The sequence below is a fragment of the Pelecanus crispus genome, chromosome 4 (assembly GCF_030463565.1).
Source record: "Pelecanus crispus isolate bPelCri1 chromosome 4, bPelCri1.pri, whole genome shotgun sequence".
NCBI lineage: Eukaryota > Metazoa > Chordata > Aves > Pelecaniformes > Pelecanidae > Pelecanus > Pelecanus crispus.
In genome coordinates, this window is record NC_134646.1 from 49,999,802 (window position 1) to 50,071,337 (window position 71,536).

Consider the following 71,536-nt stretch of genomic DNA (forward strand, 5'->3'; position numbering starts at 1 on the left):
GGAGAGAGGAGCCCAGGCTGGAGCAGGTTTGCTGGCAGGACTTGTGACCCCGTGGGGGACCCACGCTGGAGCAGTCTGCTCCTGAAGGACTGCACCCCGGGGAAGGGACCCACCCTGGAGCTGTTTGTGAAGAACTGTAGCCCATGGGAAGGACTCGTGTTGGAGCAGTTCATGGAGGACTGTCTCCCATGGGAGGGACCCCACACTGGAGCAGGGGAAGAGTGTGAGGAGTCCTCCCCTGAGGAGGAAGGAGCGGCAGAGACAACGTGTGATGAACTGAGCCCGACCCCCATTCCCTGTCCCCCTACGCTGCTTGGGGGGAGGAGGTAGAGAAAATTGGGAGTGAAGTTGAGCCCAAGAAGAAGGGAGGGGTGGGGAGAAGGTATTTTAAGATTTGGTTTTATTTCTCATTACCTTACACATGTTCTCACCCCTCTCTCCTACTCAGTTTTGCAATAAATTAAACTGATTTTCCCCAAGTCAAGTCTGTTTTGCCCATGACGGTACTTGCTGAGTGATTTCCCTTCCTTATCTCAACCCATGAACTTTTTCGTTATATTTTCTCTCCCCTGTCCAGTTGAGAAGGGGAGTGACAGAGTGGCTTTGGTGGGCACTTGGCATCCAGCCAGGGTCAAACCACCACACTTCTTTTGAAATATTTTGCCCCCATCTCTGCCTGCACTGAATCGAGATGCAGCATACATTATGATTTGCTGTGCTCCCAATGTCATTACCATCTGCAAATCTAGCTTTTAAACCCTTCAGAGATACCAGTGATAAAATACAGGACTGAATAAGGACATCAAAATACACTTTGCATGATTCTCTTTATAATCTCTTTTATGTACAGCCTATTGCTTCCTTCCTCTTCCATCAATTTTCTAATCCTTTGTCTTAACTCCTTGCAGCTGGGTTTGCCTTTGCAAACTCTTTCTGTCTTTGATATAGAATATTGCCAGGGCCATTTGAAAATCAAATTAATGCGAGTGGCAGGCACTGGACTTCTAAACTTCATCATTCAAATCCTGTCAAACATACATACTGTATAAGTAGTTACGACTATCCTTTCCTACTGTTATATGCTATAGAAGTGGACTAGTCACCCTTAGAAAACCTATCATTTTTTTACGTGACTACAATATTTACACAGAGCAAAGATGAATAACGAACTCCCAGCTGATACTGGGAGTAGGACACCAACCAAGAGAATGCTCCTGCACTGCGCTAGCACGAATCTTGTTCTCAGAAATTTCAGTCTGACAATCTCAACAAACATTGCGTAAAGCTGCATGCTGAATTGGTGTATCAAACCAGGAAAGAACGCCCTTCAACTTATGTTTGGAAGAAGTACTTGAGTAGGAGTTTGTTAGTGGAAGACATAGTAGGTTGTTGAAGGGATGAGGGAATTCATACCTACAAAATGTACCCTTAGGATTAATCCCTTATAAGATTTTAATTTGGTTTATATAATGACAATACATCAATTATAGAGCAATGGAGTAAATATAAAGAAATTATTAACAGACCTGATTTTCACAAAAATATAATGACAGAAGGCTGATATTCAGTTTTTAATCCTAAATTCTCACTGGTGAAAAATATTCCTACTACTCTATAAGCACGTAGAATATAATCTTTCACTGAATTTCTTGATATAAGTATGGAGCAATCCCTACGTATAGGAGTATCTGCTGAAGAAATGTGTATTTAATGCAGCAACTGGCATGAGTCCATCAGATCAAAACCCTGAAGTAATAAAAAAAAAAATATATAGGTTCAAACACAGAGCTGAGTATAGTTCCCGAGTCTGCAGCTGGCATATATTCCTTTCCCTTCCCTGACCTCAGAATAAAGTATGAGGCAATAAAATTCTGAGGGGAAGTCAAATGTGAAAACAGAGAATATGCAAGTATCACCTCCACACAAAGCGCGAGAGAAAAATAAACCCAAATGAGAGAACTGAAACAAAGATTGAAATGCCAGCAGGAATCAAGTGCAGAGAAAGAAGAAAAAAAGCTGTCAGAAATAATTAGGAGGAGTATAAAAAGTAATCCAAGAAAACTAAAAAAAGAGAAGTGAAGAGCTGTTTTATAGCTAGTTAACTGCATCTGAAAGAAATTGTAATATAACGTATCTCCTCTTCCAAAAAAGTTGTAAGATTTTCTCCCCTTCTATTTTCTTTAATTAAGAAAATCCTAAAGTGCACATTCAAAGTGTCATACAGCACTGTAATTTATCCACTGCTGAGGAGGTACAATTGTAAACTGCATAATTTAAGGTTTGTTTTGGTTTTCAAATTTATGAGTCTCCTGCTAATCTTTTTGATGTTTTTACATTTCTCTTTTTATTTACTACATTTGACAGATTAATTCCCATTGAAATGCTGGAAAATGCCTATTAAAAATCCTGACAAGTTATGCCATTATTTAACTAAATTGACAGCAAAATAAATACAGAAATAAGTCCTCCTCTCTGAAACGCTGAAATATGGATAATGAGCCCTTCGTAAGCTAGCTAGGTTTTTTTTAATGTCTGGATCCTATTAAGAACTCATGCTCCAGTATATAAGGCAACTTCTGACTAAGGAAGCCATAAAGCAAAGTCCATTAGATAGCAATTTGATACAAACTGTATTGTACCTTCCTTTGAAGGACATGACAAAATACTGTCAAGGAACAGAAACCTGAGCTGAAATTGAGGTTATCTGATGTGACTGTTACCATTTTTGTATGACAAGATTTTGAATTTGAAAAAAAAAATCCCATAGGAGGTCTAACAAGCTAACTGTTTACCCACAACTGGTGGTGTAGAAAGCAAATTTGACTATTACCTAGGGAAGTTTCAATGTCTCCCATTGGTCATAATTCTTATGACCAATAGACCGATGGTTTTGCAGAAGTCAAAGGATGCCACAGCACTGAAAATTACACGACTTGGGCAAGTAACAAGCAGCTTAGAAGCAATAAGGACCAGCTTTGTATGTGATTGCTCAGGTATAATTGTGTGAGCTTTCCTGCCTTTTGTAGTACAAAGAAGTCAACTCCACCTATTCCTAAAGGCCGTTTATGTTCATATGGTCAGCTACAACTCAGAAATAGTATAAGAAGCTGTTCCTTACCACCTTTTAGCTTTAACCTCTCTGTCTCAACATCTACTTATTTCTCTGTGGATGACTTATTCCAAGTGCAGAAAGAAATGTGGAAAAAAGCTCATTTGTCCAGAAGGACCAGCACTCCTCCCGTCCTCTAAGTCAAAGGAAGATTTTTACTAAAAATTGATGAAATATAAATTGATCCTATTATTTAGGAACAGAAAGAACACCAAGACCAAGACCAATAAAACCCCTCTCACCTTGACCAATTGGTTACCATAAAAAAACCCCAAAGGAGTTCCCTGTTCATTGCCCATGTCAGTATTGGCACACCCAAAGCAAGGAGATGTACGTGTTAATCCCTCATGTTTATTGATAAATAAATTAGCTGTATCAACATTCTCAAGATTTTTTTTTTAAAATTGCTTTTTATGTGACTTGTCAGGCTCCTAACCTGTTCATCATAGCACTAAGACTTAACTTTAAATAATTTTAGAGGCCTGGGGTTTTTACATGTAATAATGAAAACATAAGTTGATATATTTAAAAAATGGCTTGAATTTTAACAAGCTTCTCTCAATATACATTTAAGAAACCACTGCAGTTGAGCTGGATAAAAATTGGCTGAATAAAAAAATCAGAACATTCTTTAGTATATCATCATGAATTGGGATATATTAGAATATGTCAAAATACTGTGATTTTTAAGGAAAAATGAAGATATGTAAGTTTGGAAACACTTAAACATTTAGTTCCAAAATTCTCAGTCAAAATAAACACTTTAGACACTTGACATATTTCTGTGCTGAACAAAATCAAAACACATAATATGCATGAACTACACCTTCTATCCTTTTTCAGCCAATTTATTTCTTGTTCAGTTTAATATATAGCAGAAGTATCCTCCAGCCTGTTTGCAGTCAGGAATTTTGAGAGATTTCCTTTTAGAGACATGGATAACCTATTCACCCTTGCTTCTACCTGGTCTAGTTTTCTCAGGGATAATTAGTTTATTCTCAAAGTTCTTTCTCTTTTATACAATTTTGGTGTCCTTATTCATGTTACAAAGAACGGCATACATAAAACCCAAAGAATGATGACATGTACATCACAAGGTTTTGCTTTGCTTGCTTTGACACTGAAGTGACAGTTCCCAAAAGAGGTCATAACTTAGCATAGAGAGGTGCACTGATTTTCTACCTGGTCCCCATCTGCTCCCAAGCTAACTTGAGGACAGATACCCAAATCCAAAGCCCTGTGAAGTGCAAGAGAGGACTTTCACCAGGGACCCCCCTGGGAATTGAAAGGCCAACTCAAGTTGCGCCAGGGGAGGTTTAGATTGGATATTAGGAAAACTTTCTTCACCAAAAGGATTGTCAAGCATTGGAACAGGCTGCCAGGGAAGTGGTTGAGTACCCGTCCCTGGAGGTATTTAAAAGATGCGTAGACGTGGCACTTAGGGACATAGTTTAGTGGTGGACTTGGCAGTGTTAGGTTAAAGGTTGGACTCAGTGATCTTACTGGTCTTTTCCAACCTAGATGATTCTATGAAAATCTGACAGTTCTTGGCTTTGGCTCCCTCTGGTGGGTAACGCACACTCCAGGGAACAGCAACTACTGGTAAAGGTAACCACCACGAAACAAAACAACATGCAGGAAGCTATATTTTTCTTAAAATATACAGACATACACCAGCTTAGTAATGATTAGAACTGAGATCAGAGCTTTAATCTGCAACTTGACACATTCGTCCTGAAAAGAGGAAGATGCAAGGTGTCTGCCAGAACTGAACTCCCTTCAAATTCAGAGAAGAAAAGACATAGAGGTTTTGGTCCAGGCAGAAGTCTATTTTCAGCACCTAATGTTGATTAAAATAAAATAAGGAACTAGTTAAACACTACTCTTTTTGACAAGAACATTCACTTGGATTTCTGTTCTTGACTGAAACTTTGAGGCCTAAAGTTTGGTGTCCTTTCTCAAAAACATTTTGTTTGCAGGATTCAGAAAATATTCATTATTTCACGAATCTCACACCCCAAAGATTCTTTATTTGTTACAAGGAATTTAGTTCCAGTGGAAAAGAAAAATATGCTTTTATATCTGTGATATCTTACCTACAAATCACACACGTCCACACATTTACCAGCTGAAACAACTGAAAATTAAAGCATATTTAATAATTTATATTCTCAGGCACAAATCTAAGTCCTTCCACAAGAACAATGTGTGGGCTGTATTGCAGTATCCCAAATACACGGGTCATGATAGTGGAAATTTTTGATAATTATAATATTAAAATAAGCACCAGTAATCTCTGTACTACAAAACAGTACTGAAATTTTGGTTACCTCAGAAAAATGCATGGAAATTTTGCAAACATCAGCAATCTGATAGCAGAGGCTTAGAATTAATCATACTTTTCTGCTCTCACCAGTGGCACCAATAAATTAAATTATGACTGTTGCATCCCTGGGTTGTTTTTTTTTTTTTCTTTCAGAAGCTTACTTGTTGATCTGAAACACATACTGACCAGTTGTTTTGTTAGAAAAATAACAATGTTCTCATCAGAAAACAGTAATCAAGTGTGAGAACATTTGGGGTAAAATGGTCACATGAGTTCATGTTCTTCAGTGGACCAAGTCCATATTATTCAGGCATAGGACGAACTTAAACAACTGTACGGTCTAGTCATTAAATTGCTTACGGAGTTACATCATATTTAAAGACAACTCAGTGGATGAAAAGCTGGACATGAGCTGGCAATGTGCACTTGCAGCCCAGAAGGCCAACCATATCCTGGGTTGCATGAAAAGAAGCGTGGCCAGCAGGTCGAGGGAGGTGATTCTGCCCCTCTGCTCTGCTCTGGTGAGACCCCACCTGGAGCACTGCGTCCAGCTCTGGGGCCCTCAGCACAAGAAGGACACGGACCTGTTGGAGCAGGTCCAGAGGAGGGCCACCAAAATGATCAGAGGGCTTAAACCAGCTGCCCCATCTACAAATTCTTCATAAAATTGCAGAGACAGGCCTTTCGTAAGTACACACAAAATATGCCATTATCTTCAACTGCCCTAGTGAACTCTAAGCACATTCAAAGATAGAGGTCAAAGTCTCTAATATGACATTTAGTGTACAACCCAATAGATCTGTATAGTTGTAAACAAAAAAACCCCATTCTTATATATTCGTTATTAAGTGTCACATGGAGACAAAGGAATATAAAAATTAATAGGAAAGGCAAAATTTTGTTTAAGGGTTTACTTTTCCCCAAATCTACCAAGCTGATTTTCTAATTGTTCTTCAGTTCTTCTATTAATAAAATGAAAATATGTTGTAAACACTATCTTCACGTGGTAAGCACTGTGCTGTCTGTCAGCTGACTAGAAACATCTCACTTCATACCAGGTTAATTGCCCATGTTTTTGTTAGTCTCAAGACCATTTTCAGACTCACTTAAATACAAGGGGATTTTTTCACTATAACTTTTCAGAGTACTTAAAACACAGCCTTTTGTCTGCAGGTCCTACATCTTCTGATCTTTATTACTTTCCCTCAGATAAGGTCCTTGTCAAGAGCTGACCAGTGGAATTGGGCAATGACAATTTTCTGAAAGTCATTGTGTAGGTGTTCAAGTTAGAAGGAACAGGATCTGCTGTTGATGGGTTCAATTCCATCTTTGCCCTAGCTTACATTTTTCTTACAGATATTGGTGTGATGAAGCTAAATAGCGAGAATAAACCTATCAAGCATGGAAACTAGTTGAATCAAAACACACTGGAAGGCAACCAGTGCTAACTCTTGCTACAACGAAGTAATGTCTGCATTATATCCAGTACAACGATAAATAGGCCTTTCTGCATAAGTCGTACTAAATTAATTTCTAACAATCCTAGATGATAGCTTGTGCATTACTATTTCTACCTGGCAATTTTAGGTTTGCAGCAAGAAAAGAAAATAACATCCCTTCATGCATGCTTTGAGTATGTGGAAGGATAAGACAAGGAATGGCCAAACCTGTTTCACTGAGATGCAAAAGAGAAGATAAAGGGGGCTGGGGAGGAAGAAAACCCAGAGCAGGTTTGTGCTCAATAATGTACTTTCTGTTTTACAAACTTGTAAAGCCCAGAGCACATATCCACAGACAAGAAAGGTGATCTAAGATAAGGATTGAAGGGAAGAATTAAGATAAAGTGAAGCCAAAAATAGACACATCATATCTTGTGTTACACCTTTTGTCAACAGATTAATACAGTGCTCTGTCTGTGAGTTCATATACTAGAAAAGCATCCCTGAAACCCCAATGCTGAATGAGTCCACGTAAATCTCATTTTACAGTTAAGAGAAAGAGTTATTCTAGGCCATACCTCATACTTTCCTTGGCTTCTTCAGATTTGAGAGACACAGCTGAGTTAGTAACAAACTCAAAGAATTAATAGCAATAAATGAGCAGATACAGATGTTAATTAAACATAAATTAACAACTGCTGATAAGATTTTGAATCTTTATTCACATTGCCCTAATTCCATGCCAATCCCACGGTTTCTGATGGGATTGCTGATGAAGTTGGGTATCCAGGGCAAATTAAGAATGATGTGTCAGCCTTCTAAATCACTCTTAACTCAGCATGCTTCTCTAAGGATTTAAAGTTACATGGACTCTCCTCTGTATAGCTTTTCCTGAATACCGAGAATTGAGGTAACAGGCAAAGCAAACTGAAGACTGGTCTTCAGGAAGTCTTAGAAGATTGCAGCTGATTAAGGGAGAGAGATAAAGAACATCAGAATAAACACCTAAGTGGGAAAACCAAGCTGAAAGAAGGGAACTTGGAGAAGGTATTTGAAGAAAGAGTGAAGGCACCTGACTTGGGGGTATAAAATTACTGCAGGTTTAGGATGCACCTCTAAAAATACAGAGTTATACTCAAGACAAGACAAAAGAATATTGTGATCTTCAAATTTTCCCTGTTTAAAGCTCTAGAACATGATGAAAAGAAATCCCCAGCATCCGGGGCAGAGGCGAATAAAGGAAAGTGATGGTAGGCATACCTGTGCATGGATGCTTTCTGTGATGTTCTGATGTGCTTCATACTTCCTTTCATTAACCTCTGTTCTTACAAGGTGGATGTCAAAACATTTTGAAGCCTGCATGCTTGACAGGTTGTATTCTAAGTCACAGGTCTTCCTCTTGAAGCAGTAACAGTGATCTTCTGGAGAGCCCTGAATCTTGAATCCTTGATCAACCTCTTGCTGCAAGACTTGAGAGAGAAAAAATGTTCTAATTTTGAACTCCATTTTTTAAAAGTTACCATCAAAATAATTTAAGAAAAGATTGTGCTGGAAGAGAACATAGAGTGCATGAGGATGATAAAAAAGATCCTGGTATGCTTGCAGCAACACAGGCACTTCTATAAACCTGTGAAAACTTCTAACATTATCGATTGGAATATAATTCATTGATTGGGGTCAGGGTAACATAATGGAAAACATGTTAAGCGATGGAAGAAGGTCACAAGACAATTATGCTGTGAAAGAGTGGAACTGAAAGAGTGTGGAACCGTCTACATCACAACATGATTATGGATACAAGAAAAGACCTGTGTCATTCTAGGTGCTAAACTCAAAGATTTGTTCTTTTTATGGAACAGGGCACTAATAACCTGTGACCAAGTGTGGCTCTGGCATAAGAACCTGAGTTTACTTAAAACACTAGGGAAAGGTATCAACAAAGTGGAGGGCAGGCTGAGGACATCAACAAACCACTTCGATTAATGGGGAAATTGCCATGAGGACTGATTAAGAACTAAATTGATCTAACTCATACTAACCAACAGAGCTAGTCTTCAAATACATAAATATCCCCAAAGATATCCCAGAAGGAGCAATATGCTTTACTGGATTAAAGGCTAATAGCTTTATAATCTCTCTAAATAATTTAACTGCTCATCTGAGCACTATGAGCACCATACTGTGGAAAGGGTGGCAAAAAGAAGTACCAAATGACTTTCTTAGCTCTGATGCACAGCCACATTGAACGTCAGAGAAAACATTTGATTTTCCTTTGTTCTCCACAAAAAAACCCAGAAAAGATCTATTTGTAAAAAAACTTCATGAAATGCATGGTTTTGCTGTTAAATTATTATTGCATTATTAAGCTTATTCTGCAGTAGCCAATTTATTCTCTGCAGTTAAACAGAATTTCACAGCATGTGTTTTATTTTGTTTGGCCAAACTCCAGGCTTTTTGCTCCTCTAGTAGAGCCTAAAGAGTTGCATGCAGATTGTAGGAGGAGTTACATGTGTTTAAGTGGACTAAACAGTACATTGAACAGGAAAAGGCATTTAGGGTTATTGAGAAGTAATGTCTTTGAAGTTCTGTCTATTTTACATATTTATTATAGCAGTAACACACTCACTTAAGTATTGCTTGTCCTACCACAAGATTCTGAGGAGTGCCAAAACCAGTGATGTCTCTAACTCCTTTAACTTATTTTATTACTGAAACTAACCTTTCTCCTTCTTTTAGGAAATAACGTATTGCTGATCATTCCAGCTGAGTGCCCTTCTCTTCATTTTGGGTTTCTAGTCTCACCTGTCTCAAGAAGCTCAGTGGATGCTTCCTCCCTGAGAGTAAGTGAATATTCTTGAAATACCTTGTGTAGCTTCTGGAAAGAGCTCAGTCATTTGCTCTTAGCTTGCTGCTTGTGTGCAGGATCACTGCTGAAAACATCCCTGTAAAATGTACTATGAAGATGACCAAAGACAAACTGTGAGAACATACTGGAGAATTAAGAAGCTGCTCTAATCATAAAACATGATTAAAGAACACCATTACTTCAGGTAGGTGCTGCTCTAGCCTAGCACATTGCTGCACAGTTTGGCAGATGGACAGGTACAGGTTTGAGTCTTATTACCTCTGTTTTAGATAAGTATATATCTCAGCTGGACCTCAGTGACACCATCTCTGAGACAGGAATAAAATCTCATATGCCTATTTGATGAGTGTTATCAGCATCATTAATAAAGATTCGGGGGAAATTTTCCTTCAAATGATACCTTCTACTGCTGCACTTCATACTATAATGAGAAAAGCACTGCTGCTCGTTTAAATAAAGATACTATCCATTTGTGGGATAAAATGTTGAAGGAAAACTCTTCAGACTTAGTACTTCTTTCATGCAAGTGCTTAGTAATAAAACTTCCAGCAATTAAAGAAGTGAACTACTTTCAGACTAATGAAAAATGAATTCATCTCCTTAATGGATTGGAAGGAAAACCACGTTTATTCCTTTACCAGACAACTTCTGAACAGAAGGAACTCAGCACTAACCTGGTAGGCTGCGGTCTGTAAATACTTGAAACAAAATTTTCATCCTGTCTGTACCACTGGGTAAGAAGCTACAGTTCTTTGTCACATTCAATGGCAGGTTTATGCTTGAGGAATGAAGATGACACATTAAACAGATCCTGCTCATCTGAAATATTTGAGTCTGGTTCTCTGTTAGAGTGAATTCCAGTTATACTTTCTTTTGGTGATTTGCCAGTTCCCAAAAAGCGTTGAGTAACGCCTGCCTGATTATCATCTGTCTGCACTGCTTTTTCAGTCAGAACTGTCTCTTTTGATTCCCCATGAGGTGCAACACTTAACATTTTCTGCTTTTTCATTATTTCAGTTAGTTTCATTCTTCCAATTATATCTTTAATTAATTCTAAGTTTTTTATTTCATAATATTCCTGGGATGACAGGATCATCAGGCTTTTGCCCAACAAAAACCTGAAAGCAATGAAAAAAGGAAAACATACACAAAGGAGACAAATACAACCCTGATTTACATACAGCACAAAAGCCAACCTAACAGGTTTCTTACAGTGTGTATCAGTCAAGAATTTGCTTCACTATCCCTTCTTCTTTTGCATTCTAGGTTTACAATATGACCTTTCTTTATATAATAAAACCAGTAATACACTTATTGTACCCTAAAAATATAAATTCGATTGAATTCCAGAATGAAATAAAAAGATCCCCAAAACCTTACAACGAATGTTTGATGTCTCATCTCTTGACACTTCTTCAAAATTTCCAGATATAATAAAACATTGTGGTGATCACTTCTGACACCACCTGGAAGCCCCCACCTCAGGTCTATCAGCTGGAGTTACAACCTCCTTCTTTACAGTAATTGTATAATTGAGGATAGGATTCTTCCATTAATGCATTTCTTTCTGCCTCTGATTCTAGCACAAATAAGCATAATGAGACCAGGTGGTTGTCATAAAAAATCATTGCAGTTTTGATTATTTTGCTGCATTTGATGGCAACAAAAGCTTTGAATGAGTCAGAGGATAAATATTTCTCAAATAGGACAGGTGTTCTTACAGGGGATATACTTCATACATTCAGAACTTAAGTGATATGATGTAATGATGCACCTTACCAAGATTGTGCATATATACACAAGCGTGGCAAATCACATTTTAACCATTCTGCTCACAAGACACACACTTTAATAGGCGATGTAAATACTGATGAGCCAAATTTGCGTGTGCAAAATGTACATCTAAATTCAAATTTTGTGCACTACCCTTCCTTCCAGCAGATAAAATTCTGAGCTTGCAAGGCTCAAAATATTAAACTACTCAGAATCTGGCAGGAAAGATGAAGCTAGATTTTAGAGTTGTCTCCAGGTCTTCACATAATAGAAATTGTGTTTGCTCGGTATACAAAACTCTCACAGCTTCAAATCAAAATTTCCAGATTTGCTCCTGTGTATAACTTTCTTCTGATTACATTCTTTCTTCCCCTCAATAGTTTATCATAAACACTTAAAAAATATTTTATCATCTTTTAAAATACCTCAGAGATGTTTTAACATGTGGAGAAACAATGTATGTTTATCAACTGTATTTTTTTAGAAGAGTAACCAACCATGTTTTTAAGGCTCCAGACCTCAAGCTGTTCCTCTCTCATTCTTTCACCTCTTCAATACTTCTGTCATCTTCTTTCCCTGAACAGATATCCAAAGAAGTTCAGTGTTTGCTTTTCATATTTAGCATGTGTCTCCTCGTAGAATATGTTTCTTTCCCCATTTCCTGATCCTGCAAGGCACTGACCACCCCTGCTTCCTTTGAGGTCATTGATACAGCACCTAGCAGAGTAGGGCTTATGTCTGTGAAACAAAGCTTACTGTGACTATCACAAAGAGATTCTGCCTAATCTTTACCAGTCAGAGGTTGTAGTAGGGGCCTCAGGTATACACATTTAAAACAGGAGAAAATAAATCAGGAGGGAGGCATATTATAGCTTGCGCATTATACTATATGCAATGTGATACAGATTATCTTAATTAGTCCCAGGTGTGAAGCATCAGTACCAGTCAGTAGTTTATATTAAATTTTTTCTTCCTCCCCAACCCAATATAGCTTTTGATAGAAAAGCTATAAAGGAAACACACAGTGATGCCAAGTACCATTTTTTGCCCATGCTGGGAAGAAAACCAGGGGAGGGATATTATCTGCAGGTATGCACCGTGAAAAAAGAGTTAGAGAACTCTCATCATGCCATGAAATTAGGAAAGACAAGGTAACTGCTCTTGAAGTCATCCGACTGCACAGTTACTTTACACATACACACGCTAGCTAATAAGCTAATACGTCTGCTTGCACTCAGAACATTTTAAACATCACAATGAGCAAGTTAACAGAGAAAGGAATATACAAAAAATAGTGGATCCACATTCACATAAGCTACTACCATGATCTTGTAGAACTTCACCTTTTTAACTCTTTCAGACTGACTGTAATGCCTGTTAACCAAGTCCAGGTAACCTTCATAGACAGCATACCTGTTTTGAGAAGTAAGTATATCTCCTTCCATCAAATGAAAAGGGATGGAACTAGAGCTCATTAACAATACATTAGAATCTGCGCTGACTTCTGTAACACAAATTTATTGAAAGCAGTGCTTAATCACATGGACTGTAGCTGTACAGTCAACCTAAAATTATCCATACCATTTATATGTCACAGACCCAGTGCATGGAGATAGGCTGTGAAACAGGCACTAAAGCCACTCAGATCCAGTCAGTTTTATTAAAGCAGATTCATTTGCCTCTATACCTGGTCATCCTGTTTCAAATGTCCACTTTGTTCCAGGGACAGGTCTCTTTATTTACTTCTACAAAGTGAAAACTTTCTTCCCGTTTCAGATTTAGGAGCATAATAAAACTCAGGTTTTTATACTGCTTTCCTACTAACAGGGACACTAGGAAGCAAAGCACTAAGCATCACCTGGACACTGCCAGGGGAAAAAAACCCACAAACAAAACCCAAAAAACATGTAGTCACAGAAAGAAAATCTTCCTATGCATTCTTTCTCATATAAACATCACATAGGCAGCTTTAGTTTTGGCACATCTGTATTTCTGAGTAAGATTGATTTCCTTCCTTTGAGTGGATTTGTAACTTTAGCACTATTTTAACCTAGGAAACAGATTTCTATACTACATCCTGTACTTTTATCATCTAAAGACATACGGCATGAGGGGGAAAAAAATCATAATCATGCTGTATGCCAGTTAACTAAAAGCTGGTAATATTCTAGTGCTGATCTTCAGAGAAAAATACAAAGCTGATAATGCCGTGCAAATTTGTTAACCATCTATAGAGGCTATGTACTTTTTATCAATGGGCTGCTACATTTTCCCTGTACTATTATAAAATCTCTCTCTTCGAGGTCAATTGAACCCTAGTTTTCCCTGCAAGAAGAGATCAAATGGTTCCCTACAGTGGAGACACCAGCTCTGTCGATAGCAATGCTTTCTTCATGTTTGGTATTCCTGCAGGAAATAAAAAAATGCATTACTGACGAGACAGTTGATTTAAAGTAAGATCCTGCTCTGAAGAGTGACTCCATACAAGACTATGTTTATCGCCTCTCAGTGACACTACAACAGATAATTGTTTGAGAAGGAAAAGATTGTATTTTCTTGAATGGTATCTTCCAAACTCATCCTAGACTCATCACTGATCATTACCAGTAATAAAGATACCGCAGAAGAAATTACGCCCTCAGAGACACCCACACAACCCCATTCCTCTCCACTAAGGCTGTGCAGTTACAGTTTGGCTTTCTCACATTGCTGAGACCTTATCCCATCTCACAACACAAGCAACTTGCAGCAGGCAATCACAGTAAGAGTTTTCAAATTTCTGCCGTATTGTAAATATGAACACTTAAAACACATACTACTGTAGGAACCACAAGCATGAATGCTCAGACACAGTAGCAAGGGATAGCTATGTAAAACTTTAAACTAGATGGACAAACTTTCAGTCTGACATAGGACACCAGTGTCTGGATATAGATTCTCATACATCTTGTGTAATTCAACTATTTGGAGTCACTCCTCACTTTGCTCTGAATGAAGGAGAGAGAAGAGAAACAGTCAATTCTTTCAATTCTTTCTTTCTTTCACCCACATCAAATATTCTAACATGATTTTCCAGTACCTAGTCAATATGTTTTGTCTTATCTCTGAGAGTACATCAGACTTTCAGAGGTTGCTTCCATGGGCTTAGAAAGAGAGAAACAGGAAGCGTAACAGTCAGACAAACAGAAATTCTTCTTACAACCATGGAGCAGCCCCCTTCTGAGATGAAGCCAAATCCATGTTGGTGAAAGAATAGGTGACAAAGAAAATCTACAATCCTCGTCTTTTACTACAACCCAACCTCATGACAGAATTTATAGCTCTGCAACCATAAGCTTAGCTTTTGTTTTGTTGTATTGTCCTGCAGCAATGAAGATTTATCCCCTATGCTCTTCTAGTTTTTTGTACGAGGATGTTTTTCCCCCTCCACTTCCTCCTCCAATCCACCGAGAATTCTCACACTTCTGGTATTTTCTCTGTTGAATGAAGATTTCCTCCCCCCTTCATTCTGCTGTTAACTACAAGTGCTTAGGGTGCCATACTACAAGCCACAAAACATAGCTGAAGGAAGCAATTTCCAAACGGGAACTACTTCTGGTTCAGACCAGTTCAACGATTTTCACAGCATGAAGTTCACAGCATAACCCCAAACCACTTGTATTGCCGCAGATGAAAGGCGTATAGTCTCCCTAAATCTGCACTTCTACCAAAGGTCCTACCTAAAGAAAGGCTGGCTTTTTCCTACTATTCTTTTACTCACCAAAATCTAATCACCCACCCCACATACAACCAGTTGCAGCGGTACTGCAGACATTAGGAGCCTTGATTTCAGTGTCAGCTGTGCCGGGCTGAGCAAGGGGGTGAGCAGGATGTGCTAGGTACACGCTGCTGCTGAATCACCGCTGTCACCCCTCCACCCAACATACTTAAGGGAAGTCTGCATTATTCCCTGGGATTCAATACATTAGAGTGCAATGGAGCATCTTTGGTCTTGGCACTAACAGCACCAAATGAACTTGTATTTAACATCATGCAAATACAACTGAAGACTTCTGTGAAGTTTCATCCGAAATAAAGTATAAAATACCAATGCGATAGTGACAGTTCTTGTGCCCCTGCCATACCTTTTTTTTTTTTATATATTGCTTTACTGCAAAACCCATGAATTTCAATCAGTGGTATGGCCCTACAACCAACAGACTCTTGCCCGACTGAAATAAAGCATAAACCACCATTTTTGAACTGCTTGTCAACAGTGTTTGGAATTCCCTCAGTAGCCATGATCTCTATTTACAGTCGTGCCTTTCTTGGTAAGAAACATTACATGTTCCCTCTCCTCAGTTATCAGTGCTCAAGCCTCTCCATAATATCAAGTACCTAGATTCTTGAAATGACCCTGTTCCAACCATCACGTCATATGAGAAAATGGTTTAAGGACACAAATTACCTTTCCAAATTTACACAGAAGCAAAGAATTGATACAAAAATTCCCAATGTAAAATATTTCCCTTGAAAGTAGACTTCTAAACAAACACATGTTTACCAACAGAACCAGAGGAGATTACTTGGATATCTTCACAAGATTGTGTGACGTATAGGCAGACTAGGAGCTAAAAAATCAAGCATTTCACAAGAAGTTTGCCATTACACATGGTAACACTATAGAAGCAAGAGATGTGGTTCTTATTTGTCCTTCCCCCACCCTCCCTAACTAATCTATTCAGATAAATTGTCATGGCAACTTGATTTATACACCAAGGATACTAGCAAAGACAAGTCAATTCCCCTTGGAGGTGTTGTGAATAGAAGTCCTGCCCATTCTGATGCTGGCCGAGACTACAGCCAAATGCCCTTTGCTGTTACAGGCTCACCGTGTACTACCTGAGCAACTTCTGCCCGCAGTGTTACTCCCTGCCAGACACTCTTGCCCAGATTGCAGCCATGAGCCTCCAGTTTATGTCAAAGGTAAGATTACATCATTTGGAAAAAGTCCTACTTTGTGTACTTTACCAGCTTTTACTAGAGTTCAAAAAGAAATAATGACTTTCTGAAATTAAGAATTCTTTAAGAATTAACAGTATTTTCCTTATTGAGGAAGCACATACATTTACCAATTGTAACTTGAGTGTTTCAGTAACAACTACAGCTTCCTGTTGGATGACAGCAGTACAGACCGTATTCCTTTCAGATCTCTTCACAGACTCTTCAGAAGAGTGAAAACCACAGAACAAATTCAATTTTTTTTCCTTCACCTGCAGTCACAACATTTCATGGATCTTTTTCTCCTTTATATACATATATGAGGACAAGCAGTCATTTTGCAATATATTTAGTGTATCTTCCTCTGGTAAAACAGAAATAATTTAAGAGAACTATATTAATGTATGTTGCATATAAGCTCTCTTGACACAGACAGTAGCATAAACACTTCCACTCCATCAACTGAAGTCCTAATATGACAATCACATCAACTATCCTCTATTGGCTACAAAGGCTCTTAGCACCACGGATCGGAGCATCCAGCCTGCGCCTCTAACACCCCTCTCACCAAATGCTGTACCTAGCCCGTGCAGTGGAGCGCACTCTTTCAAAGAGGCACTGGACTTGCTGTGTGTACTGAACATGATGGATATTCTCCTATGACTATAGGAGGGATGACTGACCCTCATATTAATAACAAACACAGCTACCCTGAAGAACATGTAAACACATACCAAAAGAGGGAAGATATGATTCTTCCACCAATTTTTAAGAATGTTTTCTTTCTCATAGAAAATCCTTTGCAAATTCAAACTTGGCCCTAGAAGTGCAGTAGGCAATACACAATTTAAAAAAAAATAAGCACATACCACAGCAGATAAATAGGCATTTATTAAAGTTCATCTCAAAACAAACAAAAATAATAAAGGACATTAAGGCATCTTGTATTCAGCAACCGTTCATATAGTAAAGATGACTTCTCTTTCTGATACAAGAGAGCAGATTAGGGAAAAAAAAAAAAAAAAAGTTCTCCCAACACATTTGGCAGAATGCTGACTTCTTTCCACTGTCCCACCACTCAGTCAGCAAACCTCTTCAGGAAATGCCCATTTCTCCAATGAAAGAGCTACAAAATCTCAACACTCATTGAGACACGTGCAAGAAAGCACTCTTCCCTCCCCTCAGACATCCAACCTTCTGTAAGATGCATACTGTAGAAAGACTAATAGATGGATACCACAGGGAATAAAGAAGACATACTCCTGCTGTAACCACTCGTTTTTGAACAGACTAGAATATTTGGCCTTGCTTTCTCTAGTATTTACTATTTCAGCCAGTAACTAGTGAAAACGGGAGCACAAGCTCTAGGCTGTATTGCAATGTAACAATTTTTATGTTCTCCTTCCACATTCATATTAGATAAACAAATGACAAAGGTCTTGTTTCCATGGAATAATTTATTTTTAATTATGCTGTCAAGTGACCAATCACTGTTATAGTGCTTTTTTCTTCAGTTCGAATAAGAACATCAGGAAATGTTTACAGTATCATCGGGTTCACTATAACAGGATTTTACTACAGAGTAAAATATAAATTAATAAACACTGCATATAGCATTATTCACCACATTGGCTCTCTGTATCCTTTGCCACATTCTAACCTTCATTTAAGGCAAGTTTGTTTTTTTTTTTTTCCCCAAAGAAGACCACATAGTCTCTAGATAAACTTGTGTGACTAGGTTTGCGAGTTAGGAAATTGAGCTTTATAAAATGTTTACTTCAACAAATACGAAAGTTATTAAGAGAAAGATGGTGACCCAAAATTGTACTGTATTAAAAGGTGGAGTTTCCTTGTACCAAAGTCCTTTATTCATCATCTTTAGAACCAGTTTTGCTTAACTATAAAAGAGACACAAAAAGAAAGTATTCAAAGTTTAGACTGCCATTCCATTTATTAGGAAACAAGAACTACATTATCTCCATCTTACATAGAAAACATGTATATTTAATTAGTAATACAGACTGATTGTGCTACTGTACCAAGAGACTGAAAAGCATCAAAAATTATTTCTTAAGCTTAAACACTAAATAAGCTTATTTCCTGAATGTGAAAGTTGTTTTTAAAAACAACAACACCACAAAACCCCAGAAAATTCTCAGGGTACTGTTTCTATTTAATTTGAAGACTCCGTTACCAGCTCTCCAAAATAAAAAAGATTAAGTAATGGAAAAAAGTACCTCCACACATCTCAGAGAGAATTCCCATACAGAAATTTACACAATAGAAAAAGAGACATTAACTTACTATTTCTCTGTTTTTTAAAGCTCAGTTTACAATTATTCAATGTAGTGCATCTATCGTGAAATCTATCTAGAATCCAAGACATCCACTACAAATAGCCACTCTGAACTCAGAACAACTCTGCCCAAAATCACCCTCATCATTTACTTGCTCTTATTTAAGAACTGGAACTGGTGTTATGTCTTACACCAAGAATTCCTTATAGTTGCATAAAATAAAATAGTTTGCTTTCAAAACTGTCAAGCAGCTATACTGATTTCCACTGAATCAGCAAAGACAAGAGAGTGGAAGAAATCAATGCTGAGGGAGCAAGTAGAAAAGAATTATTCACTGTAGGAGTTGCAGCAGAGAATGCTCAGGCTTGTAGGAGACAGCAAGGTGCTCCCACTTGGGACAGCTCCCGTTTTCTGCTTACTTATCCATTGCCCTCCAGAACCTGGCAGCACCACTGACTTTGTTTTACATCTTGTTGCCATATGACAACAGAATATTTGCAGTGCATTTGGCTAGCAAAGCTCTCTCATCATAAAATTAAAATTTAATTGCTCAATAAATAAAAAAGAAATACTAAACCAACAAAGTTCAAAGAGGAATCAAAGATCTTCTGACTCTAATATTCAGAAGAACTAAGTATTTTAAAGCATTTGAGAAATATGTAAATTAGAATCCAAAATGAGCAACAGTTCTGACTATTCCTTGCAAATCTTTTTAATATTAAAAAGACAACTTGAAAATACTTACATGCTGGATGCATGCAGAAATGAATCAGACACCACAGTCAAATCCAAACAAAATTAGGAAGAAAAGCAAGAAAAAAAAATCAGATTAGTTTTCTGCAGATATAAGTACAAATTATTTTTAATGTACATATGGAGTATTTTCATAATACTGCATATGATACAGTCATGTTACCTTAATTACATCCACCCAGTTCCATCCTCGTGGAAGCTCCCCTTTGTTATCTGCAGAACAAGAAGGTTTTATTTTCAATGTACAAGCTAAGGGGAATCTTTATCTTCTTTAAAATCAACACACAAAATTCTAAAGATCCAAAAACCTTAATTTCTCCACTACAAAGCCATGAGGCCAAAAATAGATATTAATGTCTTAATATCTTGTTCTTTGAAGTAATTCTGTTTAAATAAAAATACCTCAGCCCATCTGACATTTAATTTAGAAGGCAACTTCAACATAAGCTGGGCTGACCACAATGATGCATTTTGTCAAAGAACAAAACTTTACACAGCTTTTCCTTTATATAGCCAACACTTAATACGCCAATTATACATTAGGTTAGGTAAATTATATGCAGAAATTGCTATCACAGGGTACAGGGTACAACTTATTGCTGCAATAGGATAGTATTATCCAGATCATTATTAAAAATTAAGGTTGAACACGTAAAAGTCATCAGCAGGATTAGTTGAAATATTGAATGCTTTTCAATCAAAAGCCTACCATTTAACTGAAAGCATAAAGTATCTGCAGAAGCACCTCTATTTTGAGGATACAAACTAAATTAAATGTTTTATTTTGGGTTCCAAAACAAATACTTTCATTTAGAAATTACATTTTTCATAATGTGAATTATTTACGAGGGCCCATCAAACAATGTCTTTTGTTGAAAATGAATTTTTGGAAGTCCCAAATGCTCTCCTCCCACAAGTATTTTTTGAAAATTTCACTTTTGTCACAAATTGAAATAAGAAAATAAAACAAAACCAATGACGTCTTGAAATCCCTACTCTATAGAAAGTTGTTTTGACCAGAACTAACATCTCAGGCAAGAATAATTCATCTAAAACAAGCAAAACAGAGACCACAGACTTAAAGTAACTAATCTGATAAACAAATGACTATTGATTCTGACTCTAGCAAGATGTCACTGCTATAAAATTTGGATTCTCATACTGTTCAAAGAAAACAACATTATAGTGAACAAACCTGTTTTATCGGCTAGTTTTCGTTTCTGGGTTTTGGATAACTGCTCCTTTTTATCTTTTTTCTTACTTGCTGGCACATCAGGAGTTCCAATTGCAATACTATTGCTTACTGAAGTCTGAGGATAAAAATGGTTGTTAATAGTTTGCATATTAGTTCCACAGATACCTCAGTGTGTGATTACTGAACCTGACATAGTGAAATATCTTGAGTGTCAGAAAAAAGCAGTGCTGTCAGTAGCCTGCAGCTTTTAATCAACACATAATCATGACTGTAGTTTTAAGAACCATGTGTCGGGGATTGGAATTATTCCCTTTCAGAGTTGCAAAGGGCACATCTTACACTTCTTAAATTTAATCACAGAGTGTGATTTAGCCTGAAGGGATTCAGACTTCCCAAACATGGAAACCATTCCTTCTCCCTCAAAGCAAATCTGCAGCACCACAATGGCCAATAACATCCTTACAAAGCCACAAATAGACCCAGCCTGACTCATTCAAGAACCTGGAGGTGCACTTATGCAATCCATTGCATCCCAGGAAAGTTGCAGTAATTTGCCCCCACCCCTGAGCAGACGCCTTTAACCTCCATTTCAACTCTCTTTAGTTTTGCTTCTGCTCCAAGTCTCCATTTTTATCCTACTCTGCGGGACAGAACTGCAGCCCATAAACATCTTGGTATAACAGCAAAATAACAATTAAATATAACAAGTAAGACCACAGAGCATTGTGACACCATACTCTGTGTGTCACTGTTTAGCCACTAACATGTATACCCAATATACTGACTAACAACTTAAAGACAGAGCTATGAAGTATTTAGTGTTGTAATAACTGTTTTTTTCAGTTTTAAAAGCAAGAGATTTAAATCTGAATTTATCTACTTACCACAGTGTTAACAGGCTGATTTTCCATGAACAACTCTTTATTATCTTTGGCATATTCAAAAAGTGTATATGTCATAGCAGTTCCAAGATTTGCTTCAACTTCTACCATTAACTTATCCAATATACTTTGTTTAATAGCTGAAGATCTAAAAGAAACCATAAAACTCAACTATAATTTAAACAGATGAAGAAAAGCTTGTCAACCAAAAAACCCCCACATATAAGGCTAGGAAGTGAAGCTGTCGTAAATCCTTACATTGTGTTGTTGAAGAAAGCATCCATTGATATGACTGGTGCTGTTTGTGGATATGTTTCAGGCCAAGAAACTTCTATTAGAAAGGCTTTAGGATCTCCACTTTCACCTATCTGAAGGGAAAAGAAAAACTTTACAAGTCAACAGTTTCCAGTCACTTATTAAGGATTACAATGCCAATATGCAAGTCTTTCACTTCTTTAAGACTATCAAAATTCCTTAAGATAACAACTATTTTCATAAAGTTATCAGAAAATAAAGCTGTTATCTAGAAAAAGTATTCAATTTATGACATCAATATTAATCTCTACCCTGCAGTTTTCATCCTAGAAAAAGCAGCAGAAACATTCAAAGCTCTCTTCATGTTTATTTTAATTGCTTGGTTTTAAAAGCTACTTTGTAGCATCTGCAAGCCAAATATTATACAATCATACATGAGAACAGAAAAGATGAACCCTTCTTGCCCCCCGCCACGCATCCAAGCTCAGAGCAATATGAAAACAAACCACAAGACAGCATTGAAATAAAGATGACAATAAACTAGTGACCTAAGATAGCAAAAATAATAGATAAGAACTTCAATATTTACATCTCATCCCTACAGATATTTTATTTCACTATAAGAAAGAACAAGTAGTAAAAGATTTAAGAAGTCAGTAGAATGAGACTGGATAAAAAAAGTGCAACATCAGAAAAAGGCACACTTTAATATAAATAATCATGCACATCAAACCAATTTAGTGAACCCAAATTACATACACGAGCCGTACAATTATGTTAAATTAAATAAAAAACAGATTTTTTTTTTTAATTTAAAACTAGTACAGGTGCTACCAAAGGCATACTATACAAACAGAAATAACTGTTTCATACATGGATTTGGAAGACCAGTGCAACAAAGTTGGTTAAATCCGTATTCTAAAACCACCCGAAAATTATCCCTTATTTCCCTCATTTTAGAATAGGCAAAATCTGGCTTCATCAAGTTATGTGGAATGAAGTGTAGCCAGAAAAAAAGTCCTCATCAAGGTAAAACTACTGTACTTCAAAATTAAAAAAAAAAAAAAGAAACGAAAAAAAGTTGTTTTTTTATTTACAGGGCCTGTTTCAGGAGAGTGGACTAAGTAACATTCAAAAGCATCTGTTTTAGAGGCAAAATAAATAAATAATAAATAAATAAATGAGGAATCTGCAACGTTTATCAAGACATCACCTACAGTGTTGCAGTCTAGTTCCCACCACTGCCAAGAAGAGAACTGGTGGTATGGTTTACAGCGTTCTTCTCTCAGGAAAGCACTGTCTGCGCACTGAGCAAATCCATACAGAAAGCTGCATGACCATGCTCCTCCTTGTCAGTGCAACCTAAATTGCGTAGCCTCACTTGATTACAAAACAGCTGTGTTTTGCATGCAAGACATGTGCAAGACAAATGAGGCTCAGAAAAATGGCATACTAATTCTTTCGACCTTCTCATGCACTTACTTGCAATATGCCTTCTCGTAATACAAATTCTTCTTCATGGGAAAGATGCATGATTGCCTTTGTCTGACACTAAGTTTTACAGTATTTAAATTGAGTTCTAACTTTTGACAATTATATTTTTTGTCTAATAAAATTAGCAACAACCAAAGCTAGCAAAATGTAGAACGATACGTTGCAGACTTATAGGCATGTCACGTTCGGTCTTTTGAGGAAATTAAATTTGCTAGTAACAGCCCTATCAGTGAAGGAAGGCTGCACTTACAAGTGCTATTAATTAAATTGATTTATCTCATTACAATTACCAATGTTATTCTGAAGTTACTTGAGAAGTCACAAAAAGGTTATTTTAGATGCCTCCCCCCCTACTACAGGGATATGGCTTTTTCAGGAGTCTCCCTTTTGTCCTATGGGTGCCTAAGTTTTCCTCAGTAAAGTTCTCTGGCCATCCAAAGATCTGCCTCAGTCCATGCCCAGAAGAACTTCCAGGTCTTTACACTTGAGAAAGCTGGGAAGAATTTCACGCCAGAATCTAATTGCATATCTCAAGCTCAGCACTCCCTGTGCCTCTCTCCTGAGCAGATCGTATCGGTGCACATGCCCAAACCATTTTGTGGATTTTCTCTTTAGCAGGTAGACAAGGCATGTCAAGTACCTCTGGACAAGAAACTAGAACCCTGTAACTGAGCAACAGGGAAGGTTCAGAGCTTTACATATAAATGTCTCTGTAAGTGACATTTCTGACCACCTAGTTTAGGTATTACTCAGCATGCTGGCTTGTTCAGCCAGTTTGACAGTTCTGGCTATGCAGTACATAGACGTGTAAGCAGGCTGCCTAGCTAAGGGATAATAAACCTGCGCTGGGAGCAGGTTCCTCAATATCGTGCATTGTGCTATCAAGCATTGTCACGCCAAAGATCCTGAAACAATGGCCTACGGGTCTAGCCTTTACTGCCCATGGAATACCCATTTGTTTCAGAAAAACCCTGGTACGTCAACTACAACGCAGCGGAGCAACTTTAGGGTGAACCTTGCGCTGCAGCGACTGGCGGACCTTCACCTTGCCTTACCCTGTACTGGAAGGAAACCGGGCTAAGCTCCCTGAAGCACAGATCTCCCTCGTAGATAGAGCGCAGCGCTTCCAGCTCCATCTGCAGCACAGAGCGGAGAAGGGGGTTACCGATGTCAGCCCGCACACGAAGCTCGCACCCAGCCCCGCTTGGTTTGCGAAGCTGTGCGCGGCCCCGCCGGTTTCCCGCCCTCCTCCCGGCCCCCCCAGCCCCGCCGCCGCCCGCCTCCCTCCTCCCCGCCTCTCGCCCGCTCAAGCGGCCGGCTCTTCCCTCCCGCTTCCCGCCTCCCGGGCCGCCTCCCCTCCGAGGCCCTTCTCCGCAAGCGGGGGCTCCCCCGCGGCCGCGGGGCAGGTGCGGGGGAGCCTCCCGGGCAGGCTCCCCCTCAGCCGGCGGCGCCTCACGGCCTCCCCGCCCGGCGCGGGCAGGGCCCGGAGCTCACCTCCTGGTCCTCGTTGGCCGCCATGGCGCGCTGCGGGGGAGGCGGCGCCGGAGATCCCCCCGCTCCCTCCCGCTCGCCGCCGCCGCCGGGGCTGGGCGGGCCTGGCTGCTGCGGCGCGGCCCCGCCGGTGTCACACGGGGAGGCCCGAGCGGCCCCGCCCGCCGGACACACCTCCCCTGAGGGCAGCGCGGGTCACCCGGTCGCTCGCTGCCATTGGTCCCCTCTGCCCGTCGTCCCCGCCTCCCTGTCTTCCCATTGGCCGGCTCTGCTAGTCTCCCCTCTCTTCCTTATTTCGCTAACTGGCTCCTTCACCGCTGACGTCTCCGTGCCGGCGCTCCCCGACTGGCCCGGCGGTGGAGCGGAGGCGCCGATTGGTCGCTTCTGCTGCCCTTCCGACGCCCGGCGCTCGCTTCCTGAGGCGGCGGCCCTCCCTCGGCCCGCTCGCCGACGCCTCCCGTGACCCGCGGCCGCTCCCGGCTGGCGCTGCCCGGGGCTGAGCCCCAGCCCGCGGCGGTGAGCGGCGCCCCGGCGGGGGACGGGCCCGACACCGTGTCAGCGCCCGGCGGGGAGCTCCTGGGGCCGGGGAGGAGCGGCCGGCCTGGGCCGCGAAGGCGCCGCGCTGAGAGCCGCCCTCTTGCCGCCTCGCAGGCCGCCTGCCCGGCCGCAGCATGACCCCCACGCAGTGGGACTTCCCGGTGGAGCTATGCTGCCGGCCCATGGCGTTTGTCACCCTCACCGGCTTGGACGTGGTGTACAACGCCGTGCACCGGGCCGTGTGGGACGCCTTCTGCGCCAACCGGAGAGCCGACCGCGTCCCCATCTCCTTCAAAGTGCTCCCCGGCGACCACGAGTACCCCAAGTGCAGGACGAAGGTAGCGAGCGGCGTGTGCCCCGGCTGCCCCCCGTCGTGGCGGGCCCGGCCCCGGCCCCTCGCGGGGTTCAAGCCTCTGCCCGTGTAGCAAAAGGCTGGTGGGGGGTGCGGGAGTTGGTGGCTCCCTGAAGGCGAGGGCCGTAGCGAGGGGGCTGGGCCGCCCCGCCTGCTTTAACAGGCAGCTGAGCGGCGCTCGCAGTGCTCGCAGCCGGGCTTCTGCTGTCTCTTCCCCCGCTGCTGGAGGGGAAGCGTGGGAGCTTGAAGTCTGAGGCAAAACCGTCAGGGCTAAGGGGAAGCCAGGGGCGTTGTGGCAGAGTGCTGTGGATGCACAGGAAAGCAGGGTGCCTTAGCTCCGAGAAGCCGGGAAAGCCCATGTGACTTGCTTTCTAAAGGACTCGCTGTTCATTAATTCAGCATTAAGGTATGCTTGTAAAATTTGAGCTTTAATGAAACCCAAAGTTTAACTCTGGAGAAACTAGGTATTTGAATTTGGTGTATTCTGGAAAAAAAAAAAAAAAGTAAAGCCTTTAACAAAGTGAAATGCAGCAGAAACAATGTCTCTGGACTACTTTCTGCTTTGCAATGGCAATTGGGAGACACTGTCAATGGGTTTAACCCCTGAAAACTACATAATTCTGTGATGCTGGCAAGGAACAAGAATCATAACTGGTTTCTCTTGGCTCTGTTTGAGAGCCCCTCAGGAGCCCCCTTTTAAAATAAGCCTAATTTTTCATGAAGGTGTGCGAAACATGCTTCTGAACTTGACCTTTTTCTCCAGTCTACCTGCGATCTGCTGTTCTTTGTTGCTGATATCTTGGGCATCAGGCCCTGATGCCAGGGAATGGGGTGCATGGCTTACTTGATAAGAAGCAAAGGCTTGAGGGGAAGATGGCAAACATATCCACAAGTGACAAGAATGTAGAGGCAATTCCCTTTCTCCTGCTATACTAAGAGGCTGGTAAATGGATTTGATAGCTTGCTTTAATAACCTCAATATTTTCAGAGGACATCCTATGAATGGTATATTCCAAAAGGGATCCTGAAGACTGGTTGGATGAACAAACACCTGAATTTGGTTCCAGCACTTGTTGTGGTGTTCTATGAACTAGACTGGGATGAGCCACAATGGAAAGAAAAACAGTCGGAATGTGCTACTCGAGTTGAAATTGTCAGGTAGATTTTTTTCACTTGATTGATAATGTACTACAAGCTAATGGTAAATGTGAATTGCAGAATCCTTTTTGCATTCTAAGATATATAAATATATATATATATATTTTTTTTTAGACACAAATTAAGGGGAACTTGAACTTTGCATTTTGAAGTACAACTGACAGTAAAGAAACTTTTTTTTTTTAATTGTTTACTTTTAAAAGTCATTTAAGTAAAAACAGCCCCTGAAATTTTGCTTGCTAAGCTCGGCATAATTATTCTGTCCTATCTGAACAAAGAAGAGAACACAGCGTTCTGTGGATGATGCAGTATGTTGTTGTATTTGGTTTTATTTCTTTTATAGCATTCTTTCAGTGCTTCCATCTAGAGTGAAATATTATTTTGTTCTGATTGTTCAGAAATAAGAAGTGAAACCTTGACACTGTGCCCTGTTGTTTTTATTTCAGGCAAAGTTTGCAGGGAAGAAATACGAAAGTTGCTGTGGTTTTGATTCAGAAAAAAACACCATTACCTCCAGGTACTAGAAAACTCTGTACACAGTTGTGATGATCTCATTTTTCAGAAGGCCTGACAGACTGAGTTGACTATCACTTGTGACATTATCTGCAGTTCTTAATATAATGTCATCTACATATGTGGCATGCATTGTAGCTGCAGGAAGGTATACAGATGGAAAGAATGCTCCAGGCAGTTGACCCTAAACATTTGATACTTTTATCTTTAACTTTTTCCTCTTAAGTCCAAGTCCATGTTTTGATACACAGTATCAAAAAAATGGTATGTTAGTATAATATGCGTGACGTGCCTCTTTGTAAGTAAGTTGTATTTTAAACCTCACTTGAGATCAAGAAAAGCTGTAAAAGCAATGAGAACTTAGAGGAAGGGTATTTGGTACCTACAGAAGCCTTTTAGTTTAAGTCAGTTTTAATCAATAAAATTTTGGAGCCAAGTGGAGGTGTGAAATGTGGTATGTTTTAACCTTACGTTTCCGTAGAGCTACTGCTTCAGCTGTAGCTTTCTAGTGTCTGGCAAACCATTTTTTACTTTTTGTGGGTGGGGGTTCTCCTCTCCCACCCCCCCTACCCCCCCCCCCGCCCCCCCCCCCCCCCCCCCCCGCTATATATGTTTGTCTTTTCCGGATGCTGTTGTAGTTTTCAAGGCACAGTATATTTAATTGTGTGAGAGAGATAAAAAAATTATGTCCTACTTCTACTTTGTTGCTAGCTAAGCCACTCCTAGAAAGCTTCTGCAGTATGTTCTGCTGGATGAAGCACATAGTACTCTGAAAGAAGTAAGAAAGAATGTACTCTCGGTTTTATGTGTATTAGATTTTTCCAATCCTTGTACTGGTCAAGCTTTTAGAGCTAGTCAGACATTGCAGCACTGCATACTGCTTACTTGTGCTTTCCTTGACTTCACTAGGGGAAGATGTTATTGCATCAGAGAGGGCAGCAGCTTTATGCAATGCTTGTGACCTTTCTGGAAAATCCCTCTTTGTACTTCCACACACTGATCACCTTGTTGGTTATATTATAAGGTAAGTGACTGCAAAACACTGTTTTGCTCTGTTTGCTAATGGAGGTGTTGAGAGAGTCGATGCGTTGGGATGACTATGATGTGACGTGCTGATTGTAGACCAGCAGTGAATGTTTTATCAGCTCACTGGAATTCTTCAGGTTATTCTGCAACCTGATGAATTCCACACAGCTCCCCTTTCTCTGTGAGGTTGAGTAAAGACGGTGAGAGATGTTGCTTTTGAAGAAACATTATTAGGTATCCCAAGACGTTTCCTTCCTGAAGTCAGGTAGAGGCAAAGTGGGCTTTTCTACCTCTGCAGTGGTTTTGGCTCTGCTGGTTCTAAATAATTTTCCCTATGAATGTTTCATTAGGTGTAACTCTGTATTAGCATGTATTTAGTCGTCCCCGTCCCCATCCCATTCCCCCCCCCCCCCCCGCCTTCCTGGCTTTATAGGCATCTCTCTTTCTATTTATGCTAAGTGGCATTTATCTGGTTGCAAATATTACATCATTGTCATTTTTACATTTCTTGTGCTTTCTGTTTTAATATTTACAGGGAATACAGCTTCAAATAAATTATGAAGGCCTTTCAAAAACAGAACAGGGAAATGAAGACAGTCTTGTTTAGATCTAAAAAGAAGGAATCAAACCAAGGCAAATCATGGTTTATTAAAATTTGGTTTAATTTTTCCAGATTTACTTAGGAAGAGGAAGTGTTATGGTCTGAGAGACCAATTTTTCCTTCTCTCACCCTTGTATTTATATATGAACAGTAAAGTTCTCAACATAAATCAGTGCTGTTGTCTCCATGCTGCTCATAAACAGCTACCAGAATTGATCAAAATAAAGTAACCGTTACTTCTAGTTTTTCATATTTTGCTCAGTGCTAAAGAGGGAATGTTCACTGCATGTTAACTAGCGTAAGCCTTTGCAAACTGCATATAGTTGCATTTTGATATGCGATTTGCAACTGCCTCCAAGCTTGTGAAGATAAGGCTAGAACATTAGGAAGTAATAGCTCTTCATGCACATTAAAAAAAAAAAAAAAAGTTTGAGCATATAATCATGTCAGAATTCCTGGTATTAATCTTTTTGTTTTGACATTTTTAATTGAGATTTCATAGTAGTAAAAGAGAATAAATTTTTTTTACCTCTTAGACTGGCTTGTCTTTTCTTATACAGCCACAATATACTGCTAAGATAAGTATAATAGGTAGACTTAATTTATCTTGTCTTCCTTTTGTGACTGAACTCATCGTTAACAATTGCTGTCCATCAGTCTGTCCCATTGTTTTCATCGCCATCCTCTCTGTTGCATGGCGAGCAGAACACAAGTTGTGATCTGCCTTAGTCAAAGTCTGCAGTGATCCCTTCTTGGCCAAATCACAGAACTGGTACTTCATCTTTTATTTCCTGTGTGCATCAGTGCTATTGAATGTGTTCCTCTCCTGGATTCTGGTCTTGTTCTAGTTGATTTTACTCCTTACAATTTGATAATACAGCATATGCTTCTTGGATCCTCCTCAGCCTCACACTGCATTCGGTGTTCTGGGCCTCTTTGTCTTTCTCTTCTCCCCCTGTGTCTTGCCATTGGGCTATTTATCTTGCAAACACAAGTTCGACTGTTACCTCTGCAACCCAGGTAGCTGTTGATGTTTAGACAGAATGATGAAACCTAGTCTGTGCCCTCATAATTTTATTTACTGCTATTTTTTCCTTCCCACTCCTCCCGCTACAGTCCAGCAAATAAGATCTTGACCTGTTCAGACTTACACCAGGAGCCTCTGCAAAATTTGCCTGTTTTGACTGAGGTGCCTCTCCACTTTCTGTTGCCTTGCAAAATCCTAACAGCTTATCCTCAGACTTTCTCATGTTAAATACTAGAGATTGTTGTATCAGAAATCAATCCATGAGGCTCTTGAACCTACTTCTTCTACTTTGTGCTACATCTCTGTAAGGCTTTGTGTGAAGAGTTTTTGTCTGCAAACTCTTACCCTGTGTGGTAACTTAAAGAAGAGTTTAGTAATACCTCGAGCATCTTTTGCCAACCTTAAAATAAACATGGTCAAAAGTAACTTATTCTGAAGTTCTTCAGATTCTTTGTATGTGGGAAAAACTTAGTGAAACTTATGAGCAACTTTGTTGCAGGTTGGAAAATGCTTTCTATGAGCATGCACAAACTTACTATTATACAGAAATACGAAGAGTTAAGTCTCACAAGGAGTTCTTGAACAAAACCACTCATCAGGTAATGTCACCCTATTTTTGAAATACTGTGCAAGTTATAGTGCATGTTAAAACATGAAAATAAGGGTTGCTTGTTTCTTAAACGTTTTTATTCCCCCCGCTTCCGACTTGAGATGCCTTCGTTCAGTATAGAAAGTAAACCTGGTTTTATTTGCTGCAATTTAAACTTTGATTTTGATTGGTTTTGTTCTTATGTTTATTTGTCTTCCTCGCATCTTCCTTAGAGGAAGAGCCACAGCCCAGAAATTAAGTTCTTGGATTAAAAAAAAAGTAATTAAATTTTCTGTATGGGTTAACCTATTTGAATGTAGTATCTTAACAAGTTGTGCAAAGTGCTTCCCTTAGAAGCTCAGAATGTAAACGTGCCCCTGATTTGGCTTTTAGCTTTTGCTTTTCAAATTGTTAAATATCTACTAAGACACACAACATTCTGTTGCAATTGCCAGCTTCCCTCTCTTGGAAGCTGGGACCCAAGAGGTGAGCTCCGAACGAACAAGTGACACCGTTGGTGTAGAGGTTTTGGGGTATTACAAAGCCTCTCCCCTGTTCCAGGTTGAAAGGCTTGGAATTAAATCTGTTGAAAGATCCCTGCTGCGTCATGGTGGCAGAGGGTGCTCTTGGGAAACAGTTGCATAGTCAGTTTTTTGAGTCAACTGCTATATTATGTAAACCTTGGAAATTATCACCTGTACCTGCTTTGTAGGTAATAGGTATGTTCAGATATTTGTGAATGATGTACGCTGGTTGTGTTTTGCAGCTTTTATTTGTTAGACACCAGTTCAAAATAGCATTCTTCAGTGAGCTGAAACAGGATACACAGAATGCTCTCAAGTAAGAATCATGTAATCTTCCCCCCCACCCTCTCTACCCCACATTACTGCTAAGCCATAGATTATGATAAATATTTTCCCAAATAAAAAATTATTTAAACATGTATGCAAGGGTTCTTCACTGGGAAGAACACTCTGATTGGAAGGCTGTTTTCTGCTGTTGGAAATCCTGTTCTTAAATTTTATTATCTTGTATGATTTAACTCTAATTTAAGTATTCCTGCTTAGAAATTACAGAACTGCCTATAATCTTGTTCATGAATTGAGGGCTCATGAAACAAACATGCTGGAAATCAAGACCATGGCAGGATTTATAAACTACAAGGTAACAAGTGTACTTCTAATCTTTGACAACCTTTACCTAAAAAAAAAAAAAAAAGTTGATCCATCTTTAACATGTAAAGGTTTAAAAGTTCCATTTTATATTGCTTTTAAGAAGATGGATTAGAAACAGCTATCAGTGGAATACCAGTTACACTCAGACTTGCAAAGACTTCTAAATTCTGCACAAAAGAAAGATCCTTAGCTGAAGCTTGGGAGTATCTTGAAGGATTGGAGTTCATTTGCGATGCAGTCATCTGAAAGACTAGACTGTCTTTAACACTCGCTCTGTGAAGGGGGAATGAAAACAAGGGTTGGTTGTTCCTTGAGTATTTTTGTCGTCTTGCAAAGCTTAAGCCAGTATAGTTCAGTTCATGGTTGTTAGGAGGAAGGTAACTCTTTAAGAATCAGACCATACTTTTGTGGTATTTTGGGGGCTTTTAGGTAAAGAGAGAAACCTATCCCACCATTTACAACAATCCTGGAGCTGGACTCCATCAAATTCCATTTGCAGACTGCAGACCTCAAAGATAATGACCTTCCTAGTGGCTCTGCAGTTCTGTCTTGAATTTGGCTGCGGGTTATGCACTCTTCCTTGATGATTTGAGGGAGAAGGGGAAGAAAAATAACATTAGATGAAATAGAGGACCACATGGTTTCAGGTGTAGTACATTATGGTTTACATCTATTTTTCTCCCTCTGTTTTCTATGCTATTTGAGCTCTTCGTAAATATGTAAAATTAGTTTGGGTTTTTCATGGGTGTCTTTTTTTTTTTTTTGTTTTAAAGCTAATCCTTAACAGCCTAACACGGCTATTTTTCCTTTTATTTTGATTTATTCTAGATCTGTCGCCTCTGTTTTCAGCATAATACTCCACTGGATGCAATTGCTCAGTTCAGGAAACATATTGACTTATGCAAGAAAAAAATAGGAAGTGCAGAACTGGCTTTTGAGCATGCTGCCTGGATGTCTAAACAGTATGTTTTTGCTTAGTCATGTTTCTGGTTGAGTTCATATGTAACCTTATGAAGTTCAGTGTTTTACTTGTCTAGGCAAGATACAAATTCAAAGTTCTTTCTCCAAGGAAGAGATATACTAGGTCATAAAAACTGTATGCTGTCATTCTGTTTTGCATTGATTATTGACCACTTTTCTCTGGGAATGAACAGGATATGATACAAATGCAGCCATAGAACTTAGATGCAAAAGTTCAGCAAAGTATCATCTGTCTTAACACTAACCAGAACTTTTAATTGAAATGTACCTTTCAGTTCAAATTGCTGTTCTGTACATAATCTTGCTTATGATTTGTTTTTTGAATAGATTTCAGGCTTTTGGCGACTTGTTTGATGAAGCGATTAAGCTAGGATTGACAGCAATTCAAACTCAGAATCCAGGTTTCTATTACCAGCAGGCAGCCTACTATGCACAGGAACGGAAACAACTAGCAAGTATGCTTTGTAACCATGATGTAAGTTGGGAGGGGAGAAAATGCTTTGCAAGTAACCAGATAGTAAATTAGCTAGTGTTTTAGTCTCAAATGGTAGTGGAATAATCTGTAATATGAGTAAGTGAAATCCAAGGGAAGTATATGTGTGTTTTCTGGTGCTTACTAACATGACAAGTATTTGTTATGTATTGGAAAGGTTACTGCGGAACAAATGTGTGAGGGTTTATTTTGTTACAAATAGTGTTTATTTTATTACAAATAATTCTGACATGGTTTTAAAATACTTTAAAAAAGTATACTTTCTACATCTCTGGATACTTGAAAATTTACCATTTTGTTTTTCCAGTATATTTCTCTATACATGCACTGTGTCTGGTGACTTACAGGAAGCAGAGAAATGGGAGCATTAATATTGGAGTGTGGGGGGGTAGGTGGTGGTGGTTGTTCTGGAGGTTTTTTTTGACACTTGCCTGGCAGAAAGGGTTGCATGGAAAATCGATCTCTGCAGTTGATTAAACATACATGCTAATTATATGTAGCTACTCTCCAGCTGACATGTCCCGATGACTTAAAAATGTTTTTGTTCCTATTGGTGCTATTTATTTGTTGTTCTTGGATTATCTTGTTAGGAACTTGTTTTAAAAAGGATTACCCAGTTATTCTTTAACAGTATTTGAGACAAATGAAGATGAAGGAAGTAGAATGTCAGACTGAATTAATGAGAAGAATTTAAATGTTTGGGTTTCCTGAGGTACTATTTTTATACAGGTGGCTGGAAAGATTATATGTTCTAAAACAAATTTCTTCTTTTATGTGCATGTGTATTGGAGTATCAGATCACTTTTAATGCTTTAAAATGAAACATGAACCCTTTTTTATGACTATATTTGCTGAATTTACAGTCTTCTGTGATATATCCCAATCCGGATCCCCTGGAAACGCAAACTGGAGTGCTTGACTTCTATGGGCAAAGACCATGGCGGCAGGGAATATTAAGTATGTTTCTGTGTCTTGTATCTGTGGAGTTCAGACAAACTTCTTTAGTTGCTGATCCTTCCAGCTGACTTAGTGGGCATAAGTATGTAATCCCTTTTCCACAGAGCCTGATGCAGAACTGGGACCTCACTCTCTTGTTAGTTGGTGGTACAACTTGAACAAGTGTCAGCTGGAAGTGCAGGAAGTGTATTTGATCTCTGTAACAAATAGAAAAAGGAACCTCAAGTTTATACAGGATCAGGTCTTCAGCAAAGTTGCATAGGCCATGCTGAAGCTCTGCTGCTTTGCTTCTGTTGTTGCCTGTAACTGCCTATACCTATAATCAGTGTGCTGCAGAAATGCCTGACTGCAGTGAAATGCGTTATTCCTGGGAAGAGAAGTTGGACAACTGGATACAGCAAAAGTAACTATGGCCCTGAATGTGTTTGTTATAAATTCATCCTGCCATTCATACTGTATCTTGCCAACTGTAGACAGGAATTCATGACTTTTTTTTTTCCTGAAAAAGCTTTTTGGTTCTCGAATTGACTGAGAAGATGCAATGACTAGATTTTAATCTAAGGAAGGAATTGTGGTTTTCATAGTAAGGAGGATGTTTTCACAGAAATTCAGCTTTGAGCTATGTATGAATAAACATGCAGTTCTGAGATCTTCATTGTTTTGTTGACTGTGGTTTTACATCCCTTTCTCCCTCTCCATTTGGTCTCCTATTCTTTATTCTCTGCATTTCCTTTGGGCTTTGCCACTTTATCACTGCCCTTTTTTAAAGACTTTATTTCATGTACTGTCTAACCTCTTTTATCTTCAGGTGTTACTGTTTTAAAATTGGTTAGAATCTACTGCCAGGGTTAAACAGTTTAAGATGAAGAGAAGCTTTACCTGTCAATATATATGTGTTTTTTTCGTTCCAGCAAGAGTTTATAGTCTTTTAAAGACCTGTACAGTTCTTCATATGTTGGCGTTCTCTACTGCTAGAGAAACATAAGCTTGAATTCTTACTTGAGATCAGATAGGAAAAGGGCTACAAATTTGTCTTAACATATGTGCTTTAAATGTTAATAGATGCAGTCTAAAGATTAGGTTGTCTTACTGTAGTTTGCTATTTTTGGGTAGCTTCAGATAACTTATTTTAAACAAGGCAAGATAATTGTTCTAGAATTTCCCTTCTAGAACACAGAGGATGGATGAGTTCTTAAAGTCTCCTTTATACATATATCCGTCTCCTAGGCAAAAGAATGTTTAAGAGTTTGAGTGTGCTTGAGTTGGAGCTTGCATTGCATAGTTCCCTTTGGGTCTAGACAAAATTCCAATTTCATGGATTTTTCATTGTCTTATGCAGGCTTTGATCTTTCTGATCCTGAAAAGGAGAAGATGGGGATTTTGTCCCTACAGCTGAAAGAGAAAAATGTCCTTCACTCGGTAAGTTTTATTCTACAAAAAAAACCCCATCCTGTCTTCTAACATTATCCTAATGTTTGCATATATAATGATATCAGTAATGGTTTTATCTGTTAGGAGCTAATAATCACTTTGTTGAGTAATGCTGTCGCGCAGTTCAAGAAATACAAATGTCCAAGAATGAAAAGTCATTTGAGTGAGTATAGATATCAGATGTTTGTTTTTTTTCAAATAAATTTTGCAAAGACTTTCAGTGTTGATCTGTACTTTTTTTTTTATCAGTGGTTCAAATGGGAGAAGAATATTACTACGCTAAAGATTATGCCAAAGCTTTGAAGTGAGTACCATCCATGACTGCTTCTTTCACATGCTATTCTTCTCACTAAGACCTCATGTCTTATTGCTATGGAATAATGCTGGAAGCTCATCTAAGATGCTCCTAGTACCTGGATTTGATTGAAGCATGAGCTTTCAAGTCTCCACTTATATCAAAGAAAGCAAAACAGATATGATGAGTCAGTTATTAGAGTAGAAACACTTCCTGCTCTAAGCTGTTATGGAGATTTGCCTTATTGGGCAAATATTATTTATTTCTAGCTCACTGACTGAGAGCTCTCATGTGCGTGTGCTCTCTCTTCTCCCAGAAGTGATTTCTGAAACTTGCCTGCTACTGTAACGAAAATATAGTTACATTTAATTACAGACTTGCTAGTTACAAAATTCAAAAAAATGGAAATGTAGCTGAATTTAATTTTTGTTTATATACCAGGGAATTAGCAAAAGGAATTATTCTTATTGGTGCAGTTTTCTACTGTTAAATGACTACAGAGCTAGGAAAGCTTAGTGCTGAGGTACAGCTGCATCTTTTCCAAAGGATGTGTCTCATGCTTAGTTTCTTAACTTTGTTTTTTTTTTAAGGGGAAACAGAGTCAAGGTCATGTTTTAGGAGTCCCACAACATTTTCATTAATTAGGTTTCAAAGATCACATGTTGTAAAGGGAGTATGTTTGAGGTAGGAGAGATGTGTTTGCTATTGTTACTAGCTGACTGGAAGCTACATGGAGGAGAAGGTAGGCGAGGACAAGCAGATCAATTTGTATCAAGCCTAATTTTTACGTGAACAAGCATTTCTTATTTATATTTAGGTAGATTTTCCTGTAATAGGCAGAAACTTGTCTTGAACAGTTGAACAGAGTTTAAAAAAATAATTTCTCTGCTTTGCTAGTAATAGCAAACATTGCTCAGTATGAAAACCATATTAAGGTGTGCAGTTTTGCCTGATAAAGATTGATGTATGTGGTGTTTGTAGATCTTTGAAACCTTTAAGGGAGCAGGGGATAAGGAGGCAGGAGGGAAAAGAAACATCTCTGCTTAAGGAACATTAAAATTCTTCAGTTTGGAAGGGGACCTTATGGTGGGGTTTTGGTTTGTTTTTCTTAAAACTTACCGCATATTCAATAGCAACGTCTATTTTTAATGCAAGGCTGGACTAAGGCTCTTCTGTCCAATTGCTGTTTTGCTAGTTCTTCATGTGAAGACAAGTGAGTTTTCCTGTTGTTCTCTTGTGAAAATTGTTGTAGCCCGAAATAGAAAATTCATCAAATAAATACGTTTCTTCACAATAATTTCACACTGTTTTCAATAAATCATTGCCATATGTAAACAGTAGCCTTGGCTTTAATCTAGCATTTGTATTACTGAAGGTGAATTTTTTTGTTAATGATGCGAAATAAATGTGAGCTTCTAAAAAGTATTGGTGTGTGTATAACTTGTTTTTCTCTCAATTTTACTGTGTTGCAGGCTCTTGGATTATGTTATGTGTGAATATCGCAGTGAGGGATGGTGGACTCTTCTCACTTCCATATTGACGACAGCTCTCAAATGTTCATATCTGATGGCCCAGCTAAAAGATTATATAACATACTCCTTAGAGCTACTGGGTAGAGGTATTCTTTTAAGAAATATACTCAGCCTATGCAGAAAAATTAAAGTACGTGTATTTGGAAGTCTGACAAATCAGTCAGACACAGTGTTTACAGTACTTCAAATTATTTGACTACAAAATAACTGTATACTTGTGCTGAACTTGTTCTATCTTCTCTCATGTGCTGGAAGCTGAATTTTCTTGCTCTTCTATTATAAAATTCACTGCATTCAAATAGACTGTGTCAGGATGTCTGAGGCATAGAGCTTCATTTGATACTGTTCAAATAATATAAAAGAAACTTCCTGAGCTTTGGGATGGGGGAAAGAACTATAATATAGCTAAAGGGGGAAAACATTTTTTCTAGTAAGTAACAAAGCTAGCACTGTTTTTTTGGACTTTAAAATCCTAAATATGCTTTTCAGATTTTTTGCTAGAACTCTGCTGATGAAATATGCATGTGGTATGTTTTAGGGAAAGAACGTGACATAGGATGGCTCCACAGTAATAATGCAAGCACTCTGCTTCATATAATGTCTGTTACTTGACATTGCCGAAATAATCCTTTTGTGCCCTGAATTGCTAATACCACTATTAGGGTAGGTGTGGTAAAAATGGGTTTGAATCTTCTGTTAGGCAGCCAGGCTACTCTGCTTTGTATTAAAGAATAGCCACTGAGACAAACCCACCTTTCTTCATCTTCAGGAGAAGAGTGCTTATTTCTATTAGTCCTTTCTAATTCCTGTCACCTTCTCTAGTTCTTGTTTCTAATATTATCTGAGCTTGCCTTTTGCATGCCCCACACTTTTCTGGTTTCTACTGTTTATTCTGTTTTTAAACATAAATAACAAGAAGGTGTAGGCATATTCTCTTGGGGTTTTCCTCCAATAAATTATGGAATGCTTGTCTAACCAAAAAATATTTTACTTGGTTCCAGTGGAAGTGAGAGGAAACACTTAAAATGGGGGAGGTTCTGAAAACTGAACGAATCCTTCATTACTAGTAGATGGATGTTAGAATTTTTTCTCCCCAGAATGTGTTTTTGGAAAGATGCGATCTAAAAGAAAGATTTATCTTTAAGTTTAAAAAAAAAAAGTAAGAGGACTTGTTTCTCTTGTGTAATCTTCGGGTTTGTTCTGTTTGCTAGCATCTACTCTTAAAGAAGATCAGAAATCTCGAATAGAAAAAAATCTGATAAAAGTCCTAATGGTAAGTGGCAAAACTCTTATTACCCTTTTAAATATTCTTAAGAGTGGTCAGTGTTTAGTAACCTTCTTTTATTGTTATTTGTAATCTTCCATCTGTATACAGAATGAAAGCCCTGATCCTGAACCTGATTGTGACGCTGCTGCTGTGAAAGCATCACAAAAATTGTGGGCTGACCGTGTTTCCCTGGCAGGCAGTAATGTTTTTACAATAGAAGTTCAAGATTTTATACCATTTGGTAAGTAAGAAAGCAAATTTACACACGATTATAAATTTTGATGTAGTTGTCTCTTGAAAATAACTAATTAGGAAAAAATATAAAGTGTATATTAAAGCCAGCAATCTGAAACTCTTGTTTCAGCACTGTTCTGTTCTTTGTCTAAACCAGTAAGGTAAGAAATCATGAGAGAAGCCAGTGATCTCTCATTCCCAATATGGATTCTAAAGAAGAATCCTTTGAGCATTGTGTCTGAGGGGGGGAAAAAAACCCTCTGAACTTCCATCTGAGGCTACCTACACCTTTAAACATGGTAGAATTAGTAAACCCTTGCTTTTTGAAAGACTTCTGCCACTGCGGTGTGCTTTGAAGTAGGATTCTGAGGGAAGAGGGCAGAATGTGTGCCAAGTAACACTCCCCATAGAAAGGGGGCGCAAGTGAGCATTACCTGCTCTAAAGAAGTGTGTCTAAGTGTACAGGTTTCTTTCTTTTCTGTGGGATATCTGCCTCTCCTCTTCTCTGCAAAGGTTTTGGTCAAGTGCTGAAAAGTGGCTTTTCTGTGACAGCATTAGTAGCCAAATTTGTCCCACTTACAGGCAAACCAGACTTTTAAGAGTATACGCAGAACAGTCCTTACCACGATTATTTCAGGACTGTGCTTCTGGAATTTAATGTTGTAGTTTGTGTTTAATACCTGCTTCTTGGGTTTTGGTTTTGTGGGGTTTTTTATTTTTTCCTTTTTTTTTTTGAATTCTAGTGCAGTGCAAAGCAAAATTTCTTGCTCCTAGCTTTCATGTTGATGTTCCTGTGCAGTTTGATGTATACTTGAGAGCTGATTGTCCTCATCCTATCAGGTTTTCTAAGCTCTGCATCAGTTTCAATAATCAGGTAACTACGTTCTATCTATCTCTGACGTAGTTATAGAAGCTTATTGTAAGAATGGAATAATATCTATTAGTGGTTTTAAACATAAACAAACTCAAAAGTTCTTTTCAAAAAATTATGTTAATACTTACATTGGAAAGGTGTTTTTTCTTTTTGCATTATCTACCACTTTTGACAAGTATATTGATACTGTGATAAAACTCCCAAATGCAGTTTCATTAGTTTGTCTGTCATATCTTTGTTTCTCTATGAAGCTCTTAAAAGTTTCAGAAGGATCATTTTAATGTCTTATTTCTCTTGATGATCTTGCATAAAGTTATCTTAATATAATGGATATCTGGTGTCAAAGAATCGCATTGTAATTACTTGCTAAGTCTAACTTCCATAGTGTGTAAAGTAGCAGGAACCCGTATAGTTTGATCCAGTAACACAGAGCCTTAACGTTTGCTATACTACTGTTACTCTCCAAAGGTGTCTTAAATCTGGATTTATCAACTTTTTTCCCCACTCCTCTATTGTAGGATTACAACCAATACTGTGTGGTAGAAGAAGCCTATCAAAAAAGTGATATTCTAGAACAGTCATCGCAAGGAACAATGTGCTTAGTCCCTGGCAAAACGAGAAAGTTCACTTTCAAATTTGTTGCAAAAACTGAAGATGTAGGAAAGAAGGTTGAGGTTTGTCTATTTGTTTTACACCTTTCTTACTGATGCTTACAAAGAACTCAAAAATACAAAGCTGCCTCTAATCTGGCACCAGTTACACATGTCACTGCAGTTTGAAATGTTTGAATTCTTGAAACTAAGTACCAAAAATGAGAGTAAAACGACGATACCAATGCAAAAACTTATCACAAAAACTTAAGTATTCCTTCAAATTTGGTTGGTTGGGGTTTTTTTAAATGTGTAATATACTTTAAAAAAAAAAAAAAAAAAAAACGGGGGATGGAGGGGTGGTATAGCACTATGGGAGGTAGGAAACTGCAAAATACTACACTGCACACACATGAGCACAGATACTTCTCCCACCACTGTTTCATTAAATGAAATCCTGGAGTGGTGGGATGTCTTCAGTCTGCAAAGCTGCCAGAAGCTTTTTGGTGATATGCAGGCACAATCAAAATGTGTATGTTGGAAAACTGTATTGTTACAGTAGGTGATCTGAAGACAAAATTATCAGTATGTGTTCAAATTTGGGTCTATCAGATCACCTCTGTGGATTTGATCCTGGGAAGTGAATCTGGCCGATGTGTAATTCTGAACTGGCGTGGAGCAGGTGGAGATGCTGCTTCATCTCAAGAGGCATTGCAGGCAGCACGTTCCTTCAGGCGAAGACCTAAGCTTCCAGATAATGAAGTGCACTGGGACAGTTTGACTATTCAGGCAAGCACTATGTGAGTAAAAACTTGAAAATATATACGATATATCATTGTGAGTCTCCTGCGAAGTCCTGATCACTCTGGCTAAAAGAAGAAAGGCTTGTTGGGACTTCTTTAATATGAGCTTTTTAATATGTCTTTGCTTAACTGGGGATAAAATAGTACCTGTCTTAATTGTTTAGGACTTCTGAGGCTCCAGATAGCTAGAAGTACAGAAGCAGCTTGCACTGATCTCTGAGCATACCAAGTATACTTTAGTTCTGGCCTTCACCTAACTCTGCTAGGCAGACTTTTCCCAGACTTTTGTGTGAACTAGGAGGTGTTATTGTTCTCTTACAAAAGCCATCACACAAACAAAGGATCCCTAAGAAACTGTATGAGAAAATAATTATTAATGAATAGACTAACACTAATTTAGATGTATTAAAAAGAATTAAATCCAATTGCTGTTAGTGGGGGTGCTTTTTTCTTTCCTGGCAGAACATCTGAACCATCGATGCTTATTACTGGGGTTCCAAACTGGTTTTATAGAGTTGTTCCTGTCATGCTGCTTTTCAGGAATCTCGCATCTCCTGGTTGAATAGGCCACCAGTTGTCAGAACTCTCTTAAACAATAGGCTGTTTTAATCTCCTTTAAACTGGGCTTAAAAATTTGTTATTTAAGAAACATACAGTAACTGAGTCTTTTCTCTTAAAGGATTATTTCTAGAGTGCCAAACATTTCTGTGCAACTTCGTCATGAACCTCCTGCCCTGACTAATGAAATGTATTGTTTGATTGTGACAGTCCAGTCACATGAGGAGACAGTGGCCAAAGATGTTAAGCTTACAGCAGGTTTAAAGCCAGGTATTTGGGGTTATTTTCTTCTAATCCAGCAGTCTCCTAACTGACTCCTTGTTCTTGATGCAGTGCAGACAAATACAGTAAATGGCTCTCCTGCAGTAATTAAGAGCCAAACCAAAGTGAAGGTTGGGAATGGTGAGATACTAGTGGTGAGAACAAGAGCTAACAGACTCACTCAGTTATGGTTATCTTAACCACTGCTTGTCGGTAGTGTTTATGTGGGTGTCTTCAAAAGGTAAGTCTTTACAAGTTTGAAAGAAAATGTGGAAGCTTTTGTATTCCTTCCTAACCTTTTATTTAATTTGCTCATAACTAAATTTTTCTTTTCCCAAGAGATAGATCTTTTTCTTGCTGAGATTAAAGCATTAGACAGTGGGTTTTCTCTCCCACCCACCCCTGCTTTCTTCCCCTGCCCTGGACAATGTGGTTTTGTTTTTAAACCACTTGAAATTTCAGTAGCAGTAGAGAACTGAGACAGTATTTCCTTCGAATGAAAAAGAAAAAATGCCAATATTGTATGTCTAAGCCCTAGTTAGCTGTATGTAGTTATTGCTGACAGTTTTCAGTATGTGAAGTCCAAATGTTATACTAGGTACACCTATTTGTAGCAAGTATCCTGAAAGACAAAAATATTTTTAAGCCACTAGCATATAGGATGCAATATGTGCTGCATGCTCTGAAATAGAACCACATTCCCTATACAGTTGTATAGTTCATTAAAGAACATTCCACTGACTTTAAACTTATTTAATTGGATGTTTGGGCTTGGCTCCTAAAGCAGTGTTTAATCCTTGTTTAATCTTGATTTTTATTCTTTTTTTTTCCCCACTTGATCTTGACTCTTAACATGTGATATGCAAGGTCAATGTGGGCTTACTGATTACATTAAAAGAACAATTGAAATTTGACATTTCATTTATAAGGAAGGTGATATATTTTCCACAGTTGCAACTCTTTGGCAAGATGTGGCTTGTTTTGCTTTGAAAATTATCCTACATGATTGCAGTAATGCCATTATTCTAGTCAACCTCTGACTGAGGAATGGTTTCATTTAACATCTGTACAGTTGTTTTTACATATTTTCAACACAGATTTGGAACAACAATTTATACAGTATGTAAAAATCATTAAGCCATGCTCTTGAAAACAGATGAATCACAGAACAGTGAAACTTCCTTTTTACTTCATATAGAGTACCAAGAAAAACTTGGATCACATAGTCATATTGTGTTTTGTATATGGTAGGGAACATATTTAGATTTGATTTCTGAATTTTTAGATTCCCCACCCCCCTGGCCTAAATAGATGAAACAAAAACCTTGCAGGATGTGAACCCTCCAACTTAGGAAGCTTAGGGTGTTGTCAAATCTACCCTCTGCTGTTGCTTTTGAAAGATTCCCTCAACCAAACGAACAATGTTAATTCCTCATGCGTTGCTTTTTGAGATGAATATCTTATTACTTTTAGTTATTGCTTTCATGCTTCAGTGATGTAAGCCTGTGTGGATATGAAGACTGTTTTTAATTCTAGGGCAAGATGCCAACCTGACTCAGAAAACTCAGGTGACTCTTCATGGAACAGATGCATGTGATGACTCCTTTCCTGCACTGCTTCCCGATATCCCTGTAGGAGACTTGCAACCAGGGGAAAAGGTGGAGGCTTAAAACCTTCTTTCTGTATCACTCTTAAGCAAATGGGGATCAACTAATAAAAGACTATCATAGAAGGACCTATGTTTATTTTCAGATATCTGAACCGATAAATACTTGTGGCATATTTTACCTATTGTTTACTTGTAGTTTAGTATTTTTTAGCTAGATCCCCTTTTGGACTAAATTTGGGAATAAGGTGTGTTCTGGGATTGATGATACAGCTGGGAGAAATAAAATAAGGAGGCTAATCTCTGCTGTTAATTAAACGCACGCCAAATGGACAGTAGATAATAGTCAGCAAGTGTGATTCAACATGGTAGAGGATCAAATATGCAGACGTTGCACCAAACTGAAATTGTGACTAGACTAATAAATTAGAAGTTGGGTAGATCATATATTACACATTAGTGGGTCTTTTCTTGTACTGTTGAGTAACAGATGAGCATCAGTAGCAAAGCAACTGAAGCTGTGCTACTCTGATTAAAATAATTCACTGCGTGATTAAGATTATGCATTGTAGGACGTTCTTTATGGTCAAAATAATACCCATTCTACTATTGCCCTCTTGAACCAAATAAGATGATTAACAAGTTTTTGACAGTTCTAGGCCTAATTAATGTAACTTATATATAGCTTGGCTCATACTGTCTCCTTTATTTTGCAGCTGGAAAAACCAATATACATTCGTTGTGGAACAGTCGGTGCAAGAATGTTTCTGGTTTATGTTTCTTACTTAATCAACACTATCGTTGAGGGGAAAGAAATCCTCTGCAAGTGTCACCGGGTAGGATGTAAAGATGCACCAATTGCTGGAGATACATTCATGAAATGCAAGAAGTATTCTCAATCTAAAGGCTGTAATTCCAAGTGTCTTAGAAGCCTTTCTAGTAGATAGAAAAAATGCTAAATCAGCAGTGTGGTAGCCCAATTTAGGATGAGCAGTTTCATAAGTATAATCAGAAGAAAAGTTTTCTATATTTATTCTTAAATATCTTAAAGATATGTTCTGCTCTGGGGAGGACTTGGTTAAAATATTAAAAGTAATTTTATATTAGTAACCTTTGACATCAATAGCCAGGTCTGAAACTGAATATAACTTTTTTACTCTCTTCTTCCCACCCCTTTCGTTACCTATGCAGGATGAAACTGTAACCATAGAAACAGTATTTCCTTTTGATGTTGCTGTCAAATTTGTCTCCACAAAGGTACATGTTTGATAAGTTGTTGGTATTTTGGAATCACACCGCTTTCAGTAGTCGCACCCTGTTTAGTTAGAAATAGCCAGATCTTGTGTTTGTCTTGACAGTTGGAGCACTTGGACAGAGTATTTGCAGATATACCATTTTTACTGATGACAGACATCCTGAGTGCCTCTCCTTGGCCTCTCACTATTGTAACCAGCCAGCTACAGCTGTCAGCGTCCATGACCCCAGTAGATCAGCTGGAATCTTATGTGGAGAATGGTAAGTTTTCTTAGACTATGCTCTATATCAGGAGGATACTTTTTGCGTAAATTTGGACTAAGAAAGGAGGAATACTTTAAACAGCATTTGCTTATCAGACACTAAGTAGAAGCAAGCTGCTTAATGCTGTAGTTGCTTGCCAGAACACAACTTAGCAGTATGCTTCAAAATGTAGTTCTACTTCACTAGATCAAGTAAATAGACTTGAATAATAGATGGTAACCAAAATTCTAAATATAACAGACATAAGGGAAAGCGCCTGAAAGTACTTGTGATATGCAGCTTCTTAGATATTCATATGAAAAGATACTCAATATTTCCAGTGTTTATGGACTATGTATACTTTCTGGAATGCAAACACTTTACCACATGATAGAGGCAGCATCCAAAGGCTAAAGTGATCATGTCAGTGATTGCAGTTATGAAACTGAACAATATGAAGCTAGACAGGGCAGGCTATAAAGAACAGTTAGAAGTAAACATCTCTTTTATACTAACACGGTTTAGTAACTTATTACTTAAATGTAAAAAAAATTACCTTACAGATCTCAGCCTTTAAGAGTGCAGTATGTTAGCTCTAAAGCCAACTAAATGGAGTACTTTGTAGTAGACGCGATCCAACATCTTCCAGCAAAACGTTGTCTTTGCATTTGCTGAGTCAGATGTGAAAATGCGTGTATTCTATCAAAACCTGGAATAAAATGAGGTAGTCCAGATAGCTGCCTGATTGTGGGGCAGCTGTCTGCCCATGTAACCAAGGACTTGCAAGACTCTAGTTCCTTTGTACATTCAAGGGTTACCTGGCAAAAAGCAATTATTTCCTAGGTCCTTTAGTCTTCAAATTATGAGATTTCAGCTTCAGCTCTGGCACATTGTACTTCATGGCTTCTGGTTGATGCTCCTAAAGAGCTAACTGCCAGAAGGTATGAACCCCCTCAGATACCAGCTATGCAGCTGTCCACCTTTTAGTTGATTTCCTGCCTCTGCCCCCTGCCCCGCCCCGTAAGACTTAACAAAGATTAATGACCAGCTGGGTTAGCTCAGTTGGTTAGAACATGGTGCTAATAACGCCAAGTTCACAGGTTCAATCCCTGCTCACTGCAGGGGGGTTGGGCTCGATGATCTCTCAAGGTCCCTTCCAACCCAAAGCATTCTATGATTCTATGATTAATTGTGAATGACTGAAACATCTATTTTCTTAGTACTTTTTTTTTTTTAAAAAAAAATCACTCTCTGAGTGAAAGGGTACTTCTTTTGTTCATTCAAGTGGAGGGAAAAAAAAGAAAGAAAAAAAAATGAAAACTCAAAGCCAGTAGATTTTTCTTGTGTTCCCTCTCTTCCCCACCTCTCATCTACTTGGGTAGGAGAGGAGAAATGTCCATGTTCATTTTCATTTTAAAATATGAGAGACATCTTATGCTGATGTCCTGGAATTTGCTGTGGGAGAAGTGTAGAATTTGAATTGGCGTTATTTTGCTTTATTTTTTGTATGAACTCTAAACTTGCAATTACTTGTTCTGTGTACACATGAAAGACCTCATAATGTTGTTCAGAAAGTAAACTGTCATATTGGTATATGTCACCCTTTCATGTATTGAGATACTTCACAATCTTTATTTAATTTATATATTATATAAGTATACTTTGCAAAGGACTTCAAAGGCCTTTCTGGCTGAACACTTGTGTTTGTGTCATATTGGATTCTTGGACTTGGTGGCTTCTGCAGTAATGATTACGCTTTGATTTTAAACAAAATCTTGCTGATAGTTGTTTTACAGACAGGTGAGAGTGCCAGTGAGTGCTTTTGCCTTCGATGTCCTCCAGTTACTAATGCTAGTGGAGTGGCAACTGGATGTTACATCATTTCCTGGAAGAGGTAAGTATCTCTTGGCCTGGATGGGGAGAGGAGATGAGTTGGTTTGTTTTTAGGGATGATGGTGAGTTGGTGTTTTTTTTGGGTGTGCGGGTTTTTTGGGGTGGTTTGGTTTTTTTGCTTTTTTGGTTTTGGATCTTCCTGTAGCAAACACTGTCTAGACTTTGGACCTTACTAATTACTGCTTAGCTTGTTAGACTTCTGAATAAATACGTATTTTGCTGAAGAGATAAGTATTAAGTGGTTATGGTTTTAACATTCCATAAAGCTTTCTTCTTTGTAAGATCTTGGGTCAATTACAAAGCTGTTTTGTCGCCTTCCACTCCCTGTTTTCTCCAGTCATGAAATACTTCACCTGAGAAGCCAAGTCAAAGGACTAGTTCTGTGATAGTAGAAACAAACTTTTTAAATGGGAAAACTAACTATTTTCCCACCCTAGACTGTGGGTTTATGTACTCACTCAGTTTTGCAAGACAAATGTTGAGGTGTATCTTTCTTCCAGTTTGGGGTTTTTTTTTTGGGGGGGCAGGGGTGTTGGGTATTTTTTAGTTTTAGAGCTGGTTAGTGTTCTTACTTGCCTTTTGCTATTTTTATCTCCATGCTATGGCACTCTTTTTGCTCACTTCAAACAAGCCAATATAAGGATTTGGGTTTTTTCTTTCCACCACTGAAATGACTATAATTTTAGTTTAGTCACATGTAAGTGATGTTCTTTTGGTGTACTCACTTGATACTTTATGTTGTACAACTTTCAACATGGTCTGCATTGAACTTTTTCCTGCAGAAGTTCACCTGTGGAAAGTGTGCCTGTTGTTTGTACAGTCATCACTCTACCGCATGTGATTGTAGAGAGCATTCCCCTCCATGTTAATGCAGGTAATATTAATTTGGCAACATATATGTCCTAATTAGATTTTTTACAGCATCCAGAGCTTGCATTTACTGTAGCAAAAGACGGAAGCTTGGTGCTGGATGTTATGGAGCTAGTGAAAGAAACTGTACCATCACTTAGACTGCCTCAAGCCTTGCCCCTCTTTTCCACCCTTCAGTTCAAGTGAAGAGCTGGAAGGTAGTTACACAAATGCATTCTCTTAAATGCTGTCAGTGAATTGACCTGTGTTACATGGCAGCACAGAGGCCAGAGTTACCTCTGCTGAGGCTACCTTCCCAGAAGGTTTCTCTAGACACCTATGGCAAGCATTGTTCCATCCACCCATGCCCTGGCTGCATCCCAGTAAAGAAACAGCCTGGAGAATTGGAGCTGCTTCTGGGCAGGTGAACTCTTTCTCTTCTAGCACTTCACCTGCACAAGAACAGTGGAGAGCTCACTGAACACACACAATTCCAATGTTTTCCTCGGTTCGGTTTCATTTGTACTGAGATTCTTCCACCATCCTTTCCTGTTACATTTTGAAGGAGCTTCCTGACAGTATCTGATAAGGTTTTGGTAAACTGAAAATGCCTGGCAGCGACCAAAGTGACTTCCTAGTTAGCATTTCTGGACAGTGTTAGCAGTTGGGGGTTTTGTAACTAGATGTTGAAGAAGAGTTATTGGAAAGCTGTAATGAAGTTGTGTTCTGTTCTTTAATCTTTTTTCTGAAAAATCTTGTCAGACATGCTTTAGCTACCTAGTTGTTGTATCTTTTTCTTCAAAATTTTCACCACTCTTTGCAATAGACTTACTTTTTATGTATGGAATTTTAAAATGTATTTTGTATTAGAGATTACTTACTTTCTTTCCAAAGATCTGCCATCATTTGGTCGAGTCCGAGAATCCCTACCTGTCAGATATCACCTACAAAATAAGACCAACTTAGTCCAGGATGTGGAGGTGTCAGTGGAACCCAGTGATGCCTTCATGTTCTCTGGCCTTAAACAGGTACAAAATTGTCACATCTACTGATCCTGCTGGCTTATCTAGTAGTGAAGAATACATTGATTAGACTTACACTGATGGGCAGAGAGGGCAAATTCACTGTTTTTTAGATGTTTAAAGTATGGTAGATTCTGTCTGGAAGAACGCATGGATGCAGATTCCATTTAAAGAAGGGCTAGATGGAAGCCTGACTAGAAGCTGTTTGTCATGCTGTTTACGGGTGATATGGTGCTTCAGTATAGAAGTATAGTTTAACTGGAATAGGAAAGTAATTGCATTCTTTCCAACTTCAGAAAGTAAACAGTGTATAAATAGAAAGTAAACAGAGGACTGCTTTTGGTCACAGAACTTATCTATGTTTGTGGCTTCTTTTCTTTTCTTTTTTTTTAAGATCCGATTAAGAATCCTTCCAGGCACACAGCAGGAAATGTTGTATAACTTCTATCCTCTGATGGCTGGATATCAGCAGTTACCATCTCTTCATGTTAACTTGCTGCGATTCCCAAATTTCACTAATCAGTTGCTCAGACGATTCATACCGACACACATTTTTGTAAAGGTAAGACTGTGAGAAGTGCCTTGTGTTTATAGGCTTCCTGTGGGGCTATTCAGTTTTTGGGGACTACCACCCCAGCTCTGTTCAAAGCTGAGCATTTCTAAGTAGACTAAAATGGCCAGCTTGTAACAGAGTTATTTGCTTTGAAAAGTCTTGGGTTGTGCATTGGTGTCGTCAACTAAAATCCTTAAGAAATCTGTTTTAAGTGCAACAGGTATTTGGTTACAATTAGATGAACTAGCTGAATGTGCTTAGCCTGTCCACGTTACTCCATGTCTTATCCGTAAAATGGGTTTTGAGTACAATGGAGTGAGCTAAATGTAATGAAATACTTTAATACCATAATTTGTAGCACTCCTGGAAAAAATGTTTGAGCAACCCATACGACTACATTCAGAAACACTGTTGCATCCCACACATCCCTAAATAACTTCTAAAAACACATCCTCTCAGTGAATCACTCAGTCTACACTTTTTTTTTTTTCCTTAAGTGGTACAACTGAAGACAATTCAATCATGTCATGAAAAATAGATCACAGGTTTCTTCTGACTTTTTAAGAATAATTTAAATCCAGTTGCCCCAAACAGTGCTTTCTTGTTCCACTGCTGCTGTCTCCAGAATATTGTATTCACTCTTTCGTCAGACTCTTAGCAAGCCAGGAGCCTGAAGAGTTTGTTTATATGACTTGAGATGGACTTGTTCAGACATCTGTAATCCTGTTTCCAGGAAACAGGCCTGGCGTTCTTTCAATTTTGTTTTAGCCAAAAGAGATAGGCAGAACTTACTTTTTACATATGCTGTCAATCAGTGGCTCTTCTGGATTGGTTGTCAAGATGTCCTTCTAAGTCAGTACAAAAAGCTTTTTTGTTCTAAAGTGTGGTGTTCTCAACGCTCTTGTGGAATCTCTCGGGCTTCAGAATTCTCTGCTTTTGCTTTGCAGTTGTCAGGACCTCAAAAAACCTTATTGTAAGGATGCCTTTTCTTCCTTAAAACTTCCTCCTTGCTCTCTCCCAGCCCTAGTGGTTCTGCTTAAAATTCCTCCAAGAAACTGTCAGTCTCGTTCCTGTTTTATGCAGCGATAACTATCAGCTTTTTATACTGCAGTAATACTTGGAACTCTGATCAGCCAGGCCTTGTGCTGAGCTGTCCAAATGTGTACGGAGGTGCTCTTGGCATTTAACAGGGCAGTTAAGGAGCTGAGGCCTCTACCAAGTACTCACTGGGCCAAACTGAAATTTCAGTTGGATGTCCTCCATGTTTGTGCTACTACTGGAAACCATTAGAAGTAAGGATAGGCTTAATGCCATGCTTGTGTGCTAGACGTACACTGATCAACACAACATATTGCAAAGTGAGTTTCATAACAACCTTAGTATTTTGCATTTTTTTTTTTTTTTAAATTCTCTACCTTTATTTTCTTAAAGCCTCAGGGTCGTCGAGCAGATGATAACTCGATTGCAGCTGCATAACTTCGAAACCTGTACCTCTGCACTTAAAGAAAATGGGATGTTGCACAGAATATATAAAGCTCACTTTGGAAACATGGCTTTGATCAAACCATAAGAATTAAATTTTATTTTTAAATTACAACTCTTAGCAGAACTAATGTTTTAAAAAAACCCTAGTCTTTCGTAGACTTTCTTTAAGGAATAAACATGTGGGGGAAACTTGGTGCTTTATTTAACAGGCGCATTCTTTTGAAGTTAACTTTGAATGTCAAACTCTTAAAAGTATTACTAAGGCATATTAAATGTCTTAAGTATTTAAGTGAAGAAGTGCTAATTCATTTGACCAAAACCAAAAGACATTTTTGTAATTAACAGTAAGTTGAAGTGCAAAGCTTGTACTTACAGTTACTGGTATTTACAACATTGACAATGATCATCCTTTACAGAAGTTTGTTCTGTGCCACTTGTATTGCGGGCAGAACTGGGTTTGCAGTAGCACAGTAAACTACAAGTGGTTACATTGTACTGTTGGAATTGAGTGGCTTACTAGTTCTTTAAAACCATAAAGCTGAAAGGCACTATTTCTCTTGGGTAAGCCATACATCCGAATTTGAATTCAGCAACAGCTAGTCTAATGAACAGAGAGATTCATTCATAACAGTTGGACTATCCAGCCTGAAGGTGATACGATTTTGCATTATTTTTACACGCACAGCTTTCAGATTAAAGATATGTCTTGGTAGTCTCCTGCTGTGTGAATTTAAAAAAATGGACATCTTACTGTTGTACAGCTCCGGATGAACTGGTGTTTAAAATACAGTAAATCATGTATATAAAAAAAATGCATTGTGAAAAATTCAGTTGTTTAACTTTCTAAATAATTACATTTTGATTGCTTGGGAAATACCTTATTTATTGTCAAAGTGAAGTTCTAATAAACAGCTTGTAACAGAGTACTTCTGAAACAGTGTCCTTAATTGCATTGTTTTCACAGCTGTTGTTTCATAACTCTGGTCTGTCTTGTGGGCTGATATATTCATTTATGGCACTGAAGTACAAAATAACAGCTGTAATACTTGGATAAAAGCATTAGAGAAGCATGTAAACATTCCTTACCAGTGAAAGGACTGTAGGCTAATTGGCAGTCCTGAAAAAATATGCGTGAGCATATACAGCTTTTCCATGGAGTGCAGATGTAGTTGTATTATGAGTTTTTTTCAGAGTATAGAGGAGGAAAAGAAGACAACTGACAAACCATGCTGGGAAGAACAAATGAAACCTTCCTGATTCTTTACTTAAATACCATGAGCTAAGTGGTAGTCATGGAATAGGTATCTCTTTATTTAAGAGTGGAAAATGTATTTCATTTCCAGATTTTTTTTTTTTTTTCTTTTAAGTAGCCACTCAGATTACAGCAACTCTGGCACCTCTGCTACTGCTTCTTAAAAGACATGTCGATGCAAGTGGTGTAAGTGTTTGGTGTAGAACTGGGGTGCCTTTTTCCCCAAAAAATAGTCTAACAGCAAAATAGCTATTTGCATTCCTTTGAGAAAGGGGAGGGCATAAAATGCTTTCGTGGTTACAATGATACTTAAGTGAATTGTGTAAATAGGCTTCTATTTAAAATGGTGAGTAGTAAAAGTAGGAACTGTATAAAAATAATACAGCAATATAGAACTGCAAACTTAGCTCACACCATGGAAAAAAATTACTTGCTACTTTGCCATAGTTGTAATTTCTATTTGTGTTTTCATTTGCGAAGAGAACCTTCTTGTTTTGTGTGATCTTATTGTAGCTGTAAACGCTACAAAGCAAAGATTTTTTTTTTTTGATTTTTTTTTTTGTCTTAGTTGTCTGTAAAGTGCTAGGCACACCTTTTATGCTATGTAAATGACTGATGTGGATGAAAACATGCAGCAAGCAGGAACCACCTTGTTAAAAATGCTTGAGAAGTGATTAATGATGATTATCTTACTGACTCATAAGACTCTAATGCTGAGGGGGATGTTTGTGATTCATAACCCAAATCCCTTTGGAAGTCTTGAGGAGATAAAAAGGGCACATATATTTTGGTGTAAGTGCAGGGTTTTTTATCATTTACTGTATTTTGATGAGCATCATTCAAACATCAATGTTTAGTACTTAAATGTAGTCTATTTTAATTTGAACTAATTAAGCATCAAAGAAAAGAGAAGCTACTTTTAGACTAGTTTAAAAATAGCTGTCAGGGAAGAAAGTTGGAGATCGACATGTTCAGACTGCTACTGAGCTGGAGACTTAGCCCTAGCAATATCATTTCCTCCCCTTTTATGCTACCAAGTGCATGAGAGGGGAAGAACATGTACCATCACCTCAGATCTCCTGACCTACAGTGAAGTCTGGAACAGCGAAAGGTACTCTATCCCTTCTTCATTGCTTCTGACCACTAAACTCTAGTTATAAGAAGCTAAGGAAAAGTGAAAGATAAAAGGAAAGATTTTCTTTTTTTTTCTTTTTTAATTCTGATCAATTTTTAGCATTTTGTACAATGTCTTCTCAGATCATTGATTTACACAGGGGTTTTAGAGGTTCTACCAGCCTCCTTTTTGCATGTCCTAATGAACAAGATTTTTCTCTTTGCTTTCTCTGCCTTCACTTGGGAGATTAGAAGTCCCTAGGTAAGAATACTTCTTCCATGACTCTCCTTCAGGTTTGAGGTTGCGGTGTGTAGAGTAGGAAGAAGAAGAAAAAAAAAAAAATCTCAAAAGCACCTCATTCCTTAAAACTGCTCTGCTGCTTCCTTTTTCAAGAAACAATGAGCTCCTGCTCCTTCATGTCTTTTCAGTGAAGAAGTTAGGCTAAAGGAGAGAAACAGTGAACGTGTGTATCTTACCCCGACCTACCTTCCCTGTCCTCCTCCACGGATGCTTTTGACAAGAGACTGATAGGGCGAAGAGTAGGAGTCTCTGCTCTATTCCAAGGACTAGGCGTTCTACCTGGTTAACTGAAATGGAGGATGGAGACCTGCGCAGGACTTGTGACTAAGTGTATTCGGCTTTCTCAAATTCAGGATGACTATGCAGATTGCTTTGCATCTCAGCTTTCAGGGTATCAGGTGTGCCCTGACGGACATTTGCTCAATGGGCTACTGAGACAGCTTCTACTAGGCTGCTAGGTTTGTCCTGTTACCTCACAACCCTGGATTGTAAAATAGTTCATAAGACTTCTTCCCTTGCCAGGAACATGGTTGTTGAATGGCTGTGAAGTGATGCTGGAAGTGAGTTGTGTAGTCAACAAAAATTAGAATCTATCCCAATTAACTGTTGTGCTTAAATAAGTTTCAGAAAATAAGTTTATATAATGTGTAAAACAATTTTAGAGAATTGGTTCTTTAGAGCTCTCCATGGGGATGGTTCTGGGTACTGTAGTCTGATAAAACTAATTAAGGGGAAAAATAGTTTCAACTGCTTGGAAGTTTCTGCTAAAGTAAACCCTAGATTTTATTTATTTTAATTTTTTTTTTTTAAATGAGAGATCAACAAACCTAGTGGAAGTATTAAGTGCCACCTGGGACCTGTTGAATCTTGCTTAATTTCAGGGCTAGTATGCTAGGCTACACCTTTTTGCGCTCTGCAAAAAAGCACAGAGATAACTTCAGATAATATAGATGTGGACTGGTCCTGAGATATGCAAACGGGTTAAAACTTATCCCAGCTCTTCTGCTCTGCTTCTCAGGTACTGGCGATCTCTTTCCACCAGCAAGGATGCCATCCCTGCAGAGCGTGACTGCCTGCCCTTCCCCTTGCTGGTGGAGAGGGCTCGACGGGAGCGAGGTTCCCGCTTCCCAAGAAGGTTGCTCAGAGGTTCCCTTCAGATCCAGGCAGCGCGCTTCCCTGCTTGCTCGCTGGCCTCTGCAGATAGGTACTTGCTTCCAGAGATCGTTGTGACCTTCTGGTTGATCTCCCTTATGTTACTGTATTTCCTGAGGTGTGTTTTTCTCAAAAGTTCTGCGAGTTTCCTCTAGAATGAGCCCTGATTTTTGCAATTAATAATAATAATTACAATTAGCAGGGAACTAATTGGTCTGCTGCCTTTCCTGGACCCCAGAACTCTATGACTGAAATGCCCTTTCCACCTTGGCTGCCAGGCATGCCTTAGCTTTCTGCTTGCTCAGGGCAAAGCACTCCCGGGAAACCCCTTACTTTGTTTCCGCAGCCTATTGCGTTGGGACCTGCTATGAGATTGTGCCCGTGGATTTCTGTGATTAAAAGCCTGCTCTGAGAGAGCTCTATCAGCCTCTGGACTAGGAGGGAATACTGCTTGGCATTGCCCCACGCGGGAATGTGCGTATGCACTCTCCCGCTGTGGATCCTAGACACTGTGCCAGACTCGGAGAAGGTTCCAGTCTTAATGCAGCTCTGAGACTCATCTTCATTTACTCTGCAGAGACTGGTGGAGATGGCTCAGTGTCCCCTGCAGCATGACTTGGCGTAGGGACAGCAGCTCACAGGAGAAAGGATGGTTACCTACCAATTAACCGCAGCTTCTTCACGGTGTGTTACTTGTGTGCATGCTCACATCGGCATTTAAAAGATGGTTGCTCGCTCTTTCTCTATTTCAAAGTCATTCTGGGAGAAAGCAATTCTAATTCATCTAGATAATTTGTCTAAAAGATGTCTGCTCCCTTTTTACCCAGTTTCTGAACCACCTCTTCTCTTGCACCCCAAGGGGTGTGATCCAGAGCTTGGAAAGCCTCCCACCTTGGTGCATGCATTTGGTCGTGTATCTTAAAGCCCCTCAGGTTAGAAGTAAGTAACCAACCTTCCTCGACTCTTACTGTAGAAGGCTTCATGTTCTTTGCTTTGTTGTCTCATTGCCAGTGAAACTTTACAAAATGCAAGACCATTTCACATTGCAGGATGTTATATTAGGTAGACTTGAGCATAAGATAAATGAAAGAGAATAAACTAGATTAATTTTGTTTGTCCTTTGTCTTTGCGAGCCTTACAGAAACAGTTTTAATTTTGGGGAAGGTGAAGAAGGAATGTGTGTTGTAAATACTAATGGGAATGAATCAGATTTTAGGAAAGCAAAACTCTACATTTCTCAATGTCATTTTTTCTTATTTCCAAAGAGATGGCAAATGTTGGGTAACTAAACCCAGACATTTATGTATGTTGTAAATAGCAATTTTAAAAACCCCAAAGATTTATTCAAGACAGTATAAATTCCCTCACCTGAACAGAATGTAAATATTTTATTCTAGGTTTTTCAAGAGAACTATGTCAAACTTCCTTACCAGATCTGTAGGTAATTTGCTGGGAAACATGATATTGTGCAAAGGCAATCAAGTTTGTGTAGCCATACTTACAGGATGTGTTGTATCAATGCAAAACTATGTTAACTATGCGTGCTAGTTACCATAGTCTGAACTTGCCAGTGGCATGGGGAGATCTAGGAGTCAAAAATTTCTCCCTGGAAAGTAAATGAAAACGTGTAGCTGGCATTTTTTTTGCCTGCATTTAGGAGTTGCTAAAAGGTGTCTGATTCCATTGGGACATTTCAAGCTGACCTTCAGGCTGAGATTTCAATTATTCTTTCTAAACTGTTTAACTGTTCATCCTCCGACAGTAGTTCTACTTTACAGCATGCACGTACTTTCTCCCTGTAAACACTTCTGCATGCAAATGTTTAGCTTTTCTGTCTTATCTGCGCTTTTTAGAAATTACTGTGGGGGTTTGGGATATTTTAAAGTAGTTAAAGGAAAAGCTAGAACTTTTAAAAATATTTGGGTTTCCATACATGATTTTTTTTTTTTTTTGCCAACCAGTATTTAAATTATTCATTTCCCAAACTATTTTAATAAGTAATTTTATGTAATATATTGAATCCAGATGGTTCTCATCATGTAACTTTTATATAAAATACATATACACATGTGCATACACCTGTGTATGCCAGTAAATACATTCCAGTAAACCAGCAATGAACACCCAAACGAGAATAAAACCTCGTATTTCAGTTCCCTGTCCTGCACAGAAGATACTCCGTTAGCCTGTAGCACGGGATGAGCTTAGGTGCACACACATGCACACACACACACACATATATATACACACATACATTGTTTTGCTACTGACATCAGGGAATCCCACCTTAAAATCTCTTGGAAGCTTGGTACCCGGACATATGTGCTGGAGTACTGGATTACTCTTGGCTGTAAGAGCTGTGCTCTCTTAAGATAGTTCACAAGTGACAAAGCAAACAGCTGTAATAAATATCAAAATATATACGATAATCACAGAGGGAAAGAAATTAGAAATGCAATTGAAAATATTAGAATGCTTACTATTTGGTTGTCTGTATGATGGTTTTTCTGTGGGCCAACATTAGGAAGTAAAAAGCAAAATAAAGATATTTTAGTCCAGTTTTCAACTACCAGCCTCTTTATAACAAGGAAAACGCTCATTTTTCTCCATCTGCTATCAAGTAGCCTGTTTATAAGACATTTAGCTGGTCAGGAGGTTGCAGAGAGGTCAGACAAATGTTATCTTTTAATAAAGTCTGTCTCTCAGTGTCACTGCTCCACTGAAGCCTTTCATATAGGTAACATAGCAATTGCCTATGTTAATTTATGACCTTGAAGATACTCATCACTCAGAGTGGATTTGGACTTGAGAAGTTTTTAGTTCAAATACACTTATAGCCCAGCAGCGAAGGGGATGCTGATAAGAATGATTCATGAATTCAGTGAAGGAGTTTTTTGGGTAGTGAAAGAGGAATGCTGTTATCCCCCTCAGCCAGGTACTACTGAGTGCAGGGGGTAATTTAACAGAAATGTTTATTTCCTAGGTTAGTCGCAGGAGCGACCTGATGCCGCCTCACTGACTGGAAAGGAGCTGTGTCCATGTGAACCTGGGGGAACCTGGCACGATGCTCTCCGTGCCAGGGCTGTACTGCTCTGCTGAGCAGAGCACCTGGGGCTTACCTGGGATTGCATTGCTAGGGGAAAACCGGTGTTACTTACAAGCACTATCAGTTATGAGCTGTGATGGGGAGAGAGCATAGCATTTTCTATAGGGAAATAGAGACGTACAGCTATGATTAAGCTACGTGTTTGCTACTGTAATGCAAATTGCTGTGGTAAACTTTGGCTTGTGTTTGCTGTCCTATTTCTAGGCAAATTAATTAGGTGTTTTATTAACTTCTCCATATGAGATCAACAAATGCTAGCTGCTTGAACTTTGCTGTATGGCTTTACTGCAAGTAACCTGCTGCCTTAGGTCGTAAAGCCCATGGCCGTCTTCTGCAAACCAGGATCCGGATCTCCTGGAGTTTCCTCTCCCTGTAACCACAGACTGGAAGGAAGCAAGCTGCCAGGCACTCTCCGGGCACACATTCCCAGGGCAGCTGCGGCCCATGCCACATTTCCTTAAGTACAGGGATTTCTTTCCTGGTAAACCCCCCCCCCCCCCCCCCCCCCCCCCCAAAAAAAAAAGGGATGTGCTTTTCCACTTGGACTCCACTAAGCATCAGAGAAATTGTTTTCTAGGAAGATCTCAGTTCTCTTCGGGTTAATGATGCTTGGTAAATACTTAGTTAAAACTTCCTTTTCTTGCTTGTAGACCGTTTTTCTCCCAGTAGCATCAGCGCACTTGCTCTGTGCTCTGGATTTATATTTGAAGTCACGCCACAGAACTAAGCCATACCCCAAACACCCTTCCCACCCTATGCTGTTGCTCAGGTGTTGCACTGACCCCGACATGTTCTGCAGATAACTTGCAAAATAATGAAATTACGTTCTAGTGACCACATGGTACTTCAAGATCAGCTGGGTGTTTTCCTTGCCTGTGTCTTGGAAAGCCAGCTAGCACCAAGAACAGAAACTGGTCGTGTGGTGAACAACAGACAGACCCTGCACAGTGAGCTACGCTCTGCGTTTGCTGTGTCTTGGAGCTATGGTTTGCATTGCTGTTGGAAGCAAGGGGTGTGCTGCAGGGATCCCTCTCTTGTAAAGTCTCCTGAGGGTATATGCACACCGGTGATTGATTTTGCAATCTATCTTGTATAGCTATTTCCAGAAAGAAAAGCCCCCAAACTTACATAAATTGGGAACTCTGATTTTTCTGCTTCTCCGTCATGTTTACTTTCCGGTGTGCTCTGAGCTGTTCACTCACATGGTCCCCTGCGGCAGGTGCCGTCTGCTGGGGCTTTCCCAGACCCCCTGGCAGGGATGAACCCCGGCTCCTCCTCAGCCTGAGCCACGACAGGGTGTGAATGTGAGCTGCTCACTTCGGGGCCCAAGGAAGGCTCCCTCAGGGCTTTGCTCCCCTGCAAGAGGGATGACCCAGCCATCTCCTCTCTACTCTGGCCTGGTTGCCACCTCCTTCCTCCCCTTCTCTGTTCCCAGGGAAGGGGGAGATGTCGAACTGGAGGCCGAGCTCCAGGGGCCACCTAAACCAGTGCTGATGGAGCAGCAGGTCTGCCAGGTCCCTCATTACCCCAACATTATCAACCCAAGTTCTTGTGCCCTTGGTTTTCAGTGAGAGCCAGGTGCACCCACGCATGCTCTGCTGTACTTTTCTGTAATCACCCGTACTCAGCTGTGCTTTCAGGTTTCCCCCCGAGGGTGCCTACAGCTCAGGGTGTGGGGCAAGACACAGGACTTGCTGCCAGAGCCCCGTGAGTGCCCGTGGGCTCTATGGACTTTGTGACAAGTGTCAAAGTATCAAGAGTTTGAAAACAGAAGCCTTCGAGGCTCACATTAGCAGCAGTCAGCCCAACTGCTCCTGTTCCCCTCTGTACAGCACCATCCATGGGGGTCTTCCCAGCTGCACCGCCTCGAGTGCTTCATACGAGGAGGCAGTGTGAGCTGACAGGGAAGCAAGGAAACCCTGAGGTTTCCTCCTTCCTCCTCCCTTCCAATACACTCACACCTCCCTCAAGCCTGTGTCGGTATGAACCACCCGAATCCATCCACCCTTTGAAAGCAACAGTAGATTGGCCTCAAAAAGGACCACAAGGTCAAGTATGGGCTGACCACGGTCAATAGCTGCAGCATCTCTGAATGTGCTCATTCAGCTCTGGGAAGCAGGAGTACAAAAGCTGGCTGTTATGTTCTGTGACTTGCAGCATTTCCTACAGCAAAGAGAAGGAAAAGCCTGGCTAGTTTTTTTTCTCAATCTACCACATGCCTTGGCAAAGCTCTTCCCATAACACCCATGGTAAAAAAAAATCATTCCCACCTCTTCCTTGCAAAGAACTTATCTGATTCTTGGCTATTATCATGCAACTCTTTCCTGCACAAATATGAAACAGCGATGTCTCCATTTTTTATAAACAGACAACCTCATTTCCATGAAAATCAAGAGAAAATTTATTTACAAGAGTCATTTTTGCTACCCTGGCAGGAAATTATGTTTTTCTCCTGGGTTTGACATTTACCAACCAAGTGGGCTCAGATTTAGCTGCTGAAATTTGCACCAGCCCAAGAAATAACCCAGGGGAGCTCAGACTATTCCCTGGTACATTTTACAGCCCCACTACCAAGCTCTTGGGCTCGCAGTGAACTTTCCCTCTGAGCACACCCTCCGCATCCCAGTGAAGCCAGGATTTCCCCCAGGAGCCATGGTGGGGTCAGAGCAGCGCTGCTGCCGTGACCGAGGCCATCCCCTGCTCTCCTCTTCTGCAGCGGAGCTCTGCTGCGCACTGGGGACGGTGGCGAAACACAGGGTGGCATTGCATGGAGATCCCTAGGGAAAGCATGAAAATGAGTGAGGGAGAGGAGAGGGGAGGATGGGTGGCAATGGATGGGGAGGAAAGGAGAAAAGAGGAGCAGAGCGGAGAGATAGCCACTGCTCACCACACCTGACATGTTTAAAACAATAAGCCGATAATGGCTATTAGGAGAAGAAAAGCTAAACTTTCTGGTTTAGCCTGGTGTTGGGTCTGTGGATAATCTTCAAAGAGGAGCTACAAAATTTAAAAGGAATTAAGCTCTGGGAAATGTTAAATCTGGCACACCTGGTTTACAAAGGGGTTTGGTGGTTTTTTTTTTTTTCCCTCCTGGATGCTGCTGTGTTTTCATGTTTCTGTCAGAGTGCCAAAGGCGATCCTCTCTGTCAAATGTAGACTCTTGACCTTCTAGTCAGGATGACAAGAGAGTTATCCCAGGGTGTGTCCACACCTGTCAGGCAATATTATGCACAAAATAGAGCTGTCTGTCTTCTTTAGCTAAAATGGTTTCACAAATACTTCATAAATGCCTGTCTCCACAGAGCAGAGAATTGCCTGTATTATCTGGGTGCATTCAATATTGAGATTGATGACAACTGGGGTCATTGGTTAAACTGTCTAATCCTGACAAGCCGAGGCAAAGGGAGGAGGCAGGAGAGCAGCAGGATGGCTGCTGAAAATACCTGCGAGAGACATCAGTCCCCAGAGCAGGCAGGGCTAGCGAGGAAAGCGGCAGCTCTTCGCCGTGACTCACACATCTAATCCCGCCGTTCGGAGACGCTGCCTCATGGACTTGGCCATACTTGAGGATCGCCGGTTGTGACATCGGGCAGGTTTACCTCGGCTCCCATAAAATAAAAGCAGAGCTTGCATCTGCAATTACAGCTATTATAAAAAGTCTAATGCAACGGGGCAGTGTTCAGGAGATGGGAGCCAAATTGCCATTTACGCAAAAGTCTTAGCTATAATGAAGGGCTATTAAACCAGGAATAAATTCTCTTACATCCACCCCACCACCCCTTTCACTGACTCCATTTTGCCAACGGGGACCTGAAAGTGAGCATCTAGCCCATCAACCTTCATATTTCTCTCTTTGTGCTGAGTGAAAGGAAAATGATGGAGGAGCGGAGAAGCTAGCCCGTGGCTGGCAGACACCATAATCTTAATGTGCGCCAGTTCTTGGCACTCGCCCGACGGGTACAAAACCAGTGCTGGAAGAGCTGCAGCCGGTCCCGCTGGAGAAGGTGGCTGTTACCTCCCTCCCCGCACACATGAGCATTGGCTGGGCTGTTCCACCGCCCCTCAGCACTTAAAAGAGCAAAAGGGGATGATTCGCACCACACCATAACTGGTAGCAGACTGTTTTTAAAAGTAATAATTGCTTATTGTAAGCAGTTGCAGGGTGCCTGTTACTTTCACATTTGTAAAGCAAGCGTGGCTTTGACTGAACTAGCTCATCGGGGGCAAGAAACTTAAGGCCTTTAAGTGTTCAAAAAACAGGTAGATGTGGCACTTCGGGACATGGTTTAGTCTAGTCTACCCTTGATTGGTTTAGAGTAGACTTGGTAGTGTAGGTTAATGGTTGGACTGGATGATCTTAAAGGTCTTTTCCAACCTAAACGATTCTATGATTCTATGATTCTATGAAGTGAAAAGAGAGAAGGGTATTGAACAGAGCAAACTGAGTAAGAAATATCTGTAAAAAGGAAAAAGAGAAAAAAAAAAAAAAAAGATGGGAATTTCTTTTTCAGGGCTACATTGTTCTTTTCCAGAGGCATCTGTACCAAGCAAAGAAACCTCAGAAATTGGTATCCTCATCAAGAAAAGATGCAGATGTGTTACATGCCCGCTGGTAGGATGTCAGTGGCTGGAGAAGTAGTAAGCGGGAGCAGTGAATTAAAACGCAGAGCATCCAACCTCCTTTGCTACCTCCAGCCTTCCCCCTAAGTGCAAAGGTGGTGGTAGTAGTCAGTCCCCCTTCTCACAAGCATTTTGCCTTGCTTGAGTACAAAAATCCTCTTCCTGCAAAGCTCTGGGGGTTGGAAAGAGATGCCCTTGGTTTAGAGGAGCCCAGAGGAAGGCTGTGAGCCTGGCTTGCATTTTCTGAACTGAGTTGTGGTCAGTGGATCAGCATACAGAAGGTGGAAAGATGTCACCAGCCGGTTACAGAAAGCGAGCCCGCTGGCCAGCCTGTGCTTTCTGGTAGGAAAAGCAAGAATGTCTCGGCACAAGTGGAGCCTCCTTGTATCTTGATTTACTATATCCCTCTGCTGTGTATCAGTATGGGTGCCTGCCTGCCTGAAAGGCAATGCAAAATCTCGAAGGGCTTTTATCCAAAACTAGCAACACCACTCGCTTTCCCTTTCCCCAGTCAGAAAGGAGGTGTTGTCACCCAAAAATTGGCATGCCAAAAGACCATGGAGCTTCTCAATCCTGTGATCTGGGAAAGCCTCCCCAGTTCTGTGCCACCAAGGGGGCCTCCGAGAAGCCACCGCGCATCAACGAGCCCTCCAGTGCCCCGTGCCAGCTCCCCCCATGCCTGGGGGCACCAGTGAAGGTCCCTCACCCCCACCTGCAAGGATGGACTGTACGGTTCCCATCAATGCCGTATTTTCTAGCTCCAGTTTTGGTTAGAGACACGGGATTCCTACCCTTTTTAAGCCCACATCAGGGCTGTTCAGCTGAGACTGATGCCCACTCGTCGCTCACAGCTCCGCTGCCAGGGCAGAGCTGAGGCTGCTCACAAGGCCCGTGCCCAGCTCTGGTTCCCACCCCCTGTGTGCTGATCACCCTGCCTCCAGAGAGGCTTGTCGTGCAGAATCTCTCTCTCTTTTTTTTAAAAATTGTTTTCCTTTTTTTTTCCCCAGGTAAGTATTGCAAGAGCAGCCCCTGCTTAAATTCGTCTTCTGGAAGGTGGAAGAGTTCATTTAATTGCTCATTTACAAGCTCTGCCTACCTCACTTTCTTGCTTAGGCACACAATATAATTCCTGAATGAAAGGGGAGGGTCCCAGGTCACCATGCTCTCCTTTTGGTCCCCAGTGTGATGGGGTCCCTACAGGAAAATCTAGCCAGTACAGGTTGGAGCTCTCGGCTATGCATGTCACGTGAACAAGGATTTCCCTTTACCTCGCTTTGCCTGTGTATGCCATTTACATTTGCATGCTCTTAGGGGTATATGTATTTCACTGTAATTTCATTCTCCGGAGTGCAACTTTGCACTGCCTGCAGCATTTCTTCACAGGACTTGCCTTGCACTACATGAGAAGGGGCAGTAGAAGGAAAACACATCTGTTCAGAGCAGAGAATTTTCAGATTAAAATGCCAAGGCTGGCGGAGACCTTCTGATCTCCTTGGCCTGACTTTGGATTCATTAACTCGGCGATGTGAGAACCGCCTGGGATCAGCCACACACCTTTGCTTGGCAGGGTCAGGAGTCAGCAGAGCCCTCACGCTTCAGGCCACAGGCTGTGAAAGGAAATATGAAAACAGCAGAGAAACAGATTTTATTGCTCTTTCTTCCAGAGTGCTCATGAAAATTAATGGCCATTTCACTCACAATTTCTTTCCATTACTGGTAGGGGACTCATAAATACAAAACCCAGTTCTTTTGGTGTATCAGTGCCCGAGCTCCCTGAATGTGTTTTCTGTGGTTCTTGAAAGGCAATGTGACAAGCAGATATTTTAGGCAAACTGGTGTGCCATTTCCATAACTAATATTGCATGCTACCTGCAAGTATTGAGTCCTTTATGGCTCCAAGAAAGCACAACTGCAGAGTTTGAAACAAAATCCTCTTTCTGTCAAATACCTCATCTAAGCCACCGCCTTCACGTCTGGCTATAATCTGGCCAAAAGCAACCATCAACATCATAGCAGATAAGAGACAATTATAGGTTGGAAGGCACATAAAAATTTCTCTACTCTAGATAGATGGATTTAGAGGGTTAAGATATAAACATACCCTTCTCTTCCCTGCTTATTAATTTACAGTCAAGAATTTCACATGCAGGGAATCTATTCTGGCTCTATTTGCCTGCCCTGCTGTGATGTAAGTTTTATTTCCGTCTTTGCAGCTCCATAAATAAATAAAATTAAAGGGCTTTCCAATCCAGGGGGTGGTGGTGCCATGTTATTTACCTGTCTAAACATAGGCACCTGAGTTTCAACGTGAGAGACCTGTACCCTGTATTATACGTGTCCTGTGAGTAAAGTGGGAACTTTTTTTCCATGTCTGCTAGGAAGTGATTTTTCTCCTGGTCCGCGTAACTTCCCCAGTATGTGTAGGCTATTGTTAAGCAGACAATAGATAATTGTCTACCTACCGGCTCACCTATCCAAGCGGTAGTCACTTCACTGCAAAGATTTAATACTGTTGCCAAAGATTTTCCTGAAGAGGAAGATGGGCACGCCTGCCATAACCAGGGATCTCCCCTCCTCCCTCGGGTCGCATCCTGCCCCTGGGATCCTTCTTGATGCCAGCAAGTCTGAGTCAGGTAAAAGTGGAGAGCTTAAAAATGATGCAGTCAGCTGTTTTCTACGCTGCTTATTAGTTGGGTGTTTAGTTTGGACCTAGCTCATCACTCCTTACGTGGGGAACTCCCATTGACTTCCCTGGGAACTCTGCCTGAGAAAGGATTTCTGAGCAGGGCTTCTCGGTGGAGGATGGCAGGACAGGACCGAGCGCAGAAATACTTGGCTCCTACCAGAGCAGAGATTGTCAAACAGCCATTCCTGGGATGATTTTTAATAGCAGGTCTCAAGGGACTTTACAAACGTAAGAAGGATTATTATCCCCGTATTACAAAAACTGGTTACCAAAACAAAAGGGTAAAGCTGAACGAGGTGCTGTTTTGGGAATTCTTGGTGGCAAATCAGTGTCTTCATGTCATGCAAACTAGGCAAACGTAGAGCTAATATTTACCTACAAAGGCTGCCACACTTCTGGGAAGAGTTTTAAGGAACAACTACTGGCACGCCCCTTCCACCATCTTGCTTTTCTTAGATGCAAGTTGCCACCACTGTTCATGATCTCCGCTGTTTTAGAGCATTCACTCTTTTGAGATTGCTCCTGGTTTTTCTCAGGGTATGACAGGAAGAGTATCTGCCCTGTGTGTTACAGACATACCTGCTCCTGGCCCTTCTCCTACCTGCACGTCCGCAGAGGCAAAGCCAGAAGCCAGAGCCCGTTTACATCAACTCCGTGTCCGAGCAAGTCTGGCTGGGCTCATGTAGCTCCCTACTGGGGTGGGGGGAGAGGGCACCTCTTCTCAAAATTTATTATCGAGGTCTGTGAGCTCTGGTCTCATTAGGGCTGCAGTCAGTGCCGTATTTGACGACAGCAGTCGCACAGAGCTCTGTGTCACTGGGCTGCCAGGGTGAGTTGCCAGCTTCAGTCAGCCTTCCATGTGGGAATAGATGCAGGTATGTTCAAAAAAAAGCCCTGACAGAAATATCGTAAAAATCCATCCCGTAGCTCACAGTTTCTTGCCAAGCACTTCAGGCACCCAACACCCCACATGATGGTAAGAGCAGCTTCTTCCTGGGAATGAGGTGACTCGGCTGGGAAGAGTGCAGACTCTCACCAGGTAACAACACTGGACGGACAATAAGGAGGGACGGTATCCTTTCTTCTTGTATAAAACCACCTGAGAGGTTAAAAAAAATTGTTTTCCGTTAGGAAATACTCTTTCAAAAACCCTCACAGAATAAATCCTGAATAAAACGCTTGCCTGAATACTGCATCTGAAGCAGATCACTTGCTGACATACTACGTAGGCTGTGAAATTGTCTAACTGGCCTTACTATGTACAAATGAAGGAGGCACAACCACCATTAAATATATGCATTTCATCTCAGCCTTTTCCATTCTGGGGTCCTAGACAAATTCTGGGGGAGTACTCTTTTCCTTGAGAGTTTTTAATAAAGAGACACTTGCAGCAGACAGAGGTACCGCACCTGAGCTCCGGATCAGGCGGTACAGACAGCCCGGAGAACACAGCTCCATCAGGTTTGTTTGGCTTTCTGCTCCTACCTAGAATAAACAAGGCAGTTTGCCACGGACCTCCTGCCACTGCTGATGCATTTCCAAGAGACGTGTCTAAATCTTCAGGGGTTTCACCCCACTAGCAGGGCAAACTTGTGCCTTTCCAAACACTTCAGAGGCACTTAGGAGTTCCACTTCACTCGCTTTCATTACTTGGCCATAAGAAGATTGTAGGCTACCTGCTCACTTGTATTTCTATGGGGAAATACCAGATCAGCTTTGGTCTGGCTATAGATGTTGATTGCTTGGGAGAAGTCCCTGGAAGTGAGAGTGGCTGAAAAAAAAGGAGGTGCTGTTCAACCCTAAACTGGCAAGACATCCCAAAATAAACCCAAACTCCCAAAATTCTGAGGCAAAAAAGTTGTTTGAATCAGTAATGACATGGGAAAAAAAGGGGAATAATGATGAACAGTTTACACAGTACATACTTGTCATCCACAACCTTTTCCCAGGCCCTCGAAGCCTCTTAACTGGGGCCTCAAGGTCCAGCTCAGGCAATCCTGGCGCTGGCTTTTACGGGGACGGCACCTAACCCCTAGCGCGTGGTGTATTTTGATTTATGCCACAAGCACTGTGCTCCGTCCAGCGTGTTTCGGACAAATGATAGCCTACTCCCTTTTGTTACCTTGCCATTACGCTCGTGTGTGACCTTACGTGTGTGCACGCCGCGGAGAGGGGTAGCATGGAGATGGAGGGAGGGAGGGCCAGCCTGCCAGCGCAGGGGAGAGGCGTGAAGCAGCGCGAGGGAAGAGGTGATGAAAGCAGGGTGGGAGAGGATTAGCAGGCTGATTAGCCTTTACAGGAGAACAAGCCAGGGATAGGGAAGATGTTGACAGCCTGCAAGTGTTACTGCAAATCCCTTGCAAGGGGAGGAAAACGACTGCGTGGCATGTTTCGCCACACCAATTGCTTCAGAAATTAGTATTGAAAGGAAAAGGAGCTCAGCTAATGGAGAAGGCAACGCCGACGCCGTGACCGAAGGCTGCCAGGCGTGCTGCGCTGAACACGCGCTTTTTCCGGAGGCAGCGGAAGGATCACAGATTTGGCTAGCACTTGGGATTTGGGGGCTGTAGGGAAAACGTGGGTCTCCGCATCGAAGCGCTCAGTATGTATCTGGTGCAGAAACCTAAAAACAGTCAAAAGGCTTGATTTGGCTCCTTTGCTCTTGCAGGTAGGAATAGGAATGAAAACTGAAAACGCATCCAAGCCCTTAAGTTACCTGGTGACTCTGATCAGTGGTTCAGATGTCAATGTGATGTGCTCCACACAAAGGCAACACAAAGGTGAGCCCTGCCCAGGAGAACTGAAATGCAAGTATGATGGGCAAGATAAAGGCTGAAATAATGCAGAGAGGAGGAAGGCACAAGGTAAGAACAACAGTAGTATGACAAGACAGTAGTTTCAGCACACTAAGACTAGCTCTTTTAACAGGCAATCAATGGCTCAGGTGAATTTTGGGAAGAAGTTCGGAGGACAATGAGGGTGCCTGGGGGTCCTCTTGCAAAGCTTAGGGCTGAATGACAATGGGAAAGTGCTCCTTTGAAATACTGACAGCAGCACCATCAAAACTATTGCTGGCTGAGACGAGGGGCACCTTGAGATCTTGCTGTGCTGGATATTTGGCAAGGGGTTAGAGACTTGCGAGCCAGGCTCTGCTCCCAGCTCAAAATGACTCATTGTGATTCTGGACAATTTATTTTACCTCTAATTTCCCCTTTGGTAGAGTTGGTTTCGTACGGTTTGCCTCCTCATAAAACTCTTTGGGATACTGGTAAATTTGACCTTCCTCGGTACAGTGTTTAGACAGCACTGGATGAAACCCAAAAAGTAGGGATTGGGAGTATCAGAGGAGCCTGACTGTTACACAGTGCCCCGGAGAAGGAAACGGATGAAAGTGGATGGAGAGTGGCACAGGATGTGAATGAAGGGAGACCTGAACGGGTGATAGTTTAAGGGGGTCAAAAGCGCGGAGGGATGTTCATGTGAGTAAATTCAGGAGCAACAGGTAAAACGCCATAGCTTGTGCACAGCGCAGAGCGTGGTGGCTGTAGCCTCCTCTGTTGTAGCTCTTAAACCGCTGCCCGGCAGAGTGGCTGCTGCCTCTCCTCTCCTCTCCTCTCCTCTCACTCCCCTCTCCTCTGCCTCTGCTCTTGCCCCTCTTCTCTACGGCATAGTTTTCTTCCTCGTGTCCTTCGCCTTTCCGATGCATTCACACGCTTTGCTGCCCGTTTCCCCAGTGCCGTGGTGCCCCGCTCCCCGGGGCGAGGCGAGGGTGCCACTGGAGACCCCTGCATGGTCCGCACGGCACCAAGGCATCCGTCCAACAGCTACAGCCAATTCAGGAACTCAAGCCCTGTTCTCAGGATTGAGACTCAGTTTTGCTGTGGGTTTGCAGGTTTCTACGGAAGATAGGGGTGAGGTTGCTAAATCTGCCACCTCACAAGCGTAACTGGCACCTTGCCGCCAGCGCCTGCAGCTCAGCAGCCACCCAGCACCTCGACGCGCGCCCCAGGCCAGGCTCTGCCGGGAAGGACCCCCTCCATTTCTGCTCGCACCTTGCCTGTTTTTGCTGAGCTCTCCCTTGAGCCTCATGGGCAGCTGGCGACGTGGAGCACAGAAGAGGCAAAATATTAAACTGCTGGAAAACAGTGGACTTGGTAGTATAGGTTAATGGTTGGACTGGATGATCTTAAAGGTCTTTTCCAACCTAAACGATTCTATGATTCTATGAAAAAAGCCACAGAAGTTAAGAGTGGACCTTGCACTTGCTCCTTCGCTATCAGAATTCAGCACCCCTAAGACGCGAAGCGACACAGGATTACTACGGGTGAAGAAGAAGGTTACGGACGTTTGGACACAGCGGGGTCAGTGCCGCTCAGTAGGTATTTCACCGACAGCTGTGTAACCGCTGGAAGAAGAACCAATATAACGACCGTGAGCCTTGCTGGGGTAATCTGGTGGTGGCCGGGGGATGCCCCCGTGCTTCACACGGGGAAGGAAGGGAGCGAGCTCTCCCGAAACCGGGGGGGTGCCGGGAAGCCGACAGCACCAGCCGGGACGCCAGCGGGCTCGTTTGGTTTGTGGCGCTGGTGCTGCGGTGATAGGGGAGGGAGGGAGGCGGGCGGGGGGGCCCGGGGGGGCGCGGGCTTCGCGGCCGGGAGGCGGCGGCGGGACCGGCGGCGGCGGGACACGGTCCCCGCCTCGCCCGCCGTGCCGTGCCGTGCCGTGCCGTGCCGGACCGGACCGCGCCGCGCCGGGGGTGTGCCGGGGGCGGAGCGGCCCGGGCCCTGCCGTGCCCTGCCGTGCCGTGGGCGGAGCGCGGAGAGCCGGCCGCGGGCAGCAGCGCGGCCGTGGGAAGGCATGCCTGAGCCCATGCCCGTGCTCCAGCCCATGCCCATGCTCCAGCCCATGCCCGAGCCCCAGCCCATGCCCGAGCCCCAGCCCATGCCCCAGCCCATGCTCCAGCCCATGCCCGTGCCCGTGCCCGGCGGCGGGCGGTGAGCGGCCATGCCGCGCAGGGCGGAGCGGTGCCTGCAGATCGCCCCGCACTCCCTGGCCATCGTCCTGGGCGCCGCGGCCGGGGGGCTGCCGGGGGGCGGCGGTGCGGGGCCGGCGGCGGAGCTGGGCCGCCACCGCATCGGCTACGAGATCTTCGCCGACTTCAAGCGGGAGAACATGCAGCACTTCTGGGACCGGCGGGCCACGGCGGCGGTGGCCGAGACCTTCTTCCTGGGCTGGATCGACGAGCAGGTGCTGCTGGTGCAGGGCAAAGAGGAGCACCTGGAGGTGCTGCGGCAGGGCTGGGCGCGCCGCTCCCTCAAGCCCCCCAGCGGCTTCCACATCAAGTGCCTGGGTAGGTGCCGGGGGGCTGGGGGGGGTCCTCAGCCCCGGGCGGGGGGCACGGCGGCGGGGCGAGGCCGGCGGCGGCCCCGCGGAGCTGCCCCCGCGGAGCTGCCCCCGGAGCCCCCGGTGCCGGTGCCCGGCGGGGTCAGGGAGTGAGGGGCGGAGGGGGGGGGGGGGCTCCCCGCCGCGGGATTTGCGCCCCCAAAATGGGTGGGGGCGAAAGGGATGAGGTGGGAGAGGACCGGCGGCGTTACGGGGATGCGCTGCAAGCGATTGGGGTTCGCCCGAAGAGCTACAGGCGGCAGCCGTAGGGTGGCTCGGAGAGGTGCCTTCCCCCGTTTCCTTCGGCGGGCGAGGTTAAAACCATAAATTGTGAATTTTGGAATACACCCCTTGCAGGGTGAAATGCCGGCTCTCCTTCTGCGGGCCAGCTTCTGCAGCTCGCTCCTCGGGCGCGCTCGTCTCGCGCGTTTCTCTGCGGGGGGACCCCGCACCCTCCTGAGCTCCCAGGTTTTTACGCAGTTCAGGAATAACTGCTAACACTTACAGAGTGCCGGCTTAGAGTTATAACCAGTTCATTAAAAACAATGATTTCTAGCGTTAGAAAGCTAAAAAGTTCATTAAAAAATAACAATTTCAGCATTTCTAGTCTTGCTAAACCAGTATTTCACTTTATAGTTGGATTTGCTCGGTAGCTTGAACTTGTATTGCAGTATTGCTGTGAAGGTGTCTTCCACGGCACAAAGTAGTAGGAGGAGATGAGGAACGTATGGTTTTTTTGCCGTGCAAGGCAGGTGGCTTTTGGAGCAGTAAATGGCAAGTCTGTCATGCCGTGGTGGGCTGAAGATTCAAGTGACGGTGGGATCCCCCAAAGAGAATCCCACCTGTGTGCAGTGCGGCCTAGGAGGGAGCACATCTCTTCCTGAATTTTCTTCAGGAAACAAAAAA

General features: G+C 41.2%; 2 protein-coding genes across 3 annotated transcripts; one reads left to right on the top strand and one right to left on the bottom strand.

Annotated features, from left to right (window-relative positions):
* Positions 1 to 17,440: 17,440 nt before the first annotated feature.
* On the bottom strand, positions 17,441 to 24,909 carry RWDD4 (RWD domain containing 4). Its single transcript, XM_075709158.1, has 8 exons — positions 24,863 to 24,909; positions 24,424 to 24,504; positions 21,878 to 21,987; positions 21,623 to 21,767; positions 20,739 to 20,853; positions 19,707 to 19,756; positions 19,536 to 19,538; positions 17,441 to 18,391 (listed from the first exon to the last, which is right to left on the bottom strand). The coding sequence occupies exons 1-8, from the start codon at positions 24,884 to 24,886 to the stop codon at positions 18,359 to 18,361; spliced, it is 561 nt and encodes a 186-aa protein (XP_075565273.1). The 5' UTR covers positions 24,887 to 24,909; the 3' UTR covers positions 17,441 to 18,358.
* A 621-nt stretch (positions 24,910 to 25,530) lies between these two features.
* Positions 25,531 to 51,941, top strand: TRAPPC11 (trafficking protein particle complex subunit 11). Of its 2 annotated transcripts, XM_075709045.1 has the most exons (29): positions 25,531 to 25,734; positions 26,737 to 26,906; positions 27,353 to 27,423; positions 28,329 to 28,443; positions 30,573 to 30,672; positions 31,429 to 31,502; positions 31,730 to 31,826; positions 32,666 to 32,799; positions 33,146 to 33,293; positions 34,175 to 34,268; positions 35,608 to 35,687; positions 35,784 to 35,862; positions 35,949 to 36,003; positions 37,467 to 37,612; positions 38,738 to 38,799; positions 38,902 to 39,034; positions 39,771 to 39,901; positions 40,420 to 40,575; positions 41,104 to 41,291; positions 41,974 to 42,122; positions 43,650 to 43,771; positions 44,436 to 44,555; positions 44,911 to 44,976; positions 45,078 to 45,234; positions 47,002 to 47,110; positions 47,892 to 47,983; positions 48,853 to 48,986; positions 49,375 to 49,542; positions 50,965 to 51,941. In XM_075709045.1, exons 1-29 carry the CDS (start codon positions 25,531 to 25,533, stop codon positions 51,007 to 51,009), a joined length of 3,399 nt encoding a protein of 1,132 aa, XP_075565160.1. In that variant the 3' UTR covers positions 51,010 to 51,941. The 2 variants fall into 2 exon arrangements, with proteins under 2 accessions (XP_075565160.1, XP_075565161.1); XM_075709046.1 differs by lacking the exons at positions 47,892 to 47,983; positions 48,853 to 48,986; positions 49,375 to 49,542; positions 50,965 to 51,941 and having other exon boundaries at positions 47,013 to 47,049.
* Positions 51,942 to 71,536: the final 19,595 nt, after the last annotated feature.

Coding starts and splice junctions, on each gene's coding strand:
- RWDD4 (XM_075709158.1), bottom strand. CDS start 24,886: ATGGCGGCCAACGAGGACCAGGAG. Junction 21,988..24,423: donor CGGTTTCCTTCCAGTACAGG/GTAAGGCAAGGT, acceptor TTTTCCCTTCAG/ATAGGTGAAAGTGGAGATCC. Junction 21,768..21,877: donor GCTTTCTTCAACAACACAAT/GTAAGGATTTAC, acceptor GGTTTCTTTTAG/ATCTTCAGCTATTAAACAAA.
- TRAPPC11 (XM_075709045.1), top strand. CDS start 25,531: ATGACCCCCACGCAGTGGGACTTCCCGGTGGAGCTATGCTGCCGGCCC. Junction 25,735..26,736: donor ACCCCAAGTGCAGGACGAAG/GTAGCGAGCGGC, acceptor CAATATTTTCAG/AGGACATCCTATGAATGGTA. Junction 37,613..38,737: donor CTTAGAGCTACTGGGTAGAG/GTATTCTTTTAA, acceptor TCTGTTTGCTAG/CATCTACTCTTAAAGAAGAT.